The following is a 72,089-nucleotide window of genomic DNA, read 5'->3' on the forward strand; positions in this document are numbered from 1 at the left end:
TGTATATGGTAGAATGTTAAATTATTTACAGTCTTAATAATAATTTGAAATACCAGAGAATAAAAATCAGAAGTTTAAGTTTTATGAAATGGTTTTTTATTTATTTTTTTAATGATTTTATTTATTTATTTTTCCCCGAAAGCCCCAGTAGATAGTTGTGTGTCATAGGTGCACATCCTTCTAGTTGCTGTATGTGGGACGTGGCCTCAGCATGGCCAGAGAAGCGGTGCGTCGGTGCGATCCCGGGATCCGAACCCGGGCCGCCATCAGCAGAGCGCGCGCACTTAACCGCTAAGCCATGGGGCCGGCCTGAAATGGTTTTTTAGACATAGCAGATTTCAGAGCATATTACTTGAAAATAAAACAATCAGTTAGTGAGGTTTAAGCAATGTGGTTTTCTTTTAAACTTGCTCATTCCATGGGAGAATCAATAAAAGCCCTCTAGGAGTGGCTGACACTCTTGCCTTCTGCCTGAGCACCAGCTGTATTTTCTTTAAGCATCAGACTCTCAGGCAACACCATAGCCATCAACTCCGTTTAGTTGAGAAAAGGCTTTATGAATCCTGTGTTTTTTCTAGGGGTATGGAGCTCCCAGACTTATTGACTACAGTGAGAGAGTAAGAGTCAGAACACATTCAATAAACTCCAGTGTGCTCAGGTGAGGGGACAGGTGTCTGAACTCACATCTGAAGAATTTAGAGGATGCTTTCTGACTCTGCTTCGTGCCTCTGACTAAGCAGTCCTGGACATCCCCGTTACAGCCACGGAATGACACAGGCAGCCTTGATGGAGCAGAATTCCTCATATGTCCATCATTTGTGCAGAGCAAACTGGCTTAAGACCTCTCGTTTCCTGCTGCAGTGGTAATTTACAGAGATACAGAACTGTCATCTAGTGAATAAGAAGAAAACAGCAAGATGTTTGACATGAAAAGTGACATTCTGGGTTTTTTCAAAAAGAACAGTGAAGCACTAAAGTTGGTAAAGTTGACACAAAGTTGACACAGTGTCGCACTCGAAAGTTATAGTAAATCTGAAAAATGTGTAGGTTAACTAATCAGTTGCTCTCTATGCCTCTAAAACATGTCTTGACATCTGACTCATAAATAGTACAGCTTAAATATAATAGAATATCTTTGGAAATAACTTCTCATCTCATCTAATCCAATGCTGTTGGCAGGAGCCGGTATTAAATAGCCAGATGGTGAGTACCCATGTTGAAGCACCATTTTTATCACAGTGGAGAGAATATGAGGCATAAGCCCAACGGACTGATGTTCAGATCTTCCCTCTTACCCTTGATCAATTTTGTAAACATGGTTTTCTTTATCAAATGTGAATTATAACAGTTACTTTAAAGGATTACAGTAAGAATTGCATAAGGTAATACAGTAAAGGAACCGGTACACAGTAGATTGATAGTTAATTCTCCTTCCCTGTCTCTCTTCTAAGAAACATACAGAAATAATCTAAGAAGAGAATCCGTGTATAAAGTAAACTTATGACAAAAAGTCAATGGCTCCTGAAGTAAGGGACATCATTGTTGAGTCCTTAACCTCAACTGCCCCCAAATACTGTTAACTCTCAATTAATTTTACGTGTTTTCTGTCTTCCAAACACTTCACTGGCTACAAGGAAAGGAGAAGGTGTGAAATTGAAATTGATTTCACCCTTGAATGGTCTAGCTGTAATATCAGGTGTTTTAAATCACCTAGTTTTTCAGGTTTCCTGCTTATTCCTGTATATTTTACCATGGTTCCCAGTCAGAGAAAATTAGAAAATCATTATAATTTTACACACATGAATATATATCTCGACTATTACAGCTGGACTCTTAATATATAGAGCAATGTTGTACATGTTTTGTCCTTGTGGATATTACAGAATACTTTTGTCCAGGTTTTCTTTGGCATTATCATTTATAATGAAGAACTCAGTAATATATGCCCTGGAGATAAGGATTTAGAAAAATCTAACATACTATCCTAGTCATGCCTCAAAAAGAAATAAAATAAGTTAAAAGCTATAAAAATAATGAGAGGATATTTTGAAGGCACTATTTTTCTTAATTATTTCCAACTTTATTTCCCTTTACCTCTTTTTAATCTTTCTCCGTCTTATTTGCTATTGGCTAATCATCTCACAGTAATTGAACCACCCTCAGCTGAGTCCCCCATGCCTCTTCAAGTGCCCCAGCCTGATGTAAGTCTCAGCTCTGACAAAAAGAAGCTGGAAAACCTGTTTTGTGGCACTATTCTTAAGAATATCTTTACTCTTACAATAATAGCTATATGTTTGAAAGGTACCAGTAGATTGCAAAATGAAGTACCCGACCAATGTTGTATCCTCATTTTCCCTCCAGGGGGAGCACAACTTTCATGTGTAATGCAGGGCTGCTGCTTTATTGTTTTTTCCTTTCAAAACATTTTATTGCTTGTAAAACATAATAGGGTTAATAGTGATATATGAGTAACAATATAAACTTACAGTCAGCAAAAAGATTCTATTTTAGTGTCATAATTTTGTACAGTGTAACAAACAGTAATACTTTCATAATGTAATATCTTCATTGATCATAAATTTTTTCCTGGCTCATTTTTATGCTAATTCATTTATTAGATTACCAAATATATACTTTTATGATCTTTATTTTCAATCAATATAATTGAAGGGACATCAGTTGTTCTTGGTAAGTGAAAGGTCACAAAAAATTTTTGATAATTTATAAGTTTGAGAAGGATCTTTCTACTTTTTTAAAAGAGAAGTCATTTAATATTTGGGAAAGTTCTCAAAAATCTTCAAATTCTTTAATTTTACAGAAAAGAATACTATGTTCCAGAGAGCCTAAGTACATTGTCACACACTAACCAGAAACAGACCTGGGCCTAGAACTCAGGTCTGAGTCACCTGACTTCTACTGGACCACACTCAAGGGCGCACACCCTCTTCTTACTGGTAATTTCTAATACTAAGGTATTTTCAAAAGCACAGTTGGGAGAAAGTGTAAATAAATAAAACAGATGATTTTATATAAAAAAGTAGCAATTGCTATCCACAATTTCTATTCCATATGAGTGTTTCCTTTCTTGCAGGTTTCTTTTTTTTTTAATAGTAAATCCATTTTGGTAACAAGAAAAAAGATGAAATTTGGCTTCTTTAGTAACACAAAAAAAAGCTTCTGTTGAAATTAAAAAGACACTAACTAATGTTTCATCTACAGCAATTTAAGAATATTATTTGATTTTGGAAAAGCTCTGAGAGATTTTTTTAAAACTCATATCCATGTGACTATTAGTCCAGCCAGGCACATCTCCACATGACATCTCCTAGAGTGTCCAGTTTTCTGCTGGATCCAGCTGTTGTCAGGCCCAATGCTCTGTCTGGGTAGAGAATGATGCAGCTTCTGAAAAGCATGTGCTCAGTTCCACTTCAAGGCTGATTTTCTCTGCAAAGTGTAAGTGGAAGAAAACATCCCCTTCCACCTGACTGGATTCCCCTGTAGGCTTAGAGAAACAAGGTGGCCTAGTCAGATGGGCAGACAGGAAGATAAATGAGAGTGTGTCACAATTTTATGATACATAAGAGAGAAAAGGATTTGACATCCTACCAAGATTTTCTTACCTGTTGAACAGCATCTGAACATATTTTTCAGTTTCCAAAATAGCAGATTGAGATTCTAGGTTGGAAAGGAAGAAGATAGTCAATATATTAAAAAATAAATTTTCTCATTTCCTCAATCAGAAAACAAAACTAAATAAAATACATCTTTAACCATAAGTACCAAAAACATCCAGTTTATCTTCCAGTTATAATTCTTTGTTATGAGAATATGAATACTTTTCAATATATTTAATATGTACAGTCACTAACACTCATGCCATTAATTACTTTTAAAATTAGACTAGCCCTATGCCCTTATTGACAGACATCAATCATAATTACTTTTCTCAATTCTTAGTTTCTATTTTGTGTCAGAAAATACCTGCTGAGACATTCACTTTTTATATAATTCACTTAGCATAAGTCTGTAAAATGATGGACAACAACTCAGCCATCTTGAAGGATGGGGTCTCAAATGCTATATCTCACTATTGACAAATCACCTTCTGGTTTGAATGAGAGACAATGAGCACTGTCACAAGAGACACTCGGAAAAAAGGGATCTTGCTCCTTTTGTCTGTCCTTTGGGAGTCTGTGAGACTGCAAACTCTTCATACTGGAAAACCTAAGTGAGGACCAAGTCCAGGAATCTTTTTAAAGCTAGGGGACACTTTCTTCTACGTGAAGCTTGCATCGAAGTTTATAAACATAAGAAAAAAAACAAAGAGCCTTCAGGGCCAGCTGGGTGGGGCAAGCGTTTAAGTGCGCGCGCTCTGCTGCAGCGGCCCAGGGTTCACCGGTTCGGATCCTGGGCGCGCACCGACGCACCGCTTGTCAGGCCATGGTGTGGTGACATCCCATATAAAGTGGAGGAAGATGTGCATGGATGTAAGCCCAGGGCCAGTCTTTCTCAGCAAAAAGAGGAGGAGTGATAGATGTTAGCTCAGGACCGATCTTCCTCACAAAAACAAACAAACAAAAACCAAGAGCCTTCAGGAATATCCAGTGCTCCATGGATCAGAGTATGAAAACCACTCATCTTTTCCGTCCTCCGCATTTTACAGATGAAACATAACACAAACAGTTGGTGACAACCTGAAGAGTAGAGTTATTCTCCTGACTGTCACATTACTCCCACCCCGACTGCTGTGCAGACCAGACGGCTGACAAGATACAGCAGTCACTCCTGGGGATAATTTAGACATTCCCAATTTAGCAGCATTTTAGTTGATGTACTTGACAAGACTATAGAAAACCAAAAGATATTTACTACTTAAATTATATAACGTATAGTTAAATGACATTGAAAGTTTTCATTTCACTTACAGCACAGTTTTGATGGGCCCAGGGGCCTTCTTTCATCTGCTCACCATCCCCGGCATCTCAAACCTTCTCTGCCTTTCCCCTCTTGCTCACTGTGCTCCAGCCACACTGGCTTCTTGCTGCCCAACAACATCCGAGTCACAGTTCCTCCACAGCATCTCTGCAGCCCTGGGATATCTGCATGTCCTCCTACTCTGTCCCTTCCCTCTGGGCCTTGCTCCAGCCTCCCTGTGCTCTCTAATTAAAGTAGCAACCCACTCACTCTCTAGCTCTCCCCATTGCCTATCACTTACATTCTTCTTGACACAGATCATCACACGATAGACTATGTAATTCACTTGTCTGCCTACTTAACCATTATCTCACTTAGCCAACAAAAACAAGTTCTGTGAAGACAGAGATTTTGTAGAAAATTTTTTCCTTAGTGTATCCCAAGCCTGGCATACAGTAGGTGTTTAAATATTTGTTGAGTAATTGTAAGAGGGAATGAAAGGAGTGATCAGAAGAATGACCACACCATGGAAGTAGGTACCACCATGAAGAGTGGGCATCCTGGGAAGGGAAAGAGTGAGGAAAGATTTTATATCAGACAACACGGGTACCACTGTGCCTTTACTACTTCCTGCATATCAGCTTGTTGACTTAAATAATCCATAATCAATTTATAAATCAAAATTGGAGTGAGTTTCTTATGAGCCAACTTTTGAGGACCATGGCCTGTGGCCTTGCTTCCCTAAGGAAGGAAGGGCACCAAAGAAGTGGGGTGTACAGAGAAGTTATATACCGTCAAAGAGCATGTATCACATGTGATTGCAATATCCCTTTTACAATAGCCACGAAATCAGCCCTGCCAGATTGCTCTGCCAGAACAGCTATTGATGGACACAGCAGGGGAGCAGATCTGCTGTCTTGATGGGCATGGCTGGTGTCATGTCTGTTGTCTGGAGCTGGGTGGTCACAGGATGACTGCAGCAATCAAATCCTAGCCTAGGGAGAAATGCTTATCCTTAAAGAAATGCCAATGAGGGGGAAGTTACATTCTTATCTTAATGGCATTTACTCTTCTCTTTGGGACATGACAAAGCAGATACACAGTGCAGGCGACAGACCCTTTTGGAAAAACAAATTCAGGCTGAATTAGCTTTACCCTAAATGGCTTCCTCATGTGTTCCATTATATCCTATTGCTTGCCATTTATTTATCAAGCTCAGTGTGTCTTTCAAACAGAAATTATCGAGAATAGCATGAAGTAGTCACTTACCAACAGATGTCACTGTGGCAACAGAATATGAACAAGTCGCCTTCAAAGATAACCATTCTCCCAAATACTGTATTTTAGTGACTTAATCAAAAAGCGATTCTTCTCTCTTATACTGACAAATATCCACTCTGAACTTAGCATTAGAGGTAGTCAATTTTGAATAAAGACCTTTAACATCAAAGCCAGCCAATAGTTCTTGTTAAAGCAAATCCAAACTCGGGAACACTTTTGTTTTCAGTCACCTCCAATCCTCTCAAACTCAAGATAAGGTCTTGGTTTTGTGCAGATGGAGAAAAGCTTCTCTTCCTCTTTTTCTATTCAGGTAGTGCAGGGAAGAGCCCAAGGTGTCTCCTGGTGGAACACTAACAGTTCTTCACATTAGAAATGCATGCAATGTTTCCTAGCTTCTTTTCTATAGGCCGAGGTCTGATGAGCTGCCCCAAGGAGCAAACACCTGGGCTCCAGCAGTAAATAAGACTCTGTGCAGTTTACCACAACAATGAACTACAAAGATGTATCAGGAAATATTTTGAACACCTACAACTAAGCTCTCAGTTTCCCTCTGTCTAATTCCATGGCTACCTGAACTGAATTCACTCTTCATCCCCATCCCATTTGTGATAGTTTTTATTTCCTTGAATCAGCATGTTATAACATCTAATAGAAATTTATCAAAATACTCTCTTCAAAATAGCTAGCTGAGGGCCGGCCCCGTGGCTTAGCCGTTAAGTGCGCACGCTCCACTGCTGTTGGCCCGGGTTCGGATCCCGGGCGCGCACCGATGCACTGTTTCACTGGCCATGCTGGGGCCGCATCCCATGTGCAGCAACTGGAAGGATGTGCAGCTGTGACATACAACTATCTACTGGGGCTTTGGGGGGGGAAAATAAAAAATAGATAAAATCTTTAAAAAACATAGCTAGCTGAAGTATAGGCGTTGTAGAGGGTGAAGATTTTAAGATGAAAGTGATGTACAGAGTAACTGTATTACAAAATAAAAAGCAAATGAATGAGAACAATAAGAGACAGAAAAAAATGATAGGGAGAAGGAATATAATAGAGAGTAAAAGTAAGGAAAAGAGCAAAAAGAAGAAAGAAGGTGTAGGAAAGAGAGAGAGTCAGGAGAAGCATGAGAAATGGCAGAAAGGGGCACGAGCAGAGGGCAGACACGAGGTTCAGATCGAATGACAAGTCAATTGGTTTTTGAGCAGGGCTCAGGTCTAGAGTCACTGAGCTGCATCTGAGAACTCCACTCAGTTCTAACATCCTGAGAAAGACCACACCTCATCCAAACTCGGACGACACTGGTTACCAGCGCTCTCCTCTCCCAGGACCTGGTGGAGCTTTGAGAACTGCCTCTCTCAGCTCTGAGACTGACAGAGTCCCCATTAAATATTCATCAACTGGGACGGTTGTTTTGAAACAGTAACCCAGAGAGAGCTCTATCAGGGGTACATTTAAACCTGCCAACTCCTTCACTCATCCTTCCAAAGAGTTAAGAAACTAAACTGTTTAAAAAAAAAAAACCTACTGTTAAGCAAAGTAGCAGAAAACTTTCCTGGTAAACTTTAAATGTTCCATCTTTTTTGAAGTTACCTCACAAAATTCTGAGCACAGTCTAAAATTCTGGGCTCCCTACAGTTCCAAATATGTTTCAGAAATGATCTCTTTTTCATCACAAAGTAAGCCTATGCCTTATGAAGCAAAATAAACTTGGATGAGTTTTAACTTGTAGAGAGAGGGCAGCAAGAAAAAGAGTAGGATGTGCCTCTCTGTTATGAAGGATAATAAATAAAATCACACCAAAATGTACAAAATATGCCTCTAAAATTGAATGAAGCAGACTCTAAAGAGTTTTATATTTTAAGTAAAAATGCACTTATATAAAACTATACATCAGTTTGACTAAAATATAATCAATTTTATAGAAGAAGAATTCATTAAGTTTCATTTAAATAGCATGACATGATTAGCTGCATAATAAATGGTAGATATTTTAATTCGGGTATACCATGTTCTTCCACCAATAAGGGTGGGCTTAAACCTGTAGTTTTCCTAAAAGGCACCAACCGTATGTTCCGCTTATTTGATTATTTAATAGTATGGATCTGCTCCTCATTGCCAATGAAGGGTGTCTACACACATGCTGTAGCTTGCATATGTAAGGGAAAATGCAGGATGAGTTTATAAAAAGAAAAATTGAAAATGAGCACTGTCTTTAGGAGACGTGGTCAATCTGTTCAAGAACATTTTCTCCCTTGGTCAAGTGAGAAGCTGAAAGAGAGAATGCTATCAGCCTCTTCCTTGGCCCCTTATAGAATTCTGCATTACCTCAATTAAACTTGTGCTAAAGTGTTTGTAATAAACTTGGAAATGAGTTGATGATACTGTATTTGCATTACATCACACAGACTCTCTTTCATTAGGCATGATTCAAAACACTTTTTTGGACATTAGAGGCCAGACAGGTTTTGCTTCTCTGACAGACTGTAGCTTTTAATCTCATGGACATGAAATGATAGAGAATTGTTCCCATTTCCCTTTCTACTTTAAACCAGAGTGATAAATTTCCAACTACCTTTCAAAACTGCAGGTACTTCTGAAACACATTTTAGTGTGCTGGTTTACCTTAGCTTCATTTCTTTGTTCTATCCTAAACTCCTTTCAGTTTGATCTATGTTCCTTTGTATTCCTTTTGTATACCTAGATATTTAAAATTTGGTCTAACCTATATTGGAGAAATGTTGAGTTACAAATCTTTCAGCCAGCATGTAAACTCAATTTTTAGGATTTCTACACAAAAAGTTTCTGCCATGTTTCTACCAGCTCTCCTTCCATATATTTTCCTCCAGGATTTCCTGCGACAAAGTTGCCTTTCTAAAAACCAGTTCTCTGTTCACTCTCTTAGCCTGTCACATTTTCATAGAAAAATAAAGGACTGGATTTTCCAAAGATGCAACATGAATGATCAAGTGCTGATTCACACCTAGATATCCTGCTCCTGTTCTCCATGAATTTTAAATCTAAAGTTAATTATCTCTTTCATTTTGTCTCAATCTATTGAGTAACCTTGGCACTGAGCCCCTAAATTGGTCCACAGTCTGCTTCAACAGACACAAAACTCTCTCTCAAATGCTTGCATTCATGTGCTGAGTAGGTATTGTATTTATTTAGATCTTATTCAACAAGAGATCTTCATTGATTCACTCAAATACTTAAGTATATATTATGCGCCCAAAGGTCTTGAGATGTTGGGGGTCTGCAAGGAAGACAGATATGTATAAACAGATAAATTACGCTACAGAAATAATTTGATTGAAAGAGATATGAATAAAATGCCACGGGACTCCAGGAAAAAGAACCACCATAGGTTGACCTACAACTAAGATATATAGCAATGTACTGGGGCTTTGAGAAAAAAAAAAAAACACCATGGGGGGTGGATAGGGTTTATACCATATAAGTAAAGGAAAATGAAGAGAGAGAAGATAAAGAGAAAACAAGATAAACGGAAAAGATTTCTTCTTATTAATGTTTCTGGCCAACAATTTTGGAACACACTGCTTGTTGATGTCCTTTCTAACCAGTCTTATCCTTCAGCCAGCTTCTATAGACTTCTCCGTCCAGACAATGCCAAGTATGTAGGGAGCCAGGAGGTGAGCAAAAGATTCACAAGAATCTGCAGCCCATCTGCAGCTCACTGGTGGGGAGGGGCACCGAGGCGTCACCTTGGCCTTTCTTTCCAAGTTCACATAAAGGAGGGTCCGTTCCTTCCTCAATATATGAAGGTGGAGATAAACCTCTTTCACAGAATGGATTATGGATAAATGAATGTGAGAGCCATGAAAAAGGCAGAGGAGATAGTACCATGAATCTGAAGTAACTGGACATGTGAATTAGTAACCAATATAAAGAAGAGCTGAAGACAAGAAAAAGGGCTAAAAACCAGTTCTCAATTTTCTAAGATGGAAATGCAAGTCTCCCTTCTTCAAAAAGAAAAGTCATTGAACCCTTTCCTTTAAAATAAAATTGAAAGAGGCCACATGTTGCAAATAATGGTTTTAACCATGATGTCAGTACACAATAATGTGTAGCAATCAGCTGTTAAGTGCACTACAAATTGTTCATTCCTTAACAATTATGTTATCAAAGTTTGCAATTGATATATATATTTTAGTAAATTGTAGACTGTGTGAAAATTTGTCACCATATTATTGACAATGTTACTCTTACAAATGAAAGCATGACTAGGAGCGAGAGGGTGGTGTGACCCCAGATTGCTAGAGTCACAGCAAGAAAAGTCAAGAAAGTGCCATCAGGTCATTTGGACAAAAGAATGCTATATGGCTCTTGGGTTTATAACAGATTAATTGGAGAAAAACAAGTTACTACAGTAAATTATTGTCTACTTACCTCAGTCACCCACTCCAAGAACACATATTTTAAAATGAAACAAGTTATTATATTTAAAATTACCGGTTCTGGCATTTTAAAAACTACATCAAATAATGATGTAAAAACTGGGTTACGAATATCCTGGTATCAATTCCAACTACCATCTTTTACCAAAATAAAACTCTAATTATCACTAATTCATTTGCAATCTAGTCCTCCTCCAATATACAAAATCAACAACTTCAAATGTTTCATAACTTTTTTTAACTTTCCCTGAAATTTTAGAAGATAATATAAATATATCTCTTGGAAAAGTTGAGAAAGATAGAGACACAAGGAAAAGTAAAGATGAAAATATTACCCTAATAAATGATGTAAAACACAAGATATGAACAACTGTTAAAAGAATTCTCTATGAAATTGATAATTCTACTATCTGTACACCTGCTTATTACCTATCCGTAATTTGATACATAAACAAATAGAATAGTGTATTTAATTGGATCAATTCTTTCAATTGTGTGCTTTTCCTTTTAAAACTACATCTGCTTTTATGTGCTGGCTTTATTTTCAGGTGGTATCACATTAGAATACCCTCATCTCTGAAGATTTTTGCAATAAGGAACTCTACCTTGGCCCTTGATCAACTGTACTCTGTGTTATGATAAAATCAGAGCCCTACAGGGAACAATGTTTCCTAAATCCTATGTCCCATGCATTGTGCATGTCAGGGAGTATATGCCACCAAGTAAACACTAAACAGTGTTTCAATAGCATGGGATATTAAAAGGAGTACATGCAGGGTTGGGTGTGGGACCCCAATCAGTGCCTCAGTGCAAAGAAGAAAGAGGTAAATGCATCCCTCCAGAGACTGGGATAAAAATAGGAGGCTATGAGTCCGAGGGCCCCTCTGCAGGCCATTAAGCAGGAACCTGGAATAAAACTGTTGACACCATGGATCATGGTTGGTTTTACAGGGAACTCACGAGGAAGTGAAGGACATGAAATAATGATAATTATAATAACAGCAGCAAGCACTTCTACTGAGCCAGGCACTACACTCTGAATGTTAATTCTGTGCTTGAAGATACATTAACACACATAATCCTCAAAATATCCTGACATAGTAGATGTTGGTCTTTTCACAATTATATAGATGAAGAGACTGGGTACAGTGGCTAGAAAACTCATCCAGGTTACACAGCTCATAAATGACAGAGCCTAGGCTCAATGCTGTTATGTTATGCTCTTTTACTACAACCCCAAGTTAAGTCTCTAACGACTATCTCCATTGGCAACTGCCAAGACCTTAGTAGTCCCTCCATGCAGGTAGGCATGGGCATGGCAGGGACCTGGCTGAGGGAGGCTAAAACACCCAAGGTGTGGCATAGCAGTTGCCAAGTGGTTTCCTCCTCTGACGGGGATGAGAACACACCCAAAAAAATAGGCATCAGGCACCAAGGCTCTTTCTTTCGGAACTGGTCCACCACGAAATGGGCCTGGAGCAGGAGGATGAGCGAATAGGCCAGCCTCTTTTGAAAAAAGCAGGCGATCTGCCCCAGCCTTCCTGTCGCCCTGGGCATGGCACACACGCCCTCAGGCAGGGGGCCTCATGCCTGCCTTCCATGGTGAATTTCTCGCCGGACCATGGCCTGGGCACTAGGAAGGCCAGGCCTTCCTGACTCCAGAGAGGAGGCAAGGACCTGTCGCAAGAAGGACTAGCCCAGTATGGCTGTGGCTCCCAAGCCCTGGGGTGCCATATGCCAGTCACGGCTCTTCAGACTCCACAGAGCCTTTCCTACACCTGGCCTGGCTGCAGTCGCAAAGTGAAGGCATGGGGTGAGGCCACGGCTTTGTCTTTTCAGGAAGAAATGAGACCCGGGATGAAGCAGCTGGCCCAGGGAGAGCTTTGAGCTTGAAGCCTAGTATGCCTGTGACCATCAGGACGAGAACAATGTTTCCAAGGAAGGGAAGCGGCCTTCAAGCTGAGTGGGAGTGGGGGAGGGGAGGCAGACAACAGCTGAAGCCAAGTCCAGAAGGGTGGCGATGGAACAGCTGCAGCTGGGTGGCGCCAGCCTGTAAGAGCCTGGCGGGAGGGTGGGGCCTTCACTGAGGACCCCGAGGCAAGCCCTAGGCCCCAGCGGTCGCGCATGCGCCCTTGGCCTGTGCGGGGGTGTGGGGGGTTGAACCCAAGCCCACAGGGCTCCCGGAGAGGTCAGAGAAAGAAGGGCCCATGGGAGAAGTAAGCGAGGTGGACAGGACACAGCACCTTACTCTCCTCAGGTCCCCGAGGGAGAGAGATAGAGAAAGACAGAGAGGGAGAGAGAGAGAGATCCCTGACCTCTGAGTCACTGCCTCCACTGAGTCGTGCCAACTCACACGCCATCCCACTTCCACTAGCCACCCCCACGCCCACCCCGGGGCCAGCCACACCACAGAGAGGCCGGTTCCTGGTCACCTCTGTAACGGCCCTTCCGGACCTGACCCCAGTGCAGGGGAAATGGTTCAAACAAGCCTTTACATGTCCCTTGGCATGACAATCATCTTCCTCCCCTCTCCCATCCCCCAGGCCCACCCAAGACATACACCTTTGTCATTAGCTCAGGAGAGGATGCAAGATGAGAATCTCTGCCCTGTGTGGAGAAACTCAGTTTCCCGGGTTTCTCCCATGGACACATGTTCTTCAGCTGGGTCTGATTTTCTCCAGCCAACCTGTTTTGTTAAGGATTTGGCCAGCCATCAGAACCTGAAGGGAAAGGGCGGAGAGTGATTCTCTCTCTGCACCTGACAACCACGAGCTGGGTCGGTCCCTCAGACCTGGCCAGGGGCAGCCCATGCCCCAGCGCCCTCTCCCAGGGCATCCAAGGGCAGGCTCGGCAACAGCCCCACACCACTCGCCACTGCCACGACCATCGTCCTCCCTCGGGAGGCCTGGGCAGGACAGGGACCTGGGGGTGGGAGGCCTCCAGATCTCAGGTCTGGCACACCGCCGGAAAGGCTGCTTCCTCCTCTGACGAGGGCCCAGTACACGTCCCAGGAGACTTGGCAGCCATCCCCAGGGCTGTGTCATCCGGAACTCGTCCCCTTGGAAGGGGCCTGTCCCAGGTGCCAGGTTCGGCTGGTTGGCCAGCCTCCTTTGGAGAAAGCAGGCAAGCCGAGCCAGGATTGCAGTGGCCCTGCACGTGACACCTGCGACCTCAGGCAGAGGGCCTCACACGTGCCCTCCATGGCAGATTTCTCCCTGGAGCCATGGCCTGGGCAGTATGAAGGCCAAGCCTTCCCAACTCCAGGCAGGAGGCTGGGACCTGTGGCCAGAAGGGCTTGCCCAGTTTGGCCCTGGCTCCCTAGCCCTGTGGTGCCATCTGCCTGTCTCGGCCCTTCTGACTCCACAGAGTCTTTCCTACACCTGACCTGGCTGCAGACGCAAAGTGCAGGCATGGGGTGAGGCCATGGCTTTGTATTTCCAGGAAGAAATGAGCCCCTGGACGAAGCAGCTGGCCCAGAAAGAGCCTTGAGCTTGAAGCCCAGTACGTCTGTGGCCATCAGGGCCAGAGCAATGCTTCCAAGGGAAGCGGCCTTCAAGCTGAGTGGGAGTGGGGGAGGGGAGGGAGACAACAGCCGAAGCCAAGTCCAGAAGGGCGGCGATGGAACAGTTTCAGCTGGGTGGTGCCAGCTGGTCAGAGCTTGGCGGGAAGCCGGGTCCTTCACTGAGGACTCCCGAGGCCAGCCCTAGGCCCCTGCAGTCGCGCATGCACCCTCGGCCTGTGCGGGGGTGTGGGGGGTTGAACCCAAGCCCGCAGGGCTCCAGGAGCGGTCAGAGAAAGAAAGGCCAATGGGAGAGGTAGGCGAGGTGGGCAGGGCACAGCACCTTACTCTCCTCAGGTCCCTGAGGGGGAGAGAGAGAGACAGTGAGAGAGAGACAGAGAGAGAGAGACAGAGAGAGAGAGAGAGAGGGAGAGAGAGAGAAACTCCTGACTTCTGAGTCGCTGCCTCCACCGCTGGCTGGTGCCAACTCACACGCCATCCCACTTCCACCCACCACCCCCACGCCTGCCCTGGGGCCGGCCACACCATAGAGATGTCAGTTCCTAGTCACCTCCGTGCTGGCCCTTCCGGACCTGACCCCAGTGCAGGGGAAATGGTTCAAACAAGCCTTTACATGTCCCTTGGCATGACAGTCATCTTCCTCCCCTCTCCCTTCCCATAGGCCCACCCATGACATCCACCTTTGTCATTAGCTCAGGAGAGTATGCAAGATGAGAATCTCTGCCAGTGTGTGGAGAGACTCAGTTTCCCGTGTTTCTCCCATGGACACACGTTCTTCAACTGTGTCTGATTTTCTCCAGACAACCTGTCTTGTTAAGGATTTGGCCAGCCCTAAGATCCTGCAGGGAAAGGGCGGAGGTGGATTCTCTCTCTGCCCCCGACTGCCCCAAGCTGGGTCGGTCCCTCAGACCTGGCCAGGGGCAGCCCATCTCCAGGCGCCCTCTCCTTTGTCATCCCGGGACAGGCTAGACGGCAGCCCCACCCCACTCGCCACTGCCACGACCATTGTCCTCCCTCGGGAGGCCTGGGCAGGACAGGGACCCGGGTGTGGGAGGCCGCCTGATGTCACCTCTGGCACACCAGTTGCCTGGCTGCTTCCTCCTCTGACGTGACCCAGCACAACCCCCAGGAGACTTGACGGCCGTCCCCAGGGCTATGTCCTCAGGAACTTGTCCCCTTGGAAGTGGCCTGGCCCAGGTAGCATGTTCGGCTGGTTGTCCAGCTTCCTTTGGAGAAAGCCAGCGACCTGAGCCAGCCATCCTCTCGCCCTCTGCCTGGCACCTTTGCACTCAGACATAAGGCCTCACACGTGCCCTTCATCATGCTTTTCTCCCCAGAGCCATTTCCTGGGGTACTCTTAGTCTTACGTTACTGTTATGTTTGGTTTCCATTTACTGTCAGTTTTAGGGTTAGGTTTCGTTTTCGGGTTAGTGTTAGGTTTATATTTAGGTATATGTTTCTGGTTAGGGTTAGGTTTATGGTTTTGGTTAGGGATAGGGTTATGATTCGCTTTAATAGTATGTTTGAGTTTAGGTTATTGTTAGGGTTGAGGTTAGAGTTATGGTTGGTTGCCAGGTTTGGGTTAGATTTCAGGTTAGTGTTAGGGTTCAGTTAGCATAGCGTTATCATCTTGTTAGTGTAAGGGTTAGGGTTTCTGTTACTTTTGGTGTTAGGGTTATGGTTAGCCTTAGGGTTATGGTTCTGGTTAGGGTTAGGGTTTGGGTTTGGTACAGGTTTGTTTTACGTGTAGGGTTAGTGTTAGAGTTTAGGGTTACGCTTAGGGTTAGAGTCAGTGGTCAGGTTCAGTTTAGCGTTGGGGTTAGTGTTAGGGTTTGAGTTAGATTTAGGGTTAGGGTTAGGTGTAGTGTTAGTCTTAGTTTTCGGGTTAATGTCAGGGTCAGGGCTTGGTTTAGATATCGGTTTAGACTTAGGGTTGTGGTTGGGTAAGTCTTCGGGTTAGTGTTAGGGTTCGGGTTCGGGTTAGGGTTCTTGTTAGGGTTAGGATTCAGGTTAGCATTCGCCTTAGTGTTATGCTTTGGGTTAGGCTGAGGTTAGGGTTAGTATTCGGATTAGGGTTACTATTAGGTTTCGGGTTCGAAAAAGGCTTAGCTTTAGCGTTAAGTTTCTTGTTAGGGTTAGGGTTAGGGCTAGGGTTAGGGTTAGGCTTTGGGTTGGGTTCGGGTTAGGGTTAGGGTTAGGTTTAAGTTTTGGTTTCCGATTAGGGTTATGGTTAGCGTTAGCGTTCGATTTAGGTCTAGGGTTAGGGTTAGGGTTAGGGTTAATGTTGGGTTTGGATTAGGGTTAGGGTTAGCATTAGGGTTAGAATTATGTTTAGAGTTCAGGTTAAAGTTAGGGTTAGCAGTAGGGTTCGGGTTAGGGTAATGTTTAGTTTTAGTGTTAGGGCTAGTGTTCGAGTTAGGGTTAGGCTTAGGGTTCAGGTTCGTGTTCTGGTTAGGCTTAGGGTTAGAGTCGGGCTAAGATTAGGTTTAGGGTTAGGGTTACAGTTCGGGCTAGGATTGCTGATAGGGTTAGGGTTAATTTTCATGTTAAGTTTAGGTTTAGGTTTAAGTTCAGGGTTGTTTTCGGGTTAGGGTTATGGCTAGGGTTCGAGTTCATTTTCCAGTTAGGGTTAGGGTTATGTTTTGCTTTGTTAGGACGGTTAGGATTAGGGTTACTGTTAGGGTTATGTTAAGGTTTAGGGTGAGTTTAGTGTTTGGATTAGGGTTATGGTTAGTGTTTGGTGTCGGTATCAGGTTAGGTTTATTGTTAGGGTTCGGGTTAGCGTTTGAGTTAGGGTTAGGGTTTGGGGTTTTAGGCTAGATTTCTGTTTAGGTTAGGGTTCCGATTCGTGTTCATGTTAGGTTTAGGATTAGGGTTATTGTGAGGTTTAGGCTTAGCTTTATTTTGAGGTTTGCCTTTGGATTAGGGTAAGGTTTAGGTTTCGGGTCGGGATAAGTTTAGGTTTAGGTTTAGTGTCGGATTAAGCTTCGGGTTAGGGTTAAATTTGGGGCCCAGTTTAGGGTTTGGGTTAGGGTTCGGCTTATGCTTAGGGCTAGGTTTAAGGTTAGGGTTGGGTTGGATTAGGTTTACTGTTAGGGTTCATGTTAGGGTTAGAGTTATGTTTAGTCTTCGAGTTATTGTTCAGATTAGGGTTAGGGTTAGGTTTCAGGTGCGAGTTTGGGTTAGGCTTAGTGATAGGGTTCGGGTTAGGGTTAGGACTAGGGTTAGGGTTAGGGCCTGGGCTGGGTTATGTTTAGGGCTAGGGCTAGGATTAGTGTTATGGTTATTCTTAGAGTTAGATGATGTGGTTTGTGTTTCCGTTAAGGTTAGGTTTAGCAGTCAGGGTAGGATTAGGAATAGGGTTAGTGTTTGTGTTAGGACTGGTTTAGGGCTACAGCAAGGGCTAGGGATAAGGTTAGGGTTGGATTACATGTAGGGTTAGGGTGAGAGTTAGGAGTAGGTGTAGTGACAGGGTTAGTGTTATCACAAGAGTTATCGTTAGGGCTGGGCTTAGGGCTAAGTTTAGTTATTACATTTATGGTTAGGTTTCTTATTAGGTTTAACACTAGATTTATTTTTACGGTTTGGGACGGTGTGGGTTTTGATGTTAGAGCTAGGTGTATGATAAGGGTTAGGTCTGACGTTAGTGTCGTGTGTACCTTAGGGTGGGACAATGGAAAGTGTAGGAATAGGCATAGGGTTTTGGTTTGGGTTAAGACTAGGGTTAGAGTAAGGGTTATGCTAGCGTTAGGGTTACTGTTAGGGTTAGGGTTAGGACTAGGTTTTAAGTTAGGGTTAGAGTTGGCTTAGGGTTACAGTTACAGTGAGTGTTAGGGGTAGGCATATGATTAGGGTTAGGGCTAGGGGGAGTTTTAGGGCTTGGGGTAGGTTTAGGGTTAGAGCTAAAGTTGGGTTAGGGTTCATGATACAAACCCCAACCCTAGCCCTAAAACTAATGTTAACATTAATCCGAACGTTAAGCCTAATTCTCATCATAGCCCTAAACCTAGCCCTAACCCTAACCATAGCCCTAGACATAACCTTATACCTAACCCTAACCCTAAATCTAAACCTACAATTACCCCTACACTAAACCTAGGCCTACCACTCACCCTATACCTGACACTTAGCGCAATACAACACGAACCCAAACACTAACACTAACAATAACAATAATTCAAGAATTAGCACTAAGCCTAAGCCTAGCCCTATCCCTAACGGCAACCCTAGCCCTAGACTTAACCTTAACCCTGGCACTAGCTCTAGCCCTAAACCTAACCCTAACTGTAACCCTAACCCTAACCCTTGCCCTAGATCTAGCCCTAACCCAAACTACAGCTGAAACTAATCCTAGCCCTAGCCCTAAAACCCAGACCTTACACTAGCCATAACCTTAACTCTATGTCTAAACCTAGCTCTTGCCCAAATCTTAACCCTAACCCTAACACTATGCTAACTCTAGTACACTAACTCTAAATACTAAGGCTAACACTATACTTAACTCTAATCCTAACAATAACCCTAACACTAATACAACCCTAGCCCTAACCCGAACCCTAACCATAACCCTTACCCTAAACCTAAATCTACTTCTAACCATAACCCTAACACTAACCTTGACCCAAGTCTTCAACTAACCCTATCCCTAAACCCAGCCCCAACCCTAACCCTAATCATTGTCCTCACCTGACCCCTAACACTATCCCTAGCCTTAACACTAACTCTAATGTTATCCATAATCCTAACACAAGCCCCAACCCTAGACCTAACTCTAACTGTAACCCTAACCCTAAAACTGGGCCTAAAACTTAGCCCAACCCCGAACACTAACACTAACGCAGCCCTATGCTTAGTCCTGAATCTGACACTAAACCTAACAGTAAAACTGAACCTAGCCCTAGTCTAAGCCCTAGACCAAGCCCTAGCCATAAACTTAACCCTAGACCTAACTCTAGCCCTGGCCCTAATGGTAACGCTAATGCAATTCCCACAGCTAACTGTATCACTACCCCTAACCTTAACTGTAACCCTACCTCTATCCCTAAAACACTCTTTACCCAGACCCTAAGACTTAAGGTAACACGAACCCTAACACTAACCCAACCCTAAACCCAAACCTAACCGTAACCCTAACCCTAACCTTAAGCCTAACAATAACCCAATCCCTAGTGATAACACTAACACTAATCTTAAGAATAATCATAACCCTAAACCTACCGCTACACCTAACCCTGACCCTATGCCTAACTGTAACCATAACCCTAAATCTTAGCTAACCCCTACCCCTAAGTCTAACCCTAACCCTAACTCTAACGCTAACCCTAACCGTAACCCTATGCCTACCCCTAATACTACCCTGAACACTAACATTAACTCTTTAACCCAACCCCAACCCAACCCCAACACTAATCCTAGCATTAACCCTAACCCAAACCCTTGCCCTAAACCTAGCACTAACCCTAAGCCTAACCCTAGCCCTAACCCTAAAGCCAGCCCTAGACCCAGCCTTAACCCTAACCCTAAACGTAAGACAAAGCCAAAAGCTAACCCTAATTGTACCCCAGACCTACCCCTAACCATAAACCTACCCTTAACCCTAACCGTGGCTCTAGACCCTAATGCCAACTCTAACACTAGCCATAAACATAAATCTAACCCTAACTTTAAAACTACCCCTAACCCAATCCCTACAACAACCACTGGCCTTAACCTGAAACTAACCCTAAACCTATCCCTACACCTACTCCTCCCTTAACCATAACCCTAACCGAAACCCTAGCCCCTCCATAACCATAGGCCAAACTCGAATGCAACCCTAACCCCAACCCTACCACTAACCATAAAACTAAACCTAACCCTAACCCAAACTTAACCTCAACTCCATCCCTAATGATAACACTATTCCTAACACTAGCCATAATCCTAACCTTAGCCCTAGCCCTAACCCTAAACCTAGCCCTAGCCCTAAACTTACCCCTAACCCTAACACTAACAGTAACCCTAACACTATCCCTACATGTACCACTCTGCTAAACCTAACCTTAAGCCAAGTCTAACACTAACCCTAACCCCAGTTCTAGCACTAACACAAACCTTAACCCTAGGCCTAACTCTACCCCTACACCTACACACCTCCCCTAATCCTAATCCAAACCCTACCCCAACCCTAAGCTTAAACCTAAACCTAACGCAAGCTTAACCCCAAACATAACCTTAACATTAACCACAAAACTAACATTAACTCTGTACCAAACCTAACCTTAACCATAAACCTTACCCTAACACTAATCCAAGTCCTGCACCTACACCTACTATTAACTCTAAACCTAACCATAATACAAAACGACTCCTAACCCCACCCCTATCCCTACCCCCACCCCTAAACCTAACGCGAACTCTAACCTAGCTCTACCCCTAACGCTACCCCTAACGTTAACCCTAACCCATTCATACCCCAACCTTAATCCTAGCCATAGCCCTAAACATAAAACCAACAACAGCCCTAGCCCTAAACCTGACCTAGCACTAACCCTAGTCCTAAACCTAACACTAAACCTAGCACTAACCATAGTCCTGCCCTAACCATTGCACTAACACTCCATCGCCACCCTGAGCCCTAACTCTCACCCTAAACCAACCCCAACCCAACCTCAACCCTAAACCTAACCCTAACCCTAACACTATCGCTCACAGTAACCATAACTCTAGCTGTAACCCTAACCCTAGCACTAACCTCATCTGTGACGTTAACGTTAAACATTGCCCTAGACCTAACACTAACCCAGCCCTACACATGAAATTAACCATAGTCCTAGTCCTAACCCTAAACTCAGGCCTAGCCCTAGCCATAAATCTAGACCTATCCTTAACCCTAGCCATGGCCGTAACCTTAACCCTAACATTAACACTATCCATAACCCTAGCACAAACACTAATGCTAACCCTAAACCAAACCAAACACTAAAAAGCCATCCCCATTCCCCACTATAAACCCATCCCCATACCCCTAACACTAACCCTACCCTTAACCCTAAACCTAGCCGTAACCGTGACCCTGCACTACACTTAACCCTAAAGCAAATCCTTACCCTACCATAACTCCTAATCTTACCTTAATTCTAGCCCTAGCCATACCCTCACGCTAGTGCTAGACCTAACACTAACCCTAACACTAACCATAACTCTAGGCCTAGCCCTAGCCCTACCTTTAAGCCTAACACTAGTCCTAACCATAACACAAACCCTAACACTACCCTATGCCAAACTCTACCCTTACACCTGACTCTAACCCTAACCATATCCCTAACCCTAACCCTCAACGCTAGCCCTAACCCAACTGAAATCCTAGCCCTAAATCTAACCCTAAACTTAGCCCTAGCCCTAGCCATAGCTCGAACCCTCACACTAACCCTAGCTCTAACCCTAATGATAAATCTAGATCTAGTCCTAACACTAAGGTTAACCCTAACCCTGTCCATAGCCCTGGCTCTAACCGTAACCATAACACTAGCCCTATCACTAACCTTAACCCTAAAACTATCTCTATACCTAACCTTAAACCATCTCTAACCCCAACCCTACCCATTCCCCTAAGCCTAACATTAACCCTAACTCTAACTCAGCCCTAGGATAACCTTGACCCTAACACTTATCCCAGTCTAAGCCACAGCCCTAACCTTAGTTTGATCACTAACACTAAACGTAACTCTATCCCTAACAAAAACCGAGCCCCAGCAATTGCCCTAGCCCTGTCCCTAAACTAAACTTATCTCTAACACTAACTTTACCGCTAAAAGTAAACCTAACCCTAGCTCTAGGACTAACCTTAAACCTAAAACTTATCCTAACTCTAACTCTAGCTCTAGGCCTAACCCCAACCCTAGCCTAGAGGTGACCCTAAAGCTAACATTAACCATCACCCAACACTAACCATAACCCAACACTAACCCTAACCCTAATGTTAACTCTGTCCTAATCATAGCCCTAACCCTAATGCCAACACTAGCCCATGTCCAAACCCTAACCCTAATCCTAGTCCTAATCTTACTTTTAACTATGATACTAGCCCTAAACCTGACACTAAACCTAAGCCTATACCTAACCCAAAACCTAACCCTAAATGTAACCTTAACCTACCACTAACCCTAGCTGTAGCCCTAAAATTGCCCCTACCCATAATGCTAACCATAACCCTAATCCTAACCCTACTCTTAATCTTACTTCTAATGCTAGGCCCAACCCTAGCCCTCAGAATAATCCTAGCCCTAAGCCTAACTCTAGCCCTAACGCTAACTCTCATGCTACCACCAGCCCTAACACTCATCGTAACGCTAACCCTAACCCAACCCTCACCCTACCCTTAAGCCTACCACTCCTCTAACTCTAACCCTAACCCAACTCTTACCACTACACTAGCCTTAATCCTAACCTAACCCTTACGCTACCTCTACCCCTACCCTCAACTGAAAACCTAAACAATCCCTAACCATAACTATAACATTAATCCTAACCCTAGCCTTTATCCTAAGCATAATCCTTGCCTTAACACTATCCCTAACTTAGTCGTAACCCTAATGATAGCCCTAGCTCTAGCTCTAGTCCTAACCCTAGCCCAAAACTAACCCTAACCCTACTGTAATCCGAACTCTAGCCCTAACCCTAAACCAAAGACCAGCCCTAGTCCTAACCCTAACTGTAGCACTAACTCTAGACTTAACCCTAACTGTAGCTATAAATCTAACCCAAACCCTAAGGTTAAACCTAAGGCTAATCCAAGGCCTAAACCTAGCCCTAACCCTAACCCTTGTCCTAACAGTAACCCTAACGCTAGACCTCCCCGTAAATCTAGCACTAAATCTAAACCTAACACACCCATAACCTTAACCATAACCATAGATCGAACCCTAACCCTAGCCCTAACTGTAACCCTATCCTAACCCTAGCTGTAACTCTAACCCTTCCCCTAAACGTAAACCTAAACATAGGTCTAGTACTAACCCTAAACCTAACCCTGACACTAAACCTAGACATAGACCTAGGGCTAACCCAAACACTAGACAGAGACCTGAGCCTAACCCGAGACCTACCACTAACCATAACCGTAACTGTAACCATAAACCTAACCATAACCCTAGCCATAGGCTTAACTTCTACCCTAGCCATAGACCTGACCCTAACCACAACCCTAACCCCAACTCTAACCCAACAGTAGCCCTAACCCTAATGTTAACCATGACCTAATCATTGCCCTAGCCCTAACCCCAACACAGGCCCTAGTCCTAACCCTAACCAAACCACGGACATAAATATAGCTCTAAACCTAACCCTAACCCTAACCCTAAACATAGCCTTAACCCTAACCCTCACCCTAACCCTATGCCTAGCCCTAACCCATACTCTAACCCTAACAGTAACCCTAGACCTAGCCCTAGAACTAACACTAACACTAGCCTTAGCCCTAGACCTAGTTCTAACCTTAACCCTACCCCTAACCCTATGCCTAACACTAGCCTTAACACTAACGCTAACCCTAACCCTAAGCCTAACTCTAGCCCTAACCCTAGTCCTAGCCCTAACCTTAATGCTAACACTAACAGTAGCCCTAAACCAAACCCTAACACTACCCCAACCACAACCCTAACTCTAACTCAACTCTAAACTTACCCCTAACTCTACCGCTACTCCTACCCGTCACCTTAATGCTTACCCTATTTTTTTCCCCCAAAGCCACAGTAGATAGTTGTATGTTATAAGTGCACATCCTTCTAGTTGCTGCATGTGGGACGTGGCGTCAGCATGGCCGGAGATGCGGTGTGTCGGTGTGCACCCGGGATCCAAAGCTGGGTCGCCAACAGCGGATCCTGCACACTTAACTGCTAAGCCATGGGGCCAGCCCCACGCTTACCCTAAATACAAACCTAACCTTACACATAACCCTAAAGTTAACCCTCACCCTACCCATAACCCAAACGCTAACGCACGCAACATTAACCCTAACACTAACCTTAATCCTAGCCATAGCCATAAGCCTAAAGCCAGCCGCAGCCCTAGCCCTACCAGCAACCTAGCACTAACCCTAGCCCTAACACTAAACATAGCCATAAACCTAACCGAACTCTAACCCTAAACCTAACCTTAGCTCTAACCCTAGACCTAAACCTAAGCCTTTCCCAAAACCTAATCCTAATGCTAACCGTACACCTGACCCTCACCCAAACACTAAACCTACCCCAAGCGTAACCCTAACCCTAGCCCTAGCCCTAGCCCTAAGCCGAGCCCTAAGACTAACCAGAATTCTGTTCCTAACCCAACCCCAAGCCCTAACAATAACCCTATCCCCAACACCAACCAAAACCGCTACCCATATCCCAAACCTAAGCCTCAAACAACTCTAAGCCTAAACCTAGCCCTATGCCAAACCCTCACCTTAAGTGTAACGCTAACCTTAACACTTGTCCTAGACCTAATTCTAACCCAGCCCTAGACCAGACCCTTACACTAGCCCTAACACTAACCTTAACCACAGACCTATCCTTAACCCTAAGTCTAACCCCAGTCCTAATCCGAGCCCTGGCCCTAACCCTAACACTAACACTAAACTTATCCCTAACCGTAGCCACAACACTAATGCTAATCCTAACCCTAACCATGACCCTAAACCGATCTCTCCCATTCCCAACAAATAACCCAATCTTTAACCCTAAACCTAACAGTACCCCTGCCACTAAGTCTAACACAAACCATGACCCTAAACCGAACCATGATCCTAGCCATAGCCTTAACCATAACGCTAGACCTAGACTTAACTCTAACCCTAACCCTAGCCCTAACCTGAACCATGGCACTAACCCTAATGCTCAATCTAGCCCTAGCCATAACGCTAACACTAAACCGAACTGTAGCCCAAAACCAACACCTACCACTATGTGTAACACTAACCCTAAACGGAGTATTAATCCTAACGCTAACCCAAATCCTATCCATAAACCTAACCCTAAGCCTAGCCCTAGCGCTATCACTAACATAACCTTAAAGCTAACACTAATCCTAACCCTAATCTGTAACCTAACCCTAACCATAGCACAGACTTAACCCTAATCCTAACTTTAACCCTCACTCTAACCCTAAAACTGACCCTAACCCATAAGTCTAACCCTAAACCTCACCGAACCAGAAACCAAACACGAACCCAAACGCTTACCCGAACATAAACCTGAATCTGAACACTAACAAGAACCCTAACCTTGACCCCAACACTAGGACTAACCCTAAACATAAACTTAACATTAACCAAAGCCCTCAACCTAACTCTAACCCTAGCCCTAATGCTAGCCCTAGACCTAAACCTAGCCCTAGCCCTAACCATAACTGTAACCCTAGCCAGAACACAGGGCCTAGCCTTAGCTCTAGACCTAACACTAGCCCTAACTCTAAGTCTAGAGATAACAGTAGCCCTAGACCTAAACCTAGCACTAAATCTAATCCTAATCCTGGCCCTGGACATAACCCCAGCCGTAACACTAACCCTAACCCTAACACTAACCCTAACCATAACACTAAACTTAGCCATAAGCCTAGCCCTAGCAGTAACGCTAACTCTAGCCCTCACCCTCACCCTAATCCCAGCCCTAACACTAATACTAACACTAGCTCTAAACCTAACTCTAATCATAGCCCTAACCCACACCCTAGACCTATCTGTAACCCTGGCAATAACCCTAAACTTAGCCCTCACCCTAGCCTTAGCCCTAAACCTAAACATAACCTAATCTAGCTAGGGCTATTAACATAGCCCTAAACCTAAACACTAAACCTAACCCTAGCCTTAGACCCAGCCCTAGCCCTAACCCTAACCCTAGCTCTATCCCTAACCTTAACTCTAAACAAAACTCTAAAACTAATGCTAACACTAACCCTAACCCACACACAATTGGTTTGATTTTAACGTATGTGAAAGTTGTCACACACAATAGGTATGATGTCATACATAAAAATGTGAATTATGTCACAAAACAAGTGAATGGTGTCACACATATCAATGGGTGTGTTTTCACACACAAATGTGAGCCTTGTCACACATACACCATTGGTGTGATGTCACACACACATTGAGTGATGTCAGACACACAATGTGTGTGAAGGCACACACCAACCTGGTGAAGTCACAGACAATGGGGGTCGTGTCTCTCAGGAAAATGAGTGTGAATTCACATATAATGAGAGTTACACAATACACACATGTGGGATTTAAGTCAGAGTAAAATGTGAGAGATTTCACAGACACCTAGGTGTTATTTCATACATAAGAGCAGATGTCACGGAGAGAGAAGTCAAGATGGCGGCGTAAGCAGACTCGGAACTCACCTTCTCCCGTAGACACAGCCAATTTACAACTACTCGTGGAAAAATTACCCCTGAGACAGAACTGAAAACTGGATAAGAGGAATTCCTGCAACAATGGACAATCCTCATTGAGGTGGAAGAGACAGAGACTCCCTTCTGGAGAGGAAAAACGCAGCCTTCACAAGCCGCCAGCTTCACGGCCACCGGGACCAGCTTACAGGTACGCAGCCTCCCTGGAGGTGCGGGGCCCTGAGCCGGGGAGTGCCCCCGCTGTGGGCATTTTGTGGACCCAGCACAATCGAGACCAGCGGCATGATATCAGACTGTGCCTGCTACTAAAACATTGGGGAGCACCCCCAGAAAACCCGGTTCACAAAGAAACTAAAACCGGCTCTTAAAGGGCCCATGCGCAAACTCACCCATTTCAGAAAGCATCCTAAAATCACCAGAAAGAAAGGTGCACAGTACTGTGGTGAAAAGAGACTCACCTAATAGGCCCTGAGTGTATCTCGGTGAAGGGTGAGACCTCTCCAGGGACTGGGACATTGGCGGCGGCCATTGTTGTGGCCTGGTGTGGGCGTGCTGACACAGACGCAATTGGAGTTCTCCCTGGGACCTGCTAGCCCAGGGTCTGCCCCACCCGCTAGAGCACCGATTTAATCCAGCTCAGCCAGGGCAGGCAGCCCACCCTAGAGACTGGCCCCACCCAACAACAAGCCCTCAGGCAACTTGTGGGCCTGCATAGATTGGTGACTGGATTCTCTGCAGCCTGGCAACTGAGCCGACTTTAGTGGGGCAGGGTGTGCACAAGGAGCGGGTGGAGAGTGTGGGGCAGTGGTGGAGTGTGTGGGGCTCCCGCCGTGGAGAGACTGGGTCCGCTTGGGGAGGTCAGGGTGCACACACGGGGCAGGACTGTGTTGACTGTGTGTGTGGACCTGTTGGCCGCAGGGCTTGTCAGCTGCAGAAGACTTGGGCTTCTCAAAGACCCACATAGGGGGTTTGCCCCACCTTCCAAAGCCTGAAGCAATTGGGTGCTCCTGTGCCTGAGGCCAGCCCCACCCAGCTGCAATCCTCAGAGAGCTGACAAGAGACCTAACAGGTTAGAGGCTTACAGCAATTGCAAGGCCCTGAGCCTAACAACCTCCCATGCTGGGGGCCTACTCACTTAAAAGAAATACTGCAACACAAATGTGGTATTAGAACTTGCAGCCAACTGTGCTGGGGCTCCCCACACCTCATAAAGAGACTGAAGGGCCCACAACAACTACAAGCAGCTCAGCATTACAACAGCTGGCCAGGAGCATAACTCGGCCTCCCTGGGTGCCTACAGGGAGAGCAAACAGGCCACAACAGAAGGACACACGTAGCCCACATAGGGGTCACCCCTGGAACATTGAGAACTGAGGGAAGTACACTGGAAGCCTCCTAAGGCATCACTTACATAAGGTCACCTATCCAAGAACAGGAGACATAGCTGACCTACCTAATACGTATACACAAGCATAGGGAAAGAGGCAAAATGAGGAGGCAAAAGAATACATTCCAAGTAAGGGACAGGACAAAACCCTAGATAGGACATTAAGTGAAACAGAAATGAGCAACCTACCCGACAGAGAGTTCAAACTAAGAGTGTTAAGGATGCTCACTGATGTGGGGAGAAGAATAGATGAGCTCAGTGAGAATGTCAACAAAGAAATGGAAGATATAAAAAAGAACCAATCAGAAATGAAGAATACAATACTGGAAATGAAAAATTCATTAGAGGGACTCAAAAGCAGAGTAGAGGATACAGAAGAATGGATCTGTGAGCTGGATGAAAGACTAGAAGAAATTACCCAAGGTGAACAGGTAAAAGAGAAAAGATTTAAAAAGAGTGAGGACAGTCTAAGGGACATCTGGGACAACATCAAGTGCACTAACATCCGTGTTATATGTGTCCCGGAAGGAGTAGAGCGAGACAAGGGGGCAGAGAATCTATTTCAAGAAATAATAGATGAAAACTTCCCTAACCTAAGGAAGGAAACAGACATCCAGGTACAGGAAGCACAGAGAGCCCCAAACAACATAAACCCAAAGAGGCCCACACCAAGACACATCATAATCAAAATGTCCAGAATTAAAGATAAAGAGAGAATCCTAAAAGCCGCAAGAGAATGTCAAGTTACATACAAAGGAAACCCCATAAGGCTATCAGCTGACTTCTCAGCAGAAACCTTACAGGCTAGAAGAGAATGGCATGATATATTTAAAGTGCTAAAAGGAAAAAACTTACAGCCAAGAATACTCTACACAACAAGGTTATCATTCAAAATGGAAGGAGAGATCAAAAATTTCCCAGACAAGGAAAAATTAAAGGAGTTTGTCACCAAGAAACCAGTGCTACAAGAAATGTTAAAGGGACTGATTTAAGGGGAAAAGAGAAGACCACAAATAGGAAAAACTATCTATTTCCATGATAAGAGGGTAATGGATACAAAAGCACAAAAAAGAGGTTAGATATGATATCAAAAACATAAAAGGAGGGAGGAGGGGAGTTAAAGAGTACAGCTTTCAGACAGAGGTCAAACTAAAGTGACCATCAATTCTGTATAGAAGAAGAAAGGAACAGAGAAGGACTACTAAAACACTGAGGAAAAAAAAAGTTAAAAAATGGCAATAAGTACATACTTATCAATAGCGACTTTAAATGTCAATGGACTAAATGCTCCAATTAAAAGGCATAGGGTGGCTGACTGGATAAAAAAACAAGACCCATATATATGCTGCATACAAGAGACACACTTCAGATCTAAAGACACTCAAACTGAAAGTGAAGGGATGGATAAAGATACTCCACGCAAATGGTAATGAAAAGAAAGCTGAGATAGCAGTACTCATATCAGATAAAATAGACTTTAAAACAAAAACTGTAAAAAGAGACAAAGAAGGGCATTACATAATGATCAAGGGAACACTCCAACAAGAGGATATAACACTTGTAAATATCTACGCACCCAATGTAGGTGCACCTAAATATATAAAGCAATTATTAACAGACATAAAAACAGAAATAGACAGTAACACAATAATAGTAGGGGACTTTAACACTCCACTTACACCAACGGATAGATCATCCAAACAGAAGATCAATAAGGAAACTTGGCCTTAAATGACACACTAGAACAGATGGACCTAGTAGATATATACAGAGCATTCCATCCAAAAACCGAAGAATGCACGTTCTTTTCAAAGGCACATGGAACATTCTCCAGGATTGATCACATATTAGACCACAAAACAATTCTCCATAAATTTAAGAAGATTGAATTAATACCAAGCATCTTTTCTGACCACAACGGTATGAAACTAGAAATCAACTGTAGGAAGAAAAGCAGAAAAACCACAAATACGTGGAGATTAAACAAAATGCTACTGAACAAAGACTGGGTTAACGAAGAAATCAAAGAAGAAATCTAAAAATACCTGGAGACAAATGAAAATGAAAATACTACATGCCAGAATTAATGGATACAGCAAAAGCGGTTCTAAGAGGGAAGTTTATAGTGATACAGGCCTATCTAAACAAACAAGAAAAATCTCAAATAAATAATCTAACAATGCACCTAAAGGAACTGGAAAAAGAAGAACAAACAAAGCCCAAAATCAGTAGAAGAAGGGAAATAATAAACATCAGAGCAGAAATAAATGAAATAGAGACCAAAAAAAAAAAAGAAAAATTAATAAAACCAAGAGCTGGTTCTTTGAAAAGATCAACAAAATTGACAAACCTTTAGCTAGACTCACCAAGAAAAAAGGAGAGAAGGCACAAATAAGTAAAATCAGAAATGAAAGAGGAGAGGTTACAACAGACACCCCAGAAATACAAAAGATTATAAGAGAATACTATGAAAAGCTATATGCCAACCAATTCGACAATCTGGAAGAAATGGATAAATTCTTAGAATCATACAACCTTCCAAAACTGGATCAAGAAGAAGTAGAGAATTTGAATAGACCAATCACCAGTAAGGAGATCAAAACAGTAATCAAAAACCTCCCCAAAAATAAAAATCCAGGACCAGATGGCTTTCCTGGTGAATTCTACCAAACATTCAAAGAAGACTTAATACCTATCCTTCTCAAACTCTTCGAAAAAATTGAGGAGGGGGGAAGCTCCCTAACTCATTCTACAAAGCTGACACTACCCTGATACCAAAACCAGACAAAGACAACACAAAAAAAGAAAATTACAGGCCAATATCACTGATGAACATCGATGCAAAAATCCTCAACAAAATACTAGCAAATCACATACAACAATACGTTAAAAAGATTATACACCATGATCAAGTGGGATTTATTCCAGGTATGCAGGGATGGTTTAACATTAGCAAATCAATCAACGTAATACACCACATTAATAAAATGAAAAATAAAAATCACATGATCATCTCAATAGATGCAGAGAAAGCATTTGACAAGATACAGCATCCATTTATGATAAAAACTCTGAATAAAATGAGTATAGAAGGAAAGTACCTCAACATAATAAAGACCATATATGACAAACCCACAGCTAATATCCTCCTCAATGGTGAAAAACTGAAAGCTATCCCTCTAAGAACAGGAACCAGACAAGGATGCCCACTGTCACCACTCCTATTTAACATAGTACTGGAAGTCCTAGCCAGAGCAATCAGGCAAGAGAAAGAAATAAAAAGGATTGGAAAGGAAGAAGTGAAACTGTCACTATTTGCAGATGACATGATTTTATATATAGAAAACCCTAAAGAATCCACCAGAAAACTTTTAGAAGTAATAAACGAATATGGTAAAGTTGCAGGATACAAAATCAACATACAAAAATCAGTTGCATTTCTGTACACTAACAATGAAGTAGCAGAAAGAGAAATTAAGAATACCATCCCATTTACAATTGCAACAAAAAGAATAAAATACCTAGGAATAAACTTAACCAAAGAGGTGAAAGATCTGTACACCAAAAACTATAAAATATTGCTGAAAGAAATTGAAGAAGACACAAAGAAATGGAAAGATATTCCGTGCTCTTGGATTGGAAGAATTAACATAGTTAAGATGTCCATACTTCCTAAAGCCATCTATAGATTCAATGCAATCCCTATCAAAGTTCCAACAACATTTTTCACAGAAATAGAACAAAGAATCCTAAAACTTATGTGGAACAACAAAAGACCCCGAATAGCTAAAGGAATTCTGAGAAAAAAGAACAAAGCTGGAGGTATCACACTCCCTGATTTCAAAATATACTACAAAGCTATAGTAACCAAAACAGCATGGTACTGGCACAAAAACAGACACACAGATCAATGGAATAGAATCGAAAGCCCAGAAATAAACCCACACATCTATGGACAGCTAATCTTTGACAAAGGAGCCAAGAACATACAATGGAGAAAAGAAAGTCTCTTCAACAAATGGTGTTGGGAAAACTGGACAGCCACATGCGAAAAAATGAAAGTAGACCCTTACTTTACACCATACACAAAAATTAACTCCAAATGGATTAAAGACTTGAATGTAAGACCTGAAACTGTGAAACTTCTAGAAGTAAACATAGGCAGTACGCTCTTTGACATCGGTCTTAGCAACATATTTTCAAACACCATGTCTGACCGGGCACGAGAAACAATAGAAAAAATAAACAAATGGGACTACATCAAACTAAAAAGCTTCTGCACAGCAAAGGACACCATCAACAAAACGAAAAGACAACCTAACAATTGGGAGAAGGTATTTGCAAACCATACATGTGATAAGGGCTTAATCTCCAAAATATATAAAGAACTCATACATCTCAACAACAAAAAAACTACCAACCCAATTAAAAAATGGGCAAAAGACCTGAATAGATATTTCTCCAAAGAAGATATACAGATGGCCAACAGACACATGAAAAGATGTTCAAAATCACTAACTATCAGGGAAATGCAAATCAAAACTACAATGAGATATCACCTCACGCCTGTCAGAATGGCTATAATTAACAAGACAGGATACAACATGTGTTGGAGAAGCTTTGGAGACAAGGGTACTCTCACACACTGCTGGTGGGTGTGCAAACTGGTGCAGCCACTATGGAAAACAGTACGGAGATTCCTCAAAAAATCAAGGTTAGAACTACCATATGATCCAGCTATTCCACTGTTGGGTATTTATCCAAAGAACTTGAAAACACCAATTTGTAAAAGTACATGCACCCCTGTGTTCATTGCAGCATTATTCACAATAGCCAAGACTTGGAAGCAACCTAAGTGCCAATCAAGCGACGAATGGATAAACAAGCTGTGGTATATATACACAATGGAATACTACTCTGCCATAAGAAATGATGAAATCCAGCCATTTGTGACAACATGGATGGATATTGAGGGTATAATGCAAAGTGAAATAAGTCAGAGGGAGAAGGTCAAATACCGTATGATTTCCTTCGTTAAGTAATAGATAATAACAACAATAAACAAACACATAGGGACAGAGTTTGGATTGGTGGTTGCCGGGGGGGAGGGAGGTGAAGGGGATGGTTCGGTACATGTGTGTGGTGATGGGTTTTAGTTGGTGTTTTGGTGGTGAACATGATGTAATCTGTGCAGAAGTGGAGGTGTAGTGATGTACACCTGAAATTTTTACAATGTTGTAAACCAATGTTACTGCAATAAACGAAAAATTAAAAAAAATAAAAAGAGCGGATGTCACATAACACTGAATAATATGACTGCTGTCACATGCAATGGGAGTGATATCACACAATATGTGAGATGTGACTGGCTATCCTAGTGTTACCACAATCAAGGTGTGTGATGTCCAAAAAAGGGGGTGATGTCACACATAACAATTGCAGTGATGTCACACAAAAAATGTGAATGATGTCACAAGCATGACGTTGGAGTGATGTCAAACACACTATCAGAGTGATGCCACACTCAATTGGTGTCATGTCATATGTAATACTGGGAGTGACACCAACATAACGACAGTTGGGATATAATATCCTAATTAAGGTTGATGTCACACACAATTGATGTTATGTGACACAAGATGAGGATGTTGTCACACACACAAGTGGTGTGATGTCACCCATAACCGTGTGTGTCATGTCAGGCATAACAATGGGTGTGATATCCCATGCACACAATGGGAGTGATGTCATACTATAAAAAGTGAGTTGTGTCAAAAGGGACATGATGATGTCACACATAGCAGTGAGAGTGTTGTCACACAATTCAAATGATGTCACACATAATGTGAGTGATGTCACACAGAAACAGGTGAATAATACAGCAGAGGACTCGTGACTGATGTCACACATGTGTGTCAGTGATGTCACACTATTGGTGTGATGTCATAAAAACAACAGGCATGTTGTCTCAAATAACAGAGAGATGTCACTCCAAATATATGAATGAAGTCACAGAAACACCATGAGAGTGACGGCACAACAGTAGTAGAGTGATGTCCTCAAGAATTAGTGTGACGTCACACAGAATATTAGTAGTAACTTCACACATAACAATAGCGATTTCATATGCTAAATTGCATTCATGTCACACGCAATTGGTGCGATGTCAACATCTCTGAATGTTGTCACACTCATAATAGGTGTGATGTCATACATGAAAAAGTGTCTTATGCCACAAAAAAGTGAATAATGTCACTCATATCATTGGGTATGTTTTCAATCACAAATGTGAGCCCTGTCACAAGTACACCATTGGTGTGATGTCAGACACACAATGAGTGTGAAGGCTAACACCAACCTGGTGATGTCACAGACAACAGGAGTGGTGTCTCTAAGGAAAATGAGTGAATATCCACACATAGCAATGAGAGTTACACAAAACACACCAGTGCGATATGTCAGAGTAAAATGTGAGAGATTTCACAGAAACCTGAAGTGACTTCATACATAACAGTGGGTGTCACATCACTGTTAAGAATATGACTGTCATCACACACAATGGGAGTGATATCACACAATTTGAGAGATGTGACAGGCTAACCTAGTTTTATCCTGCTCAAAGTGTGTGATGTCTCAAAATGGGTGTGATGTCACACATAACGATTGGAATGATGTCACACACAAAATGTGAGCGATGTCACACACTGTTGGCGTGATGTCAAACACACTATCAAAGTGATGTCACAATCAAGTGGTGTGATGTCATACATAATACTGGGAGTAACACCGCACACAATAGTGGTTTGATATCATATGAAAATTAAGGTTGATGTCACTCACAATTGATGGATGTGACACGCAAAGAGGATGTTGGCACACACAAAGGGCTGTGATGTCACCCATAAACAAGTGTATCACATCACACATAACATTGGGTGTGATATCACATGCACAAAATGGGAGTGATGTCACAATTTACATGTCACTGATCTCACAGATAGCAGTGGGAGTGATGTCACACTATTGATGTGATGTAACTCATAACAATGGGTGTGATTTCACACATAAATAAATGAGCAATCTCACAAAGGACACATGACTGATATCACACATAACCTGTTAATAGTCTACACTCAGGTTTCTATCCAATGTATTGAAAGAGCACTTCTGCTGAATTCAGCTTGCCAATAGCTGTAGGGAACATACTCTAACGAGACCTTTTATACTTTTCACTACAACTGGTACAGCATATCTGTAACATCCATTCAATGAAAGTACAGGGTGAAGAAAAACTCCTTTTTTTATCTGTTTATGATGGTCTTGAAAAGTCCCTTTTCAAAGGTTGCAATTTACGTCTTTCATTCGGGCTTTCTCTTACATGGGGAACGAAAGAATGTGCTTGTTGAGCTTGGTTGGCCAGTAGCTGTTAGGGAGCATCTTCCTATGAGAGGGCCTAAACTTTTCACTACACAAGGAAGAGAATATCTCTAATATGCATATACGAAAAGCACAGTGTGGAGAAAAACCCTTGCTTGTACCTGTTTAGCATCTGCACTGAAAAGTACTTTTTCAAACATTGCAGCTCACGACATTTACTCAGGCTCTCTCTCACAGTATAGGAGAGAATGTTCTTACTGAGCAAAGGTTGCCATTAGCTGTAAGTAAGATCTTCCCATGAGAGCTTTTAAGCTTTTCACTACTGCTGGGAGAAAGTATCTATAACATCCATTGAAATACCATACACGGTGGAAAAAAACTCATTTTAGTTGTTGAAGATCATCTTGATGAGTGAACTTTTCAATCATTGATCTTCATGGCCTGCACTCAGGCTTTCCCTCAAATATAATGAAAGAACACCCGTTCTGAACCCAACAGCCCTGTAGCTGTAAGTCAGCCCTTCCTTGGAGGGCTTTTAAACTTGTCACTACAGCTGGGAGAGAGTATCTGTAACATTCATAAAATGAAAGTCAAGTGTGCAGAAAATCTCTGGCTGCTGTGTCTATAGGATCCTCCTGCAAATTGCCTTTTCCATCACTGTAGTTAACGACCGTCACTCAGGCTTTCTCTCCTATGTAAGGCAAGAAACTACTTGCTGAACTCAGCTGGCATGGAGCTTTAAGCAGGATCCTCCTTTGAGAGCTTGTAAACTTGCACTGAAGCTGCAAGAGAATATCTGTAACATCCATTCCATGTAAGTTCTCTGTGGAGGAAAAAACTTCCTTTTAGCTTTTTAGGATCATATGGTAAAGTGCCTTTCATCTTTGCATTTGATTGCATGCACTCAGGTTTCCTACTTGATATAAAAGAAAGCACCCTTGCTAAACCTACATTGCAAGTGGCTGTTGGGAACACCTTCCTAGGGGAGTTTCCACTTTTCACCACAGCTCGGAAAGAAGCTGTATCACATCCATTCAATGAAAGGACACCATGAAGAAAACCTCCTCTTGTAAGCGTTTATGACCATGTTCTTAAGTGGCTTTAACTACACTGCAGTTCAATCTATATTCAGAGCCTCACTAGCATATCATGATGACCATTACTGCTTATCACAGCTTGCCAGTATCTGATAGTAACATCTTCATATGAGAGGATTTAAAATTACAGTAACACTGGGAGAGTGTATCTATAACATCCATAAAACGAAAGTCTAGAATGTATAAAATTTCTTGCTTCTATCTGTATACGACTATCCTGATAATTGCCTTTATCAACATTGCAGTTAACTACCTTCAATCAGGAATTCTTCCCCATGTAAAGCAAGAAAGTTCTTGTTGACCTCTGCTTCCAAGTACTTTACAGGAGCATCTGCCTCTGAGAGCTTTTAAACTTTCCACTGCCGTGGGGCAAGTATTACTCTAACATCCATTCCATGAACCTACTCTGTGGTGAGCAACTCTTCAAGTTACCATTTTAGGATATGTTCAAGTGCCTTTTCCTCTTTGTCGCTCATTGCCTGCACTGAGGCTCCCTTCCCAACTGAAAGACAACTCACCACTGCTCAAACAAGTTTGAAAGTAGCTGTTAGGAACAACGTCCTATGACAGCTTTCCAACTATCACTACAGGTGGTGCAGATGATAATTACCATCCATTCAATAAAAGTTGACTGTTCAGAGCAACTCCTGCTTGTAGGTGTTTAGGATCATCTTGAGAAGAGTCTTTTAATTACTGCAGTTCAATCTGCATTCGCGGTCTGAGTAGCATATTATGATGAACACCATTGATTAACACAAGTGGTCAATATCATAGGTTACATCTTCATATGAGAGGTTTATCAGTTTCACTGCAGCTAGAGGAGAGTATCTATAACATCCATAAAATGAAAGTCAAGTGTGGAGAAAATCTCATCCTTGCATCTATATAGAATCTTCTTGCAAATTGCCTTTTCCCTCTTTGCAGTTAACGACTTTCACTCAGGCTCTCTCTCTCAAGACATGCAAGAAAATGTTTGCTGAACTCAGTATGCAAGTATCTCTGAGGAGGTTTTTCCTCTGAGATCTATTAAACAATTCACTGCATCTGGGAGAGAATATCTCCAACATCCATTCCGGGAACATACTCTGTGCATAAAAAGTCCTCCTTTTAGGTATTAGGATCATATGTTAAATTGCCTTTTCCTCTTTGCTGTTAATTGCCTGCAATGATGTTTCCTTCACTATATAGAGACAAAACACCACTGCTCAACCAATTTTGCCAGTAGCTGTAAGGACAGGTTCGTATGAGAGCTTTCAAAGTATTACTAAAGGTTTTGTTGATTATATTTAACATCCATTCCATTCAAGTTGAATCTTCAGAAAAACTCCTGATAGTAGCTGTTTAGGATCATCTTGAGAAGAGATATTTAATACACTACAGTTCAATCCACTTTCAGGCTCTCATGAACATATCATGACAAACATTATAGCTTAACACATGTGGCCTATATCTGTAAGTAACATCTTCATCTGAGATGTTTTAAAATTTCGGTACAGCTGGGAGAGGGTATCTATAACATCCATAAAATCAAAGTGAAATATGCAGAAAATCTGTGGCTTGTCTCTTTATGGGATCAGCCTGCATATTGCCTTTAGATCACTGCAGTTAACGACCTTCGCTCAGGCTCTCTATCCCATGTAACGCAAGAAAGTGTTTCTTAACTCGCCTTGCAGGAATCTTTAAGGATGATCTTCCTCTGAGAGCTTGTAATCTTTTCACTGCAGCTAGGAGAACCTATTCATTACATCCATTCCATGTAAGTACTCTGTGGAGGAAAACACTTGCTTTTAGCTTCTTTGGATCATATTGTCAATTGCCTTCTCATCTTTGAATTTCATTGCCTGCCCTCAGGCTTCCTCCCTGATGTAAAGAAAAAACACCACTGCTAAACCTACTCTGCCAGTAGCGATTAGGAATACCTTCCCATGAGAGTTTACACTTTTCACCACAGCTCAGAATAAAGCTCTATCACATCCATTTAATAAAAGTACACCGTGAGGATAACTTCTGCTTATAACTGTTTAGGGTCATCTTCATAAGTGACTTCAAATACACTGCAGTTCAATCTGCGTTCAGGGTCTCACTAGCATGTCATGACGAACACTATTGCTTAACACAGGTGACGAATATCTGGTAGTGACATCCTCATTGGAGAGGTTTTAAAATTTCAGTACGGCTGGGAGACAGTATATGTAACATCCATAAAATGAAATTTCACTTTGGAGACAATCTCTTGTTTATATCTGTATAGGATTATCCTGAAAATTGCCATTTACATCATTGCTGTTAATGACCTACACATAGGAATTATCTCCTTGTAATGCCAGAAAGTTCTTGCTGAACTTGCTTGCAAGTATCTTTAAAGACCACCTTCCCCTGAGATCTTTTAAACTTTCCATTGTAGCTGGGAGAGAATATCTATAACATCCATTCCATGAACATACTCTGTGGTGGAAAAGTCTTCCTTTTAGTATTTTGGATCACATAGTAAAGTGCCTTTTCCTCTTTGTAGTTCATGTCCTGCACTGTGGCTTCCTTCCCACAGGCAAGACAAAATACCACTGCTCAACGACGTTTACCAGTAACTCTTTGAAACACTCCTAGGAGAGCTTTCAAACTATCACCACATGTGGTGCAGATTATCATTACCCTACATTCAATGAAAGAGGACTCTTCAGAGAAACTCTGCTTACAGCTGTTAGGGAGGATCTTGAGACGAGACTTTGACTACACTGCAGTTCAGTCTGCCTTCAGGTTCTCAGTAACATATCATGATGAACACTATTGCTTATCACAGTTGGCCAATATTTGTAAGTAACATCTTCATATGAGTGGTTTTCAAATGTCAGTACAGCTGGCAAAGGGTATCTATAACATCCATCAATTGAAATTCCGGTGTAGAGAAAATCTTTTGCGTGTATCTGTATAGGACTATTCTGAAAATTGCCTTTTCCAACGTTGCAATAAATAACCTTTATCCGTGCTCTTTCTCCCAAGTCAGGTAAAAAATGTTTGCTGAACTCAGTTTGGAAGTATCTTTAAGGAGGCTCTCCCTCTGAGAGCTTTTAAACTTTTCACTGCAGTGGGGAGGGAATATCAATAACATCCATTTTAGAAATGTACCCTGTGGAGAAAAATTCTTCCTTTTAGCTTTTTAGGATCATATTGTAAAGTGCCTTTTCCTCTTTGTCGTTCATTGCCTGCACTGAGCCTCCCTTCCCAATGGAAATACAAAACACTCCTGCTAAATGACCTTTGCCAGTAGCCATCAGAGCGTCTTCTTAGGAGAGCATTTGAACGATCACTACAGGTGGTGCAGATTATTGTTATGATCAACTCAAAGAAAGTTGACGCTTCAGAGAAACTCCAGCTTGTGGCTGTTAATGGTCACCTTGAGAAGAGACTTTTAATAGACTCAGTTCAAACTCTAGTCCGAGTCGCACTAGCATATCATGATGAACTATATTGTTTAAGACAGGTGGCCAATATCTGAAAGCAACATCTTTATCTTAGAGGTTTTAAAACTTCAGTCCTGCTGGGAGAGAGTATCTATAACATCCATAATATGAAAGACAAGTTTGGTAAAAATCTCATTCGTGTATATGTAGGTTCATCATGCAAATTGCCTTTTCCCTCATTGCATTTAATGGCCTTCACTCAGCTCTCTTTCCAAAGTAAAGCAAGAAAACATTTGTTGAACTCAGCTTGCAAGGTCCCTTAAGAATGATCTGCCTCTGAGAGCTTTTAAAATTTCCACTGCAGCTGGGAGAACTTATCTATAATATCCATTCCATGTAAGTACCTTGTGGAGGAAAACACTTGCTTTTAGCTTCTTCAGATCATATTGTCAATTGCATTTTCATCTTTGCATTTCATTGCCTGCACTCACGTTTCCTCCCTGATTTAAAGAGAAAACACTACTGCTAAACCTACTCTGCCAGTAGCTGTTAGGAACACCTTCCTAGGAGAGTTTCAACTTATCAACACACCTCGGAAAGAAGATCTATTAAATCCATTCAATGAAAGTATACCGTGAAGATAACCTCTTCTACTACCTGCTTAGGATTATCTTCATGAATGACTTTAAACGCACTGCAGTTCAGCCTGCATTTAGGGTATCATTAACATATCATGATGAACACTATTGCTTAACACAGGTTGCCAATATCTGTTAGTAACATCTTCATATGAGAGATTTTAAATTTTCAGTACAGCTGGAGAGAGTATCTATAACATCCATGAAATGAGAGTTCAGTGTGGAGAAAATCTCTTGGTTGTATCTGTATAGGATTATCCTGAAAATTGCCTTTTCCACCGTTGCAGTTACTGACCTGCACTTAGGAATTCGCTCCCAGGTAAGGCAAGAAAGATCTTGCTGAACTCAGATGGCAAGTGGCTTTCAGCAGATCTGCCTTTGCGAGCTTTTAAACTTTCCACTGCAGCTGGGACAGAATATCTATACCATACATTCCATGTAAGTAATCTGTGGAGGAACATACATCATTTTAGCTTTTTAAGATCATCTTGCAAAGTGGCTTTTATCTCTGCAGTTCATTGCTTGCACTCAGGCCTCCTCCCCAAAGTAAAGACAAAACACCACTGTAAACCTATATTGCCAGTTGCTGCTAGGAGCACATTCCTATGAGATGTTAAAATTGTCACCAAAACCGGGGAAGAAACTCTATCACATCCAGTCAACGAAGGTACCGTGTGAAGAATATCTTTACTTCTCGCTGTTTAGAATCATATCCATGAGTGACATTAAAAACATTGTAGTTCAGTCTACCTTCAGGGTCTCAATAGCATATCATTATCAACATTATTGTTTAACACAGGTTGCAAATATCTGTTAGGAATACCTTCATATGAGAGGTTTTAAAGTTTCAGTACAGATGGGAGTATCTATAACATCCATAAAATGACAGTTCATTGTAGAGAAAATTTCTTGCTAATATCTGTATAGCACTATCCTGAAAATTTCCTTTGCATCCTTGCAGTTAACAACATTCACTTAGTAATTCTTTCCCCATTTAATGAAAGAAAGACCTTGTTGAACTCAGATTGCAAGTAGCTTTCCCCAGGATCTGCCTCTGAGAACTTTTAAACTTTCCACCGCAGCTGGGACACAATATCCATAACATCCAGTACATGAATGTATCCTGTGCAAAAAAACTCTTCCATGCAGATTTTTGGATGATGTGGTTCAGTACCTTTTCCTCTTTGCGGTTCATTGCCTGCGCTGAGGCTGTCTTCCCAATGGAATGACAAAACACCACTAAGCAACCAAGTTTGCCAGTAGTTTTCAGGATCATCTTACTAGGAGAGCTATCACTACAGGTGATGCAGATGATCCTTACCATCCATTCGATGACAGTTGACTCTTCAGAGAAACTCCTCCTTGTAGCTGTTTAGGATCATCTTGAGAATTTGAATACACTGCAGTTCAAACTACATTCAGGGTCTCACTAGCATATCATGACGAACACTTTTGTTTAACACAAGTACCAAATAAGTGTAAGTAACATCTTCATATGAGAGGTTTTAAAATTTCAGTACACCTGGGAGATAGTATATATAGCATCTGTAAAAGGTAAGGCCAGTCTGGAGCAAAATTCTTGCTTGCATCTGTAGAGGACTATCCTGAATATTGCCTCTCCCAACATTGCTGTTAACGACATTTACTTAAGAATTTTCTCCCTGGGGCCTGCCCGGTGGCGCAAACAGTTTGGTGTGCACACTCCACTTTGGTGGCCTGGGGTTTTCAGTTTCCCAACCCTGGGTACGCACCAATGCACTGTTTGCCAAGACATGCTGTGGTGGCGTCTCATATAAAGTAGAGGAAGATGGGCACAGATGTTATCTCAGGGCCAATCTTCCTCAGCAAAAAAGAGGAGGATCAGCATCGGATGTTACCTCAGGGCTTATCTTCCTCACAAAAAAAAAAAGAGAATTCTCTCCCATGTAATGCCAGCAAGTTCTTGATTAACTCTGCTTGCAAGTACGTTTAAGAAACATCTACCCCTGAGAGCTTTTAAACTTTCCACTGTAGCTTGGATAGAATATCTATTGTATCCATCTAATGAACATACTCTGTGGAGAAAAACATTTCCATTTAGTTTTTGAGGATCATAATGGAAAGTGCCTTTTCTTCCTTTTGGTTCATTGCCTGCACTGAGGCTGCCTTCTCAATGGAAAGACAAAATACCACTGCTCAGGCACTTTTGCCGGTAAGAACTAAGGAAATAACTTCGTGCCCTGTCTCTCTTCCCTCCAGCAAATGAGGTCCACCTTCCTTAACCAGGTTGGGGACATATTGCCATTTCAGGTCTTGAGAAGGAATATCACATTCCTTTGAGAAGGCAATTTCTGATCCCGGGTTCTAAGTAGAGCACTAGGAACAAGTTAGTAATTGAATTTTAATGATTACTGGAACTTCACTGAACTATGTATAACACCGATTGTTGGAAATAACTTCATGCCCACTATCTCTTCCTTACATCTAGTAAAGATCAAAAACCTAAAATAGGGGCCGGCACCTTGGCTTAGAGGTTAAGTGCACGCATTCCGCTGCTGGCAGCCCGGGTTCGGATCCCGGCGCGCATCGACACACCGCTTCTCCGGCCATGCTGAGGCCGCGTCCCACATACAGCAACTAGAAAGATGTGCAACTATGACGTACAGCTATCTACTGGGGCTTTGGGGGGAAAAATAAATAAATAAAATCTTTAAAAAAAAAAAACCTAAAATAGGTATATAACAGAATGCAGTTTCAGGCCTTGAGATTGAATCTCATATTCCTTTGAGAGGGCACTTTCTGACCCAGGCTTGTAAGCAAATGTCTAGAAACGACTTTGTATATGAGCGGTAATCATTAATACAGCTGAGCTAACCTATGGCTAACACCCATTTCTGGAAATACCTTCATGCCCAATCTCTCTTCCTTCCAGCTCTGAAGGTTTACTATCCTAAAAGAGGTTTTGAATATATTGCTGTTTCGAGGCTTAGGAGGGAATATCACATTCCTTTGAGAAGGCATTTCTCGTCCCAGCATGTAAGTAGATGTCCAGGAACAAGTTAGTATATGAGTGGCAGTCATCACTACAGCTGAGCTCATCTGTATAAAATACCCATCCCGGGAAGTATCTTTGTGCTCACTCACCCTTCCTTTCAGCTCGTGAGAATCACCTTCCTAAACCAGGTTTAGAACATAATGCTATTTTAGTCGTTGAGAGCAAATCTCACATTCCTCTGTGAAGACACTTACTGATAACTTCTTGTAAGTAGATGTCTAGGAACAAGTTTATATTGGAGCATCAATCAGTACTACAGCTGAATAAAATGATTTATAATACATATTACTCGAAATAACTTCATGTAAAAACTCTCTTCCTTCTAGCACTAAGCATCACTAAACTAAACCAGTTTTGGACCATATTGCCTTGTTGGGCCCTGAGAAGGATTCTCGCATTCCTTTGAGAAGGCACTTTCTGATCCCAGAGTGGAAGTAGATGTCTAGGAACAATTTGTATATGAGTGGCAAGCTTTACGACAGCTGAGCTAAGCTGTGTATAATACCCATTCCTGAAAATAACTTTGTGCCTCATCTCTCTTCCTTCCAACTCATAAGGATCACAAAGCTAAACCAGGTTTGGAACATATTGCCATGTCACTCCTTGAGATGGAATCTCATATTCCTTTGAGAAGGCACATTCTGATCCTGTCCAGAATGTTGAAGTCTAGGAATAAGTATGTATATGAGTGTTAATCGTTACTAGATCTGAGCTCAACTGTCTATAACAACCATTCCAGGTAATACTTTTGGCCTCATCTCTCCTCCTTCAATCTCATAAGGATCACAAATATAAACCAAGTTTCATGCATCATGCCATTTCAGGCCTTGAGAATGAATCTCACACTACTTTGAAGGCACTTTCTGATCCCTGCTTTTAAGTAGATGTCCAGGACAAGATTCTATATAAGTGGCAATCGTTACTACAACTGAACTATTCTTTGAATAACACCCGATCCTGAAAATAACTTCATGCCCAATCTATCTTCCTTCCAGCTCGTAATGAAGACCTTCCTCAAGCAAGTTGGGAACATATTGCCATTTCAGACCCTGAGAAGAAATCTCACATTCCTTTGAGACAGCAGTTTCTGATCACAGCATGTATGTAGACATCTAGGTTCAAGTTTGCATGTGAGTGGCAATCACTAATACAGCTGTGCTTCTCTCTTCCTTCCATCTCGTAAGGATCACAAACCTAAATCAGGTTTGGAACATAATGCCATTTCAGGCCCTTGAGAACAAATCTCACACTTCTTTGAGAAAGCACTTTCTGATCTCGGCTTGGAAGTAAATGTCTAGTAACGAGTTTCTAAATGAGTGGCAATCATTACTACAGCTGAGCTAAACTATGTATAAGAACCATCCCTCAAAATAACTTCCTACCCCATCTCCCTTCCTTCCAGCTCTAAAGGATTACAATCCTAAGCAAGGTTTTGAATGTAATACCATGTCGGGCCTTGAGAATGAATCTCACGCTACCTTGAGAAGGAACTTTCTGACCCCAGCTTCTAAGTAGATCCCTAGAAACAAGTTTGTATATGAGTGGAATCATTACTACAACTGAGCTGAACTATGAATAACATCTATTCCTGAAAATAACTTCGTGCCGGTCTCTCTTCCTTCCAGATCATAAGGCCCAGCTTCCTCAACCACGTTTGGAACATATTGCCATTTCCAGCCTTGAGAAGGAATCGCATATTCCTTTAAGAAGGCACTTTCTGATCACTGCTTCTAAGTATATGTCCAGGAACAAGATTCTATATAAGTGGAAATCGTTAGTACAACTGATCTATTCTATGAGTAACATCAATTCCTGGAAAAAAACTTCATGCTCAATCTCTCTTGCTTCCAGCTCTTAAGTACCACCTTCGTCGACCAAGTTTGGAACATATTGCTGTTTCAGGCCTTCAGAAGGAATATGACATTCCTTTGAGAAGTCGCTTTCTGATCCTGGGGTTATGTAGTTGTCTAGGAACAAGTTTGTATATGAGTGGCAATCATTACTACCCCTGAGTTAATCTATGTAGAAAACTCATTCATGGAAATGTCATTGTGCCCAATCTCTCTTCATTTCATCCAGTAAGGATCACAAACCTAAGCCAGCTTGGGGACATATTGTGGTTTGGGGCCCTGAGAAGGAATTTCACATTCCTTTGTGAAGGCCCTTTGTGTTCCCGACCTGTATGTAGATTTCTATGAACATGTTTGCATATGAGTGACAATCATGATGACAGGAGCTAAAGTATGTATAACAGCCATTCCTGGAAATCACTTTGTGCCTAATCTCTCTTCCTTTATCTCATCAGGATCAGCTTGCTTAACCATTTTTGGAACATCATGCTATTTTGGGCCTTGAGAAGGAACCTCATAGGGTCCACCCCCATGGCGTAGTGGTTAAGTGTGCACCCTCTGTTGCTGGTGGCCAGTGTTCGGATACCGGGCACACACCGACACCCCGCTTGTCAGGCCATGCTGTGGTGGCATCCCACATAAAGTGGAGGAAGATTGGGACGGATGTTAGGCCTGGGCCAGTCTTCCTCAGCAAATAGAGGAGGATTGGCACGGACGTTAGCTCACGGCTGATCTTCCTCACAAGGAAAAAAGAGAAGGAACCTCATATTCCTTTCAGAAGGAACATTCTTATCCCAGCTTCTAAGTAGAAGTCTAGGAACAAGTTTGTATATGTTTGGCAATCATTAGTACAGCTGAGCTAAACTGTGACTAACAGCCATTCCTGGAAATAACTTCATGCCCAAACTCTCTTCATTCTGGCTCGTAAGGACCACCTTCGTCAACCAGGTTTGGAACATAGTGTCCTCTCAGACCTTTAGAAGGAATCTACATTCTTTTGCGAACACACTCTCTGATACCAGCTTCTAAGTAGACATCCAGGAACAAGTTTGTATAGGCGTGACTGTCATTACTACAGCTGACAAACTTGGTATAACACCCAATCCTGGAAATCACTTTGTGCCTAATTTCTCTTCCTTCCATATCGTAAGGATCACAGACCTAAACCAGATTTGAACGATAATGCCATTTCAGTCCCTAAGAAGGAGTCTCACATTGCTTTCAGAAGGAATGTTCTGATCCTGGCTTTTACGTAGATGTCTAGGAACAAGTTTGTATATGATTGGCAATCATCCCTACAGTTGAGGTGAACTTCACATAACACCCATTCCTGGAAGTAACTTCGTGCCTAATCTCTCTTCCTTCCATCTCATAAAGATCAGAAACCTAAACCAGATTTCGAACATACTGTCATATCGCACCTGGACAACAAAATTCACATTCCTTTGAGAAGGCTCTTTCTAATGTTGACTTCTAAGTAGATGTCTAGGAAAACGTTGCTATATGAGTTTCAATCATTAGTAGAGGTGAGTTTCATTTTGTATAACACCCTTTCCCAGAAATAACTTTGTGCCTTATCTCGCTTCCTTCAATCACGTAAGGATCACAACCCAAAACGAGGTTTGGTAAATAATGCCAATTCGGCCATTGAGAACGAATCTCACATTTCTTTGAGAAGGCAATTTCTGATCCTGGCTTGTAAGTAAATGTCTAGGAGCAAGTTTGAATATGAGTGGCAATCATTACTACAGCAGAGATGAAATATATATCACCTATTCTTGAAAATAACTTGGTGCCCAATCTCTCTTCCTTCCAGCTCGTAAGCATCACCAACCTAAATGTTTTGGAACATATTGGCATTCGGACCCTGAGAAGGTATCTCACTTTCCTATGAGAAGGCACTTTCTAATCCCAGCCTATATGTAGATATGCAGGAACAAGTTTGTAAATGAGTGACAATCATTATTAAAGCGGATTTAAAGGTGTATAACACCTAATCCCTGAAATAACTTTGTGCATAATCTCTCTTCCTCCCATGTTGTAAGGATCACTTTGCTCACCCAGGAACATAATTTGGAAAATAATGTCATTTCTGGACCTGAGAATTAATCTCACATTCCTTTGAGAAGGAAATTTCTGATGCAGGCTTCTAAGTAGAAGTCCATGAACAAGTTTGTATATGAGTGGCAATCATTCCTACAGCTTAGCAAAAGTATGTGTAACGCCCATTCCTGGAAATAAATTTGTGCCTAACCTCTCTTCTTTCCATCTTGTAATGGTGAAAAACCTGAACCCGGTTTGGAGCATAATGCCATTTTGTGCCCTGAGAACGAATCTCATACTCCTTTGATAAGGTACTTTCTGAACCACCTTGTAAGTAACAGTCTAGGAACGAGTAGCTATATGAGTGGTAATCGTTAGTACAACTGAGTTAACCTATGTATAGCACCTGTTTCTGGACATGACTTCATGCCCAATCTCCCTTCCTTCCAGCTGCTACAGATCTCCTTCCAAAAGCAGGCTTGTAAACAGCGCCATGTAGGGCCTTGAGGCAGGATCACTCTCAAATGCCTTGGAGAACACAATTTCTTTTCCAGGTTTGAATGTAGACGGTATGAAACAGCTTGGTATCTGAGAGGCATTCATTACTACAGCTGAATTGAACTATGTATTACAACCATTCCTGATAGTAACTTCATGCCCAATCTGTCTTCCTTCCATCTCCCAAGGATCGCCTTCCCAAAACAGGTTTTGCACAGGGTCATGTAGGGCCTTGAGAGAGAATCTCACGCACATGCCTTAGAGAAGGCTCTTTCTTATCCCGGTTTGTAAGTAGATGGTAAGAAACCTCTTTCTATCTGAGTGGCATCACTACTACAGCTGAGTTAAACTATGGATAACGCCAGTTCCTGGAACGAAGTTCAGGCCCAATATCCCTTCCTTCCAGTACATGAGGATCGCCTTCCCAAGGAAGGTATGGAAAGAGGACCATCTAGTGCCTTGAGACAATCTCACTCAAAAGCCATAGAGACCACACTTAATGATAGCGGATTCTAAGTAGATGGTTAAGAACATGTTTGTATCTGAGTGGCAAGAATTGCTACAGCTGAGCTAAACTAAGTATAACACCCATTCCTGGAAATGACTTAGTACCCAATCTCCCTTCCTTCCAGCTCCTAAGGATCGCCTTCGCAAAGCAGGTTTGGAAACAGGACTGTGTATTGTCTTGTGACAGCATCTCACTCATAAGCCATTGAGAGCGTGTTTTCTCATACTACATTCTAAGTAGATGGCTAGAAGCATGTTTGTATCTGAGTGGCAGGCATTACTACAGCTGAGCTAAACTAAGTATAACTCCCATTTCTGGAAATTACTATGTGCCCAATCTCCCTCCTTCCATCTCCAAAGGATCACTTTCCCAAAGCAGGTATGGAAACAGGGCCGTGTAGGGCCTTGACACAGGATCACTCTCAAATGCCTTAGAGAACGGAATTTCTTATCCTGGGTTGGAAGTAGATGGCTAGAAACATCTTTGTTTGTGAGTGGCAATCATTACTACAGCTGAGTTAAACTATGTATAAGACCCATTCCTGGAAACAACTTGGTGCCCAATCTCCCTTTCTCCCAGCTCTTAAAGATCGCCATCCAAAACCAGGTTGTGCACAAGGCCATGGAGGGCCTTGAGAGAGGATTTCACACACATGCCTTAGGGAAGGCACTTTCTTATCTTGGCTTGTAAGTAGATGGAAAGAAACATCTTTCTATCTGAGCGGCAATCACTACTGAAGCTGAGTTAAAGTATATATAACACCTATTCCTGAAAAAAACACCTTGCCAGATCTCCCTTCCTTCCAGCGCATAAGGACCGCCTTGCCAAAGCAGGTTTACACAGGTTCATGAAGGGCCTTGAGAGACAATCTCACTCACATGATTTAGAGATTTAGGTTTAGGGTTAGGGTTAGGGCTAGGTTTAGGGTTAGGGTTATGGTCAGGCTTAGGTTTAGGGTTAGCTTTCGGATTCAGGTTAGGGTTAGGGTTACTGTTAGGGTTAGTGTTAGGGTTATGGTTTGGTTCCGCTTACGGTTAGGGTCAGGGTGCGGGTTAGAGTTCAGGCTGGTTCATGGTTAGGGTTACATTTAGGATTGGGATTAAGGTTAAGTTTTGGATTCTGGTTAGTGTTCGGGTCGGGTTAGGCTTTGGGTGAGGGTTAGAGTTAGGGTTCAAGATTGAGTTATGGTTAGGCTTAGGGTAAGTGTTACTGGTTGCTAAGAATTAGGGTTAGCGTTGCCTTCCCATTAGGGTTAACGTTCGGGTTATTGTTAGGGTTCAGGTTAGGGTTAGGCTTATGGTTCAGGTTAGGGCTTAGTTTAGGGTTAGTGTTAGGGTTAGGGTTGGGCTTAGGATTAGGGTTAGTGTTCTGGTTAGGTTGGAGTTAGGGTTCGTGTACTGTTTTGGTTTAGGTTTAGGGTTAGAGTTAGCCTTCAGGTCAGTGGTCAGGTTAGCTTTAGTTTAAGCTTTGTGTTATGGTTCAGGTTAGGGTTAGGTTTAGTGGTCTGGTTAGTGTTAGAGTTACAGTTAGTGTTAGTGTTAGGGTTAGGGTTGGGTCGGTCTTCAGGTTAGGGTTAGAGTTAGGGATCGGTTTACGTTACGAGTTAGGGTTAGGGTTCGAGTTAGGTTTAGGGGTATGGTTGGGTTCGTGTTCGGGTTAGCGATAGGGTTCTGGATATGGTTAGGAGTCTGATTTGTGTTCGGATTAGATTTAGCTTTAGTGTTCACGTTAGGGCTAGGGTTCGGGTTCGGGTTAGTGTTAGCATTAGGGTTAGGTTTCAGGTTAGGATTATGGTTAGGGTTAGGGTTAATGTTAATTTAAGGATTAAGGTTAGTATTATGGTTCGATTTCGGGTTAGAGTTAGGGTTAGTATTCATGTTAGGGTAAGGGCTATGGTTTGGGTTAGCATTAAGTTTAGTTTTAGTGTTAGTATTTGGATTAGGGTTATGATGTGGTTTAGGGTTAGCTTTAGCCTTAGGGTTCGCATTAGGGTTAGGATTACGGTTCGTTTCATTTTAGGGTTAGGAGTTGGGTTATGTATAGGGTTATGTTTAGTGTTCGGATTAATGTTACAATTAGGTTTCACTTTCGGTTTAGGGTTAGCCTTAGCTTTAGGGTTCGGGTTAGGTTAGGGTTAGGGTTGGATTTAGGGTTATGGTTCGGAGTAGTGTTAGGTTTAAGGTTAGGTTAAGAATTGGGGTTAGGGTTAGGATTGGGTTAGTGTTAGAGTTAGTGTTCAGGTTAGTGTTAGGGTTAGGGTTCAGCTTCAAGTTCATCTTAGGGTTGGGTTAGTGTCAGACTAGGAGTCGAGTTAGTGTTAGGGTTACAGTTCAGGTTAGGGTTTCTGATAGTGTTAGGGTTAATATTCGTGCTCGGATAATTGTTAGCTCTAGGGTTAAGGTTGGGTTCTGGTTAGGGTTACATCTGGGGTTCAGGTTAGGTTTAGGGTTCAAGTTCTTGTTCGGGTTAGTGTTAGTGCTACGTTTCGGGTTACACTTAGTGTTAGGATTAGGCTTACAGTTATTGTTAGTGTTACATTTAGGGAGAGGTTAGTGTTCGGATTAGGGTTAGGGTTAGGGTTCGGGTTCTGCATTGTGTTAGGTTTTCAGTTATTGTTGGGTTTGGCTTCGTGTCAGGGTTAGGTTTTGGGTTCGGTTTAGTTAACGATTAGGGTGAAGGTTAGGGCTAGAGTATGGTTTCAGGTTACTATTAGGGTTGGGGTTGGGGTTAGGATTAGGCTTCGGTTTAGTGCTAGGGTTAGGGTTAGGGTTGGTTTGGGTTAGGGTTAGAGTTTTTTAGGATTAGGGGTAGGGCTGGGTTAGGGTTAGGGTTCAGGTTTGGGTTAGGATTAGGGTTAGTGTTAGGGTTTGGGTTACGGTTAGGCTTCGGGTTAGCGCTAGGGTTAGGGTTAAGGTTGGGTTGGGTTACGGATAGCATTAGGGTTCAAGTTTTGGTTAGAGTTAGGGTTCGTGTTAGGGTTATGGTTTGGGTTAGTGTTTGGGTTGCTGTTAGAGTTAGAGTTAGGGTTAGGCTTAGGGTTAGGGCTAGGTTGACTCTTAGGGTTTGGTTGGGTTAGGGTTAGGGTTTGAGTTAGTGTTTGAGTCATGGTTAGGTTCCAGTTTCTGGTTAGGGTTAGGGATAGCGATAGTGTTCAGGTTAGTGTTAGGGCTAGAGTTCGGTTTAGGCTTGGTTTTGGGTTAGGGTTAGAGTTCAGATTAGGTTTATGTTTAGCGTTAAGTTTAGGTTTCAGGTGAGGATTAATGTTAGGGTTAAGGTTACAGTTAGGGTTTGTGTTAGGGTTAGGGTACAGGTTAGGTTTAGAGTTAGAGTAAGAGTTAGAGTTAGTTTTATGATTCAACTTCAGGTTAGGCTTTGGATTAGGTTTCGTGTTAGGGTAAGCGTTACAGTTTGGGTTAGGGTTAGGTATATGGTTAAGTTTAGTTTTAGGGTTAGTGTTTGGATTAGCGTGAAGGTTAGGTTTCAGGTTAGGGATTGGTTATAGTTAGGGTTAGGGTCGGGTTAGGCTTCAGGTTAGGATTAGGGTAAGGGTACGGGTTAAGTTTAGGATTAGGGTTAGTGTTCTGGTACGAGTTAGTGTTAGGGTTAGGCCTAGGGTTAGTGTTAGAGTTGGCTGCGGGTGTGGGTTAGGGTTAGGGATATGGTTACTCTTAGGGTTAGGTTTATGTTTATGGTTGGGTTCCGGTTAGGTTTAGGGTTAGGGTTCAGGTTAGGGTTAGGGTTAGGTTTAGGTTTAGGATTAGTGTTAGGTTTCAGGACAGGGTTAGGGTTAGGGTTACTGTTAGGGTTACGCCTAGGCTCTGTTTGGGTTACAGTTAGTTTTAAGGTTAGGGTTCAGGTTAGGGTTCGGGTTAGTGTTAGTGTTAGAGTTCAGGTTAGGGTCTGGGTTAGGGTTCAGGTTAGGGTTTAGGGTTGGGGTTGTGGTTAAAGCTAGGGTTAGGGCTCTGGTCAGTGTTAGGGTTAGGGCCAGCACCGGTTTTCTTTAGGCTTAAACTTAGTCTTAGGGTTTAGGGTTAGGTTTATGATTAGTGTTCGGGTTAGTGCTTGGGCTAGGGTTGGGGTTAGGCTTCGTTTTGGGGATCTAGGAAGTTTTAGGGTTAGGGTTGGGGTTCGAATTAGTGATAGTGTTACTGCTATGGTTTGGGTTATGGTTAGGCTAAGGTTTATGGCTAGGTTTAGGGTTGGGTTAGATTAGGGTTAGGGTTAGGGTTAGGGTTATGTTTCGGGTTAGGTTTAGTGTTAGTTTTCAGGCTAGGGTTAGGGTTAGGGTTAGTTTTAGGGTTACTGTTAAGGTTAGGGTTAGTGCAAGGGTAGGGTTCGGTTTTGGCTTAGGGTTATGGTTAGATGTAGGGTTAGAGTTAGTGGTCTGATTGCAGTTCAGGTTCCAGTTCGGGCTCATGATTCGGGTTAGGGTTAGAGTTAAGGTAGGATTAGGCTTCGGATTAGGGTTAGGGTTAGGGTTCGTGTTAGGATTAGGATTAGTGTTAGGGTTAGAGTTGGGGTTCGGGTTTGGGTTACATTTAACAGTAGGATGGGTTCATGCTTTGGGTTAAGGTTATCATTTGGTTCAGGTTAGGGTTTGGGTTAGCATTATGCTTAGGGTTAGTATTCTGGTTACATTAGGGTTAGTGTTCGGGTTAGAGTTTAGTTGCGTTAGAGCTAGTGTTTGCTTTATGTTTATGGTTAGGTTTAGGGTTAAGCTAGGGTTCAGGTTAGAGTTATGTTAGGGTTAGGGTTCGAGTTCTGGTTAGTAATTGTGCTCGAATGCAGTTTAGGGTTATGTTGTGTTAGGGTGTGGGTTAGATTTAGATTACCGGTTATGGTTAGGTTTATGGTGTGGGTTAGTGTTAGGGTTAGGGTTCCATTTAGGGTTTGGGTTAGGGTTATCTTTATTGTTAGTGTTCAGGTGGTTTAGGGTTAGAGTTCCTGTTGTGGTTTAGGTTAGGTTTAAGGATAGGGTTAGGGTTAAGGTTAGGGTTTGGTCTCAGGTTACGTTTAGTGTTAGATTCTGGGTTTGGGTTCAGGGTTAGGGCTAGGGTTGGGTTTGCATTAGGGTTCTGGTTAAGCTTATGGTTTGGGTTAGGTATAGGTTTAGTGTTATAGTTAGTGTTCAGATTAGGGTTAGGGTTAGGGTTAGGGTTCGGGTTCGGGATCTGGTTAGGTTTAGGGTTAGGGTTAGGCTTCTTGTTAGGGTTAGAACTAGGATTCAGGTTAGGTTTAGCATTATGGTCAGGTTTAGGGTTAGACTTATGGTTAGGTTTACAGCTCAGGTTATGGATAGGTTAATGATTCGCGTTAATGTTATGGTTAGGGTTAGTGTTAGGGTTAGGATTGGTATTAAGGTTAGGTTTATTGTTGGTGTCAGGGTTCTGGTTAGGGTTAGGGTTAGGATTCAGCTACATTTTAAGTTAGTGTTCGGATTCAGTTTAAGTTTAGTGATATGATCTGTTTAGGGTTAGGGTTAGTGTTACTGTTGGGGTTAGAGTTAGCATTAGGGTTCTGTTTAGGGCAAAGCATAGTATTCGTGTTAGTGTTACTGTTAGGGTTAGGATTCAGTTTCAGTTTACAGTTAGGATTGCATTCGGGTTAGGTATTAGGGACAGGCTTATTGTTCAGATTAGCTTTATGGTTTGGGTTAGGGTTCTGTTTCAGTTTAGAGTTAGCATTCAGGCTCTAGTTATGCTTAGGGTTAGGTTTTCGGTACCATTTGGAATTAGCATGCAGACATGGGTTAGTGTTACTGTTCTGTTTACACTAATGGTGGGGGTTCTGGTAAGGGTTAAGGTTATCGTTAGAGTTCGGTTCAGTTTGGAGTTATGGGTAGTTCAGGTCAGTGTTAGGTTTAGGCTATGATTTGGGCTTCTTTAGTGTTAGGGTTAGGTTTCAGGTTCAGTTTAGATTTAGGGTTTTGTTTCAGTTAGGGTTGTAGTTAGGGTTAGGGTTCAGTTTAGGCTTAGTATTAGCATGCAGGTTAGTGTTAGTGTTAGGTTTAGAGTTAAGGTTAGGGTTTGAGTTATGGATAGGGTTTGGGTTTGGAGTTCGGTTATGGTTAAGGTTAGGGTTAACCCAACTTTGGGCACTTGGAGGACAAGGGCTTCACTACTCCAGAGAAGAGGCTGGGATCTGTCGCCTGAAGGGCACACCAAGGGTGGCCCCAGATCCTTAGGTCTCCTTCCTGCTGTGGCCAAACTCACTGCCTTGCCATATGCCTCCCTCCGCACTTGTGACTCTACATTGGCTTTCTTCTACCTGGCTGGAGTTGAAAAGTACAGGCGTGGGGTGAGGCCATTAGTTTGGTCATTCCAGGAAGAAATGAGGCCCAGGACGAAGAAGCTGGCTGAGGCAAAGCCTTGACCTCGCACCCCAGTCCACCTTGGCAGCAAGGGCCAAACTACCACTTCCAAAGAAGGGAAGTGGCTGGCGAGCTGAGTGGGTGTGGGGGGATAGGAGGGAGACAACAGCTGAAGCCAAGTCAAGAAAGGCAGCGTTCCTTCTTCACCTGCACGTGGCAGGTGCGAGAGAGCGCCCCAGTTGGTTAGAGACCAGCAGGCTGGTGAAGCGTTCAATGAGGACCCCCGACGCCTGGTGGCCGTACTTGCGCCTTTGGCCTGACACATTGAACCCAAGCCCGCAGGGGTCCCTGAGCAGCCAGAGAAAGATGGGCCCATGAGAGAGGTAGGCAAGGTGGGCAGGTTGAGTCCACATCTCTCCTCAGGTCCCTGAAGGAGAAAGAGAGAGACACAGAGAAACAGAGAGAGAGAGAGAGAGATCTCTGAACTATGAGTCACTGCCTCCACCACTGGTGTCAACTCACACACCATCCCACTTCCCCCCGCCACCCCCATGTCTGCCCCTGGGCCAGCCCCACCACAGAGAAGTTGGTTCCTTGTCACTTCCATGCTGTCCCTTCAGGACTTGATGCCAGGGCAGGGGAAAACTTTCAAAGGTTTCCATGTCCCTATCCATGAGAATGGTCTTCTTCCCCTCTCAAATCTGAAAACCTCACCCCCAACATCCTCCTTTGTCTTGAACTGAAGATAGTATTGAAGAGGAGAACTCTGTCATTGTGTTGAGAGACTCAGTTTCCCTTGTTTCTCCCATCTACACATGTTATTAAGCTTGAGATTATTTTCTCCAGCTAACCTGTCCTGTTAATGATTAGGCCAACCATAAGAAATATAACGGAAAGGGCGGAAGGAAGTTCTCTCTCTGCCACTTAAATCCCTGAGCTGGGTCCCTCCCTCAGACCTGGCCATGGACAGCCCTTACCCAGAGGCCATCTGCCAAGGCATCCCAGGAAATGCTTACTGCCAGCCCCCACACTCTCGCCACTGCCAAGTCCATCATCCTCCCTTGGGAGGCCCAGGCAGTTCAGGGACCCGGGTGTGGGAGGCAGCCAATTCCCAGGTCTGGCACACCAGTTGCAAGGCCGCTTCCATCGCTGACAGTGTCTAGCACACACCCCAGACAACTTGGCAGCAGGCCCCAGGGCTCTTTCCTCCAGAACTTGTCCCCTTGGAAGGGGCCTGGCCGAGGAGTATGGGCTGGCCAGCCAGCCGGTCGACTTGGGACAAAGGAGGTGAGCCGAGCCATCCTTCCAGTTGCCCTGGGCTTGGCACTGGCCACCTCAGGGAGAGGGCCTCACTGGTGCCCTTCATGGTGGATTTCTCCCCAGAGCCATGGCCTGGGCACTAGGAAGTCCAGGCCCTCCTGACTCCAGAGAAGAGGCTGGGACCTGTTGCCAGAAGGGCTTTCCCAGTGTGGCCCCGGCTCCCTGGGCCTGCAGCCTGCTGGGACCACACTCACTGCTTTGCCATATGCCTGTTTCACTCCTTCTGACTCCACAGAGCCTCTCCTGCACCTGGCTGGAGTCTACAAGTGCAGGCGTGGAGTGAGGCCATGGTTTTGTCTTTCCAGGAAGAAATAAGGCTTGGCATGAAGCAGCTGGCCCAGGCAGAGCCTTGACCTCGCACCTCAGTCCGCCTTTGGCTACCAGGGCCAGACCACCACTTCCAAAGAAGGGAAGCATCCAGCGAGCTGAGTGAAAGTGGTCGGATGGGAGGGAGACAACAGCTGAAGTTAAGTCAAGAAGGGTGGTGTTCCTTCTTCACCTTCAACTGGCCGGCGCAAGAGAGCGCCCCACCTGGTCTGAGCCTCACTGGCTGACAGGACCTTCACTGTGGACCCCTGAGGCCCAACTTCTGTGCATGCGCCCTTGGCCTGAGTGGTTGAACTCAAGCCGCAGGGCTCCGGGAGAGGCCAAAGAATGGTCCACAGGAGAGGTAGGCGAGGTGGGCAGGTTGCGCCTCCCCTCCTCGCCTGAGGGCCCCGAGAAAGGGAGACACAGTGACAGCCAGAGAGATGGAGAGAGAGAGAGATCCCTGACCTCTCTAGATTTCAGGTTAGAGTTATGGTTCCGTTTAGCTTTGGGGTATGATCAGGTTATTTTTAGGGTTAGTATTACCGTTGGGGTTAGGGTTAGGGTTAGCGTTAGGATTAGGGTTCTGGGTAGGGTTAGGGTTTGGGCTTGGTACGGGTTTGTTTTACATGTAGGGTTTGGTTTAGAATTTAGGGTTACTGTTAGGGTTAGGATTAGGGTCAGTGGTCGGGTTCAGTTTAGTGTTAGAGTTAGTATTAGGTTTCGAGTTAGAGTTAGAGTTAGTGTTAGTGTTAGTTTTCGAGTTAGGGTCAGGGTTATTGTTTGGTTTCAGTATCGGTTTAGGCTCAGGGTTATGGTCGGGTTAGGCTTTAGGTTAGTGTTAGGGTTCTTGTTATGGTTAGGATTCAGGTTAGGGTTCGGGTTAGGTTTAAGTTTAGGGTTAGTATTAGGATTAGGGTTATGATTAGGTTTCGGGTTCGGGAAAGTCTTAGCTTTAGCATTAGGTTTCTTGTTAGGGTTAGGTTTAGAGTTAGGGCTAGGTTTAGGTTTAGGGTTGAGTTCAGATTATGGTTAGGATTAGTGTTAGGTTTTAGTTTCGGATTAGGGTTAGGGTTAACATTAGGGTTCAACTGAGGGTTAGAGTTAGGGTTAGGGTTATGGCTGGGTTTGGATTAGTGTTTCTGTTAGGGTTAATGTTAACATTAGGGTTAGAATTATTGTTAGAGTTCGGGTTAGGGTTAGGGTTAGCAACAGGGTTCAAGTTAGGTTAATGTTATTTTTAGTGTTAGGGCTAGTGTTCGAGTTAGGGTTAGGGTTAGGGTTCGGTTTCAGGATCAGGTGAGAGTTAGGGTTAGAGTCGGGCTAGGATTAGGGTTATATTTAGGGTTACGGTTCGGGTTAGGGCTGCTGGTAGGGTTAGGGTTAATTTTCCTGCTATGTTTAGAGTTAGGTAAAGTTAGGGTTGTTTTGGGGTTAGAGTTAGGACTAGGTTTCGGGTTCATGTTCCAGATAGGGTTAGGGTTATGTTTTTTTTTTTGTTATGGTTAGGATTAGGGTTACTGTTAGGGTTATGTTAACGCTTAGGGTGAGATTAGTGTTTGGTTTAGGGTTAGGGTTAGGCTTTGGGTTCTCGATGGAGTTAGGGTTACGGTCGCATTAGACTTTGGGTTTGTGTTAGTTTTAGGGAAAGGGTTAAGAGTGGGGTTAGAGTCAAGTTTAAGGTTAGGTTAGGGTTATGGTTAGGATTAGGGTTAGGGTTAGTGTTCACATTAGGGTTAGGGTTAGTTTTAGGGGTAGGGTTGGGTTCTGGTTCGGTTAAGGGCTAGGTTTCGGTTTAGGGTTAGCTTTCCGGTTCATGTTCATGTTAGAATTAAGGTTAGGATTAGGGTTACTTTGAGATTTAGGCTTAGGTTTATTGTGAGGTTTGCCTTTGGATTAAGGTTAGGTTTTGGTTTTGTGTCGGGATAATTTAGTTTCAAGCTTAGCTTCGGATTAGGCTTCGGGTTAGAGTTACTTTTGTGGTCCGGTTTAGGGTTTGGGTTAGGGTTAGTCTTATGCTTAGGGCTAGGTTTAGGGTTAGGGTTGGGTTGGGTTAGGGTTACTGTTAGGGTTCATGTTAGCCTTAGTGTTATGTTTAGTCTTAGAGTTAGTGTTCAGATTAGGGTTAGGATTAGCTTTCAGGTTCGGGTTAGGGTTAGGATTAGCTGTAGGGTTTGGGTTAGGGTTAGGACCTGGGTTCGGGTTAGTGTCGGTTTTAGGTTATGTTTAGTGTTAGGGATAGGGTTAGGGTTGCGGTTATGGTTAGTATTAGGGTTAGGGTATGGTTTCGGGTTCAAACATGAATTAAAGTTAGGGTTAGGGTCGGGTTAATTTTAGGGTTAGGGTTTGGGTTAAGCTTAGTTTTAAGGGTAGTGTTAGGTTTAGGGTCAGTTTTGGGTTAGGGTTACGGTTATCGTTAAGGTTTGGGTTAGGGTTAAGATTAGGTTGGCTTATGGTTAGGGTTAGGGTTCATGTTAACGTTAGTGTTAGTGTTAGGTTTAGGTTTAGAATTATTGTTCATATTAGGGTCAGGGTTAGTTTTCGGGTTCAGGTTAGGGTTAGGATTAGCGGTAGGGTTCGTGTTAGGGTAATGGCTAGGTTTCAAGTTAGGGTTGCGTTTTGGTTAGGGTTAGGATTCGGTTGAGTGTTAGGGTTAGTGTTAGAGTTAGAGTTAGAGTTGGGTTTATGCTTAGGATTAGGTTTAGGATTCGGGTTAGGGTTAGGCGTAGGGTTAGGGCTAGGGTTAGGGTTCAGCTTAGGGTTAAGTTTAGAGTGCGGCTTAGTGTTAAGGCTAGTGTTCTAGTTAAATTTAGGTTTAGTATCATGGTTAGGGTTCAGGTACGGGTTACAGTTAGCTTTAGGTTTCATGTTAGTGTACAGTTTAATGTTAGAATTAGGGTTAGGGCTAAGGTTAGGGTTAGGATTGGGTTGGATTAGTGTTAGCATTAGGGTTAGGGTTAGGTTTTGCTTTCGGGTTAGGTTAGATTTAGGGTTCGGGTTCGGGTTAGGGTTAGGGTTACTGCTGGGGTTTGGGTTATGGTTAGACTTAGAGTTAAGGCTAGGTTTAGGGTTACGATTCGGTTGGGTTAGGGTTTTGGTTAGGATTAGTGTTAGTGTTAGGGTTAGGATTGGGATTATGCTTAGGATTAGATTCTGGATTCGGGTTAGGGGTAGGCTTAGGGTTAGAGCTAGGGTTAGGGTTCTGCTCAGGGTTAAGTTTAGAGTGCGGCTTAGTGTTACGCCTAGTGTTCTAGTTAGTTTAATGTTAGTAACATGGTTAGGGTTCAGGTTACGGGTTATGGTTAACGACAGGTTTCATGTTAGTGTACAGTTTAGGGTTAGAATTTGGGTTAGGGCTAAGGTTAGCGTTAGGATTGGGTTGGATTAGTGTTAGCATTAGGGTTAGGGTTAAGTTTTGGGTTAGGTTTAGGGTTCAGGTTAGGTTTAGAGTTTGTCAGGGTTTGGGTTCGGGTTAGGGTTAGAGTTACTGCTAGGGTTTGGTTTATGATTAGGCTTAGAGTTAAGTCTAGGTTTAGGGTTTCAGGTGGGTTGGGTTAGGGTAAGGGTTAGGGTTCTGGTTAGGCTTATGGTTAGGATTAGTGTTAGGTTTCAGGATAGTGTTAGGGTGAAAGTTCATGTTAGGGTTAGGGCTAGTGGTCGGGTTAGGGGTTGGTTGGGTTAGGTCTAGGGTTTGGATTAGGTTTAGGCTTAGTTCTAGGGTTAGAGTAAGTGTTCGGGTTAGGGTTAGATTAGGATTGGAGTTCGGCTTAGTGTTAGTATTGGGTTTGGGTTCAGTTTAGGCTTAGCATTCAGGTTAGTGTTCGGGTTAGGGTTAGGGTACATGTTAGGCTTAGGGTTATAGTGTGGGTTAGTATTGTGGTTCGGGTTAGTGTTAGGGTTCATGTTTGGGTTAGAGTTAAGGTTCATGTTCGGGTCAGGGATACATTTCTGGTTAGGGTTTGGGTTAGGTTTAGAATTGGGTTTTGTGTTAGGCTTAGGGTGTGTGTTAATGTTAGTTTTAGGGTTTGTGTTAAGGTTAGGGACAGATTTAGTGTGATGTTTAGGGTTAGGGCCATTGCTAGTGTTAGTGCTAAGGTTAGGATTAGTTCTAGGGCTTGGTGAATTTTTATGGTTCGTTCTAGAGCCAGGGTTAAGGTCAGGTCTAGGACTGATTTTGGGTTATGTCCAGGGCAAGCAGTAGGCTTGGTGTTACAATTAGGGTTAGGGTTATTGTTGGTTAGGGCTAAGGTTAGGGTTAGGGTAAATGTTAGAGTTATGGCCATTGCTAGTGTTAATGTTAAGGTAAGGGTTAGATCTAGCGCTTGGTGAAGGTTTACATTTCCTTCTAGATCCAGGGTTAGGGTCAGGTCTAGGACTGGTTTAGGGTTAGGTCCAGGGCAAAGAGTAGGCTTGGTGTTACAATTAGGGTTAGGCTTATTGTTGGTTACGGCTAAGGTTAGTGTTAGGGTTAGTGTAAGGGTTAGGGCCATTGCTAGGGTTAATGTTAAGGTTAGGGTTATGTTTAAGGCTTGGTCAAGCATTAAGGTGTGGGCTAGGGCTAGCATTAGCATCAGGTCTAGGACAATGTGAGGGTTAAGTTTAGGGTTAAGGTTAGGTTTAGGGTGAGGTTTACCATTTGAGTCAGGGTTAGTGTTGCTTAGGGCTAGGGTAGGGTTACTCTTAAGGTTAGGGGTGGGTTATGATTAGCTAATTCTGGGTTATGACTAGATAGGGCTAGTATTAGTGTTATGGTTATTATTAGTGATAGGGGAGGTGGTTTAAGTTTCGGTTAAGGTTAGGTTTAACGGTAGGTATAGGATTAGAAATAGGGCTAGATTTTGCGTTAGGACTGGTTTAGGGCTACAGCAATGGTTAGGGTTAGGGTTACGCTTGGGTTACGTGTAGGGTTAAGGTGAAGGTTAGGTGTGGGGGTAGTGTTAGGGTTAGTGTTATGGCAAGAGTTATCCTTAGGGCTGGGATTAAGGCTAGGTTTCATTATTATATTTAGGGTTAGGTTTCTCTTTAAGTTTATGGCTAGATTTATTTTTAGGATTAGGATGAACACAACTTTAGCTAGGATGATCCCAACTTTAGCTCTAGGCCTAAGCTTATCACAAACCCGAACACTAGCACTAGCACTAACCCTAATCGTATGCCTACCCCTAACACTCAGTGTAACTGTAACCCTAAGCCAACTCTAACCCTAACTTTAACCCTAGTCCTAACCCTAGCCCTAACAGTAACCCTAACACTAGCATAACACTAACTCTAACCCTCCTCCTAATCCAAACCAAAGCCCTATGCCTACTACTACACTTTCCATTGTCCCAACCCTAAGGCACACCCAACACTAACATCAGACACAATCCTAATCCTACCCCTAGCCATAACCTCAAAACCAGCCCCATCCCTGCCTCAAACAACCTCGCCTAACACTAATAATAACACTAATCTTAGCCCTATGTAATCATAACCCATCCCTAGCTAATCATAACCCAGCCTTAGCCCTAAGAGTAACCCTACCCTAGCCCTAAACAACACTAACCCTAACCCAAACGGTAAACCTCACCCTAAATCTAACCTTAACCCTAATCCTAACCCTCATATTGTCTTAGACCTGACACTAACGCTAGCCCTAGCCCACACCTTAATGCTTGACCAAGGCTTAGACATAACCTTACCTTAACATTAACCCTAGCAATGGCCATAAACCTAACATTTACCCTAACCCTAACCTTAGCCCTAACCAACAATAACCCTAACCATAATTGTAACACCAAGTCTACTCCTTGCTCTGGACCTAACCCTAAACCAGTCCTAGACCTGACCGTAACCCTAGCTCTAGAGCGAACCGTAAACATTCACCAAGCTCTAGAATTAACCCTAGCCTTAGCACTAACATTAGCAATGGCCCTAACCCTAAACATAACACTAAATCTATCCCTAACCCTAACACAAACCCTAAAACTAACAGTAACCCGCACCCTAAACCCAACCCAAAACCAAACACTAAACCTAACCCAAACCCTAACCAGAACGGTATCCCTGACGCAAACACGAACCATAACTCAAACCCGAACATGAACCCTAACACTAACAAGAGCCACAACACTAACCCACATCATAACCCTAAGCCTAACACGTACCCTAACCCTAACCCGAACACTAACCTGAATGCTAAGCCTAAACTGAACCCAAACCCAAATACTAACCCTAACCAGAACTCTAATCCTAATCTAACCCTAACCCGAACACTTACTCTAACCCTAGAACTAAGCCTAAACCTAATCCAAACCCTAGACCTAACCCAACCAACCCCTAACCCGACCACTAGCCCTAACCTTAACATGAACCCTATCCCTAAGCTTAACCCTAACCCAAACCAAATCGTAACCATAACTGAAAGCATAACCCCACCTTAACGCTAAACGTAACCTGAACCCGAACCATAAGCATAACCTTAACACTAACCCTAATCCTACCCTAACCCTAAACACTAACACCAACACTAACCCTAAATAAAACCTGTGCCCATACCCTAAACCTAACATTAACCATACCCATAACCCTAGCCCTAACCCCAACCCCAACCTGAAACCTAAACCTAACTGTAACCTGAACTCTAACCCTAACACTAACACTAACCCTCAAACAAACCCTAACCCGAACACAAACCTTGGATCTAACTGGAATCCAAACATAAGCCTAACCCTAACCCTAACAGTAACCCTCAGTCTAACACTATCCTGAAACCTAACACTAATACTAACCATAAACCTAACCAGAACCTTAACCCTTACCCTAACCCAACCCAACCCTAAAACTAAACCTAGCCTTAACTCTAAGCCTAACCATAACCTCAACCCTATCAGTAACCCTCAGCCTAAACCCTAAACTGAACCCTAAACCTAACCCTAACCCTAATGCTAACCCTAAGCGAACCCAAACCTAACACTAACCTTAGCCCTAACCCTAATTCTAACCCTAAACTTTACACTAACATGAAACCTAATGTTAACCACAAACTGTACCTGAACCCTCACCATGATCCTAAACCTAAACCTAACCAGAACACTAGCCCTAACACTAAGCCACACTCTAACCTTAACCCTAAGCTGAACCCTAACTCTAGCCCTAACCCGAATCCTAAACCTAATCCTAAGCATAATCATAACCCTAACCCTAACACTAACACTAACCATAACGCTCAACCGAACCCTAAGCCTAACCCAAACCCAACCCTAACATGAAACCTAGCCATTACCCTAACACGAACCCTACCGCTAATCCGACCCTAACCTGAACCCGAAACCTAACCCTAAACCTAACCCTAATCTGAACACTAATTCTAAACCTAAACCTAAACATAACACTAACGCTAACATGAACCCTAACCCTAATCATAAGCCAACCAATCCTAACCCTAACCCAAACCTTAACAATAACCCTAACCTTAACACTACCCCTAAACCAATCCTTAACCCAAACCCTAATCCTAAAATTAACCCGACCCTAAACCTAACTTTAATCCAATCTTGAATCCGTAACCATACCCTGACCCTAATCCTAACCATAAAATCAACCTTAACACTAACACTAACACTAACACTAACCCTAATCTTCACCCGAACCCTAACCCTAACCCTAACCTGAAACCAATTCTAACCTGAATCCTAGTCCTAACCCTAACCAGAACCCTACCACTAATCTTAACCCTAACGTGAACCTGAAAGCTAACTCTAACCCTAATATGAACACTAACTCTAAGACTAAACATAACCCTAACTCTAACATGAACCCTAACAGTAACCCTAACTCAACCCAACCCTAACCCTAAACCTAACCTTAAGCATAAACCTAACCCTAACCAGGATCACAAAAGTAATCCTAACCCAAAGCCTAATTCGATGCTAACCTTAAACCTAATCTTATCCCCACCCAAAACCTAAACCTAACCCTAATCCGAAGACAAACCTCACCGTAAACCTAAGCCTAAACCTCACAGTAACCCTAATCCTAACCCTAACCCTAGATGAACATGAACTGGAACCGTAACCCTAAACCGAAACTTGCATCTAAACCGAACCAGAACCCAACCCTACCCTTAAAACTAAAACTAACCCTAAGGTGAACACTAACCCTAACCCTAACCCTAACCCGAAACCTAACCCTAACTCAAACGCTAACATGAACCATAACAGTAAACCTAACCTGATACTGACACCAAACACTAACCATAACCATAAACCAAACACTAACCCTAACACTAAACATAATGCTAACCCTAACCCGAACCCGAACCCAACCCTAACCCTCAATCTAACTGTGATCCTAAACCGAACACTAACTCTAACCATAACCCTAACCTGAACCCTAAGCCTAAACCTAAACCTAACCCTAACGTTAACCACAAAATGAACCCTAACTGTAACCATAATGCTAACTCTAACATGAACTAACCTTAACCCTAACCCGAACCCGAATCCTAAACCTAACACTAACTCAAACTCAAATTCAACCTGAACCCAGCCCTATCCCTAATCCAAAACTAACTCTAAACCTAGCCCTAAATCTAAGCTTAAACCTAACCCAAACCCTAACAATAACCCTAACTCGAACCCGAACCCCAAACCTAACTTTGTCTCTAAACCCAACCTTAACCCTTTCCCTAAAACTAACACAAACCCAAAGCCTAATCCAACCGTAACGCTAACCCTATTGAGAAACCAAACCCTGACCCTAACCCTAAGCCAAACACTAATCTCACACTAAACATTAACATAACCCTAACAGTAACTCTAATCCCAACCATGACAAAAAAGCAAAACATAACCCTAACTCTATCTGGAACATGAAACCGAAACCCAGTCCTAACACTAACACGAAAACAACCCTCACGTTACCTAACCCTAAACATAACGCGAACATTAAACCTAACCCTACCAGCAGCCCTAACCCTAAACGTAATCCTAACTATAACCATAATCCTAGCCCGAATCTAACCCTAACTCTAACCAGATCCTGAAACCGAACGCTAACCCTAAACCTAATTTGAACACTAGCCCTAACACTAAAACTAAACCTTACCCTAACCTGAACCCTATTGCTAACCCTAACCCTAACCAGAACTCTAACGATAATTCTAACCCTAATGCTAACACTAACCCTAACCCGAACCCTAATCCAAACTCAACCATAACCCTAACCGTAGCCCTAACTCTAACCCTGAATTGAACCCTAAAGTTAACCCTAACCCTAATCCGAAACTAAAACCTAACCCTAAATCTAACCAAAATCTGAACCCAACTTGAACCCTAAACCTAAACCTATCCCTAACTCTAACCCTAACCCTAACAATAAACCTAACACTAGGCTAAGACTTTCCCGAACCCGAAACCTAATCATAACCCTAATCTAAATACTAACCCTAAACATAAACCTAACCCGAACCCTAACCTGAAGCCCAACCCGACAATAACCCTGAGCCTAAACCGATACCGAAACAAAACACTAACTCTGATGCTAACCTGAAAACTAATACTAACACTAAACCTAACACTAACCCTAACTCTACTTGAAACCTAATAATAACTCTAATACTAAACAGAACCCAACCACTGACCCTAATCCTAACCCTAATTGTAACCCTAAACTCTAAACCTAACCCTACATGTAAAACAAACCTGTACCAAGCCCAAACCCTAACCCTACCCAGAACCCTAATCATAACGCTAACCCTTACCCCAACCCCAAAGGTAACGCTAACCCTAACAATAACCTGATCACACCCCGAAGCTAAAGTGAACTCTAACTCTAACCTGAAAACTAGAGAGGTCAGGGATCTCGCTCTCTCTCCATCTCTCTGGCTCTCTCTGTGTCTCCCTTTGTCGAGGACCTGAGGGGGGTGGAGGCGCAACCTGCCCACCTCACCTACCTCTCCCGTGGGCCATTCTTTGTCTGGCCACTCCGGGAGCCTTGCAGCTTGAGTTCAACCACTCAGGCCAAGGGCGCATGCACAGCTGTCGGGCCTTAGGGGTCCACAGTGAAGGCCCCACACACCCGTGAGGCTCAGACCAGGTGGGGCACTCTTTTGTGCCAGCCAGGTGAAGGGGAAGAAGGAACACAGCCCTCCTTGACTTTGTTTCAGCTGTTGTCTCCCTCCCATCCGACCACTTTCACTCAGCTCGCTGGATGCTTCCCTTCTTTAGAAGTGGTGGTCTGGCCTTGTTAGCGAAAGGTGGACTGGGGTGTGAGGTCAAGGCTCTGCCTGGCCCAGATGCTTCATGCGGGGCCTCATTTCTTCCTGGAAAAACAAAACCATGACCTCACCCCACGCCTGCACTTGTCGACTCCAGCCAGGTGGAGGAGAGGCTCTGTGAAGTCAGAAGAACTGAAACAGGAATATGGCAAAGCAGTGAGTGTGGCCCCAGCAGGCTGCAGGCCCAGGGAGCCGGGGCCACACTGGGAAAGCCCTTCTGGCAACAGGTCCCAGCCTCTTCTCTGGAGTCAGGAGGGCCTGGCCTTCCTAGTGCCCAGGACATGGCTCTGGGGAGAAATCCACAATGAAGGGAACCAGCGAGGCCCTCTTCCTGAGGTTGCCAGTGCCAAGCCTAGGGCCACTGGAAGGATGGCTCGGCTCACCTGCTTTGTCCTAAATCAGCCGGCTGGCCGGCCGGCGCATACTTCTTGGCCAAGCCCCTTCCAAGGGGACATGTTCTGGAAGAAAGAGCCCTGGGGCCTGCTTCCAAGTTTTCTGGGGTGTGTGCTGGACACTGTCAGAGGTGGAAGCTGCCTTGCAACCAGTGTGTCAGACCTGGGATCTATCTGCCTCCCACACCCGGGTCCCTGAACTGCCCAGGCATCCCGAGGGAGGATGATGGACTTGACAGTGGTGAGAGGGTGGGGGCTGGCAGTTAGCCTTTCCTGGGACGCCCCAGGAGATGGCCTCTGGGTATGGGCTGTCCCTGGCCAAGTCTGAGGGAGGGACCCAGCTCAGGGCTCTCAGTGGCAGAGAGAGAACCCCCTTCCACCCTTTCCCTTAAATTTCTTTTGGCTGGCCAAATCATTAACAGGACAGGTTAGCTGGAGAAAATAACCTCAAGCTTAATAACATGTGTAGATGGGAGAAACAGGGGAAACTGAGTCTCTCAACACAATGACAGAGTTCTCCTCTTCAATACTATCTTCAGATCAAGACAAAGGAGGATGTTGGGGGTGAGGTTATCAGATTTGAGAGGGGAAGAAGACCATTCTCATGGATAGGGACATGGAAACATTTGTCTGAAAGTTTTCCCTTGCTCTGGCATCAGGTGCCAAAGGGACAGCATGGAAGTGACAAGGAACCAACCTCTCTGTGGTGGGGCTGGCCCAGGGGCAGACATGGGGGTGGCGGGGGGAAGTGGGATGGTGTGTGAGTTGGCACCAGTGGTGGAGGCAGTGACTCATAGTTCAGAGATCTCTCTCTCTCTCTCTCTGTTTCTCTGTGTCTCTCTTTTTCTCCCTTAGGGACCTGAGGAGAGATGTGGACTCAACCTGCCCACCTTGCCTACCTCTCTCATGGGCCCATCTTTCTCTGGCTGCTCAGGGACCCCTGCGGGCTTGGGTTCAATGTGTCAGGCCAATGGCGCAGGAACGGCCACCAGGCGTCGGGGGTCCTCATTGAACGCTTCACCAGCCTGCTGGTCTCTGACCAACTGGGGCGCTCTCTCGCACCTGCCACGTGCAGGTGAAGAAGGAACGCTGCCCTTCTTGACTTGGTTTCAGCTGTTGTCTCCCTCCTATCCCCCCACACCCACTCAGCTCGCCAGCCACTTCCCTTCTTTGGAAGTGGTAGTCTGGCCCTGGTTGCCAAGGCGGACTGGGGTGCGAGGTCAAGGCTCTGCCTCAGCCAGCTTTTTCGTCCCAGGCCTCATTTCTTCCTGGAATGACCAAACCATGTAATCACCTCCCCCCCGCACTTTTCAATTCCAGCCAGGTAGTGGAAAGCATCTGTAGAGTCACAATTGCGGAGACAAGCATATGGCAATGCAGTGAGTTTGGCCCCAGCAGGACGGAGGCCTAAGGATCTGGGGCCACCCTTGGTGTGCCCTTCAGGCGACAGGTCCCAGCCTCCTCTCTGGAGTAGTGAAGCCCTGGCCGTCTAAGTGCCCAAGGTTAGGGTTAACCCTAACCTTAACCATAACCGAACCCCGAACCCAAACCCTATCCATAACTCAAACCCTAACCTTAACTCTAAACCTAACACTAACACTAACCCGCATGCTAATACTAAGCCTAAACTGAACCCTAACCCTAAATACAACACTAACTGAAAAAAACCCTAAATCTAAACTGAACCTGAAACCTAACCCTAACCCTAAACAGAACCCAAAACATAGCCTAAATCTAACACTGACCCGGCCTACCTGTAACCGCAAACTGAACCGACCTCTAGTGATAACCCTAACCTTTACCAGAACCCTCACCCTTAGCGTAAACAGAACAGTAACGCTAACCCGTGCCTGAATGCTAAGTCTAAACGGTACCGAAAACCTAACGGTAACCTTAACTAGAGCCTGAATGCCAGCTCTAAACTGAAACGGAAACCTAACCCAAACCATAAAGCTAACCCGAATACTAAGCCTGTCCCTAATACCTAACCCGAATGCAATCCTAACTGTTAACTGAAACTGAATCCTAACCCTAACCCTAACACTAACCAGAATAGTAATGCCTCGCCCTAAACAGAACCCTAATGCTAACTCTAACCCCAACAGTAACACTAACCTTAACCCTAACCTGATCATAACCCTAACCCTAAACTGAATCCGAACACTAACATAACATGTAGCTGAATCCTAACCCTAACCCTAACCAGAAACCTAACACCAACAATAAACCTAACCTTAATCTCAACCCTAACCCTAACCCTAACACTAACCATAACATTAACACGAATCATTAACCTATCCATAACCTGAGGCATAAACCTAACCATAACCTTAACCCTAAACTTAATCCTAATGCTAAACCTAACCTGAACCCTAGTGCTAACGCTAACAAGAAGCCTAACCCTAACCCTAACCCTAACTGGATCCCGAACCCGAATCGAACCCTAACCCAAATCTGAACACTAACTATAACACTAAACCTAAACCTAAGGAAAACCATAAGCCTAACCAGAACCCTAACGTGAACTCAACCCTAGCCCTAACCTGAAACCAAACCCTGAATCTAACACTAAACATAACCTGAAACTGAAGCCTAACCTTAACACTCACCCTATCCCTAAACCTAACCTAAACCATAACCCTAATCCTAACCATTAATCTAACTTAACCCTAATCCTAACGTGAAAGCTAACCCTAATCCTAACAGTATACTTAACATGAACCCTAACCCTAACCCCAAACCTAACCCTAAAACTCTACCTACCAATAACCCTAACAAGAATGCTAACCCTAACCCACCTGAACCCTAACACTAAAGTTAACCCTAACTCAAACCCCAACCCGAACCCTAACCCTAACACTAACCCGCACCATAACCGTAACCGGTACCCTAAATCTAACCCAAACCCTAACCCAAAACCTAACCCTAAACCACATTTGAACCCAATTACTAACGCGAATCTGAACCCTAACCCTAACATAACTCTAAACTGAACCCTTAGCCTAACCCTAAAACTAACCCTAAACCTAAAGCAAACACTAGCTCCAACCCAACTAAACCCTAACCCGAACATTAACCCTAAACCTAACCAGAACTCTAACCCTAAGCATAATCCTAACTCAAACCCTAACCTGAACCAAATGGTAACTGTAACCCAAAGCATGACGCCATCCTAACATTAAATGTAACCCAAACCCGAACCCGAACTCTAACCCTAACACTAACCCTAATCCTAACGCGAACCCTAACCCTAACCCTAACCCGAAGCCTAAACCTACCCTAACTCTAACCCTAACCCAAATCCCGAACCCGAACTGGAACCAGAACCCCAATCAGACCACTAACTATAATCATACACCTAACCATAACCCTAAGCCAAAACTGAAGCCTAACTCTTGCACTAACCCTAACCTTAAGAGTAACCCTGAACCTAACCCTAACCCTAACCCTAGCCTGAAAACTAACACTAACCCTAACCCGAACCCTAACCGTAACCCTTACCCGAACCCTAACCCTAACCCTAATCTAACCCTACCCTAAACCTAGCCATAAACCTTAGCCTAACCATAACCCAAACCATAGCAGTAACCCTATCACTAATCCGAACGGCAACCCTAACCCTAAAACTTCCTAGATCCCCAAAACGAAGCCTAACGCCAACCCTAGCCCAACAATAACCCTACCACTAATCATAAACCTAACCTTAAACCCTAAGACTAACTTTAAGCCTAAAGAAAACCGGTGCTGGCCCTGACCCAAACACTGACCAGACCCCTAACCCTAGCTTTAACCACAACCCCAACCCTAAACCCTAACCTTAACCCTAACCCAGACCCTAACCTGAACCCTAACACTAACACTAACCGGAACCCTAACCTTAAAACTAACTGTAACCCAAACAAAGCCTAAGTGTAACCCTAACAATAACCTTAACCATAACCCTGTCCTGAAACCTAACACTAATCCTAACCCTAACCCTAACCTGAACCCTAACCTGAACCCTAACCCTAAACCTAACCGGAACCCAACCATAACCATAAACCTAACCCTAAGAGTAACCATATCCCTAACCCTAACCCAAATCCGAACCCAACTCTAACACTAACCCTAGGCCTAACCCTAACACTAACTCCTACCAGAACACTAACCCTAGCCCTAAACTTAATCCGTACCCTAACCCTAATCCTAACCTGAAGCCTAACCCGAGCCTAACCCTAACCATAACCAATCCCTAACCTGAAATGGAATCCTCACACTAATCCAAACACTAACCCTAAAACTAAACTTAACCTTATATCTAACCCTAACCCAAACTGTAAGGCTTACCCTAACACGAAACCTAATCAAAACCCTAACCTGAAGTCGAATCATAAAACTAACCTTAACTCTTACTCTAACTCTTACTCTGACTCTAAACCTAACCTGTACCCTAACCCTAACACTAACCTTAACCCTAACCTTAATCCTCACCTGAAACCTAAACTTAACACTAAACATGAACCTAATCTGAACCCTAACCTGAACCCAAAACCAAACATAAATCGAACTCTAGCGTTAACACTAACCTGAACACTATCGCTATCCCTAACCCTAACCAGAAACTGAAAACTAACCATGACACAAACACTAACCCAAACGCTAACCCTAACCCTAACCCAACCAAAGCCTAAGAGTAAACCTAGCCCTAACACTAAGCCTAACCATAACTCGAACTCTAACAGCAACCCTAACCCTAACCATAACCATAACCCTAAATGTACCCTAACCCTAACCTAAACTTGAACCCTAATGCTATCTGTAACCCAACCCAACCCTAACCCTAACCCTAGCGCTAACCCGAAGCCTAACCCTAACCAAAACCCTAACACTAACCTCAATCCTAACCCAAACCCGAACCCTAACCCTAACCCAGTCCTAGCCCTAACCCTAACAATCTCTAACCCTAACCCAAACCAACCCTACCCCTAACCCTAGCACTAAACCGAAGCCTAATCCTAACCTCAACCCCAACCCTAATAGTAACCTGAAACCAAACTCTAACCCTAACCCTCACCCTAACCGTTAACTAAACTGAACTCAAAACCTAACCCTGACACGAAGCCGACCCGACAATAACCGAAACCCTAACACAATCCAGAACCCGAACCCTAACCCTAACCCTAATCCGAACACTAACC

This window comes from Diceros bicornis, chromosome 31, assembly GCF_020826845.1.
Source record: "Diceros bicornis minor isolate mBicDic1 chromosome 31, mDicBic1.mat.cur, whole genome shotgun sequence".
Lineage (NCBI taxonomy): Eukaryota > Metazoa > Chordata > Mammalia > Perissodactyla > Rhinocerotidae > Diceros > Diceros bicornis.